Source organism: Benincasa hispida, chromosome 12 (assembly GCF_009727055.1).
Source record: "Benincasa hispida cultivar B227 chromosome 12, ASM972705v1, whole genome shotgun sequence".
Taxonomy (NCBI): domain Eukaryota; kingdom Viridiplantae; phylum Streptophyta; class Magnoliopsida; order Cucurbitales; family Cucurbitaceae; genus Benincasa; species Benincasa hispida.
The window spans coordinates 56,382,942-56,455,030 of record NC_052360.1 but is presented as its reverse complement, the minus strand read 5'-3'; the positions used below and the strand labels follow the sequence as shown (position 1 = coordinate 56,455,030).

Here is a 72,089-nt window from a genome sequence, read left to right as displayed (position 1 = left end):
TAGATCTCATGCTAAGTTCAACCTTTCTTACGCTTCAGGATATCATGCTCAGACTCTAGGTTTAGCATGATTCACTTTATCATTAGTGATCGGTTATTGCCCGTTGAACCTGTTTCTTGGGATCTTCAGTCAATAGGTTGGGTTTTCCTCATAGTGATCCATCTCTCTATCGGCATGAGTCTCATCCTTTCTGAGGTTTTGAAAACCTTCTCTCTGGCCAGTTTCTTTGTCAAAGGATCTGTCAAGTTTTCATCAGTTCGTATATGATCCACTTTAACTGCACTAGTAGTGAGGAACTCTCTAATGGTGTTGTGCTTTCCACATATTTGTCATATCTTTTTGTTGTAGTAACGATTTTGAACTTTTGAGATTGCTGCAGTACTGTCGCAATGGATCAATATGGCCGGTACTGGCTTTTCCCATAGGGGAATATCTGATAGCAGGCTTCTAAGCCAGCCTACTTCTTCACTAGCAGTTTCTAGTGCTATCATTTCTGACTCCATCGTAGATTAGGCTAAAATAGTATGTTTCTTAGACTTCCAAAAGATAGCTCCGCCTGCTATATTAAAGATATAACCACTTGTAGCCTTTGAATCATCTGAGAGGAAGTTTCAATCAGCATCGTTGAATCCTTTCAGGACTGCGGGAAACTTCTGATAATGTAATCCTAGGTTTTGGGTTTTCTTCAAGTACCTCATAACCCTTTCTATAGCATTCCAATGCTCTATACTAGGTCTGCTTGTAAATTACAAAGTAATACAACATAAGCTATATCAGACCTAGTGGAGTCAGCAACGTATTGAATATTGCCTGTGATGCTCGAATACTCATATTGATTAACATTGTCACCAGTGTTCTTGAACAACTTAACACTTTGGCATAAGGAGTACATGCTGGTTTACATTCAAAGTAATTATATTTCTTTAGAATCTTTTTTACATAATGAGATTGATCCAAAGAAATTCCTTTTTCAAACCTAGTCACTTTTATGCCTAAGATTACACTCATTTCTTTTAAGTATTTCCTGTTGAAGTTTGCATTTAATGTAGATTTCACATCATTTATGGCGTGCAAGTTCGACCCAAAGATTAAAAAAATCATCTACATACAGACACAGGATAGTGCAAAGATTATTTTCAAACTTATAGTAGATGCATTTGTCACTTTCATTAACCTTGAAATCTTTAAAGAGAGGATTAGACTATCAAACTTTTTATGTTATTGCTTAAAAGCTTGTTTAGGACATATATAAATTTCTCTAGCTTACAAACCTTATTTTCTTGACCATGGACTATAAAACCCTCAGGTTCTTCCATGTAAATCTCTTCTTCAAGTTCACCGTTTAGGAAAACGGTCTTTACATCCATTTGATGTACTACGAGGTTATAAAGGATAGTGAAAGAAAACAAAATAAGGATTGAGGTAATTCTAGTGACAGAGGAGAAGGTGTCAAAGAAGTCGATGTTTTCTCTTTGTCTAAAACCCTTTGTCACTAATCTGGCTTTAAACTTATCAACTGTTTTATCAGGTCTAGGCTTCTTCCTTAGAATCCATTTGTACTCTATTGCCTTACAACCTAGGGATAGGTCTACTATGCCAAGTCCTATTTGACTCAGGAGAGTCAATCTCATCATTTATAGCTTCTTGCCATAAGTTGGCATCTACAGAGGACAGGACAACTTTTAGGACTTTAGGATTTTCTTCTACATTATATAACTGAAAGTCATCCCCAAAATTTTTTACGGTTCTAATTCTTTTGCTTCTTCTAGATTCTGGGTCGACTTCCTCTATAAAGGTAGAATTTCTAACTAGGGTTAGACTATTGGATCATAAGCCCCCACTATTTCTTGATTTAAAGAGAAATCTATCCTAAAAAAAGTCAGCATCATTTGACTCGATGATCGCTTAGTTTACTAGGTCATAAAACTTATAGGCTTTACTATTTATGGCATAACCTATAAAGACACACTCATAGGCTCTACTAGCAAGCTTTCTTCTTTTAGGGTCTAGAATTCTTCCAAAAGCTAGATATCCCCAAGTTCTAAAGTATGAAAAGTTTGGTTTCTTATTCTCGAGGACTTCGTAAGGTGAAGTTGTGGTTTTAGATTTTGGTATTCTATTTAGGATATAACACACGATAAGGATGATATCATGCCACCAATAAGATGCAGCTCCTGAACTAAGTAAAATAGCAACTACTATCTCAGCTAAAGTTCTATTTTTCTTTTCGCCTTTTTCGTTCATTTCAGAAGAGTAAGATGCAATCTTTTCGTGTATTGTTCTATGTGAGTTAAAGAACTCATTAAAGTTGTCTGAGTAGTACTCAATTTCTCTATCACTAAGAAGTCTTTTAATCTTTCTGTCAAACGGATTTTTTACTTCAGTTATAAACAATTTGAAAGCATCAAACACATCACTTTTGTTTTTCAGCAAATATAGAAAAGTAAAATCAAAGCAATCATCAATAAAAGTAATAAAATATCTTTTACTGTTCCTAATCAATATGTCATCAAATTCACATAAGTCATAATGAATTAAATCTAGAGGCTCAAATTCTCTAAGTATAGATTTATGCGGAGTCTTAGTTATTTTAGCCTAACTACACTATTCACATTTATCAAATTCATTCATAGATAACTTAGGTATCATTTCAAACCTAATCATGTTAATAATTAATTTCTTATTAACATGACAAAGTCTAGCATGTCAAACATGCAAAGAACACAACATATAAACAGAAGATTTCATTTTATTTATGTATAAGTTTAATTTGAAAATTCCCTCAGTTGGATAACTCTTCCATACAAATACATTATTCTTAGTAGAGGTATATAAATCTACCCCTATTGTTTGAGTAAACACGACCTTATTGAGGAGATAGCTCGAGACCAAGTTCTTTTTTTATCTCCGGAGTGTGTAGAACATCTTTCAAGGTGAGAGTATTATCAGATGTAAACTTCAGCTCCACCTCACCGGTTCCAGCAATTTTCGTTGAGTAGTGATCCCCCAACAGAATGTCCTTATCCTTAATTTCAATATAAGTTTTGAAGAGACTAAGGTCGTGACAGACATGGCGCATAGCGCTAGTGTCTATCACCCTTCAAAACCACCAATCACATTTACGTTTGACCAGCAGGCAACGTCTGTTCCTACAATTCCTAGCCATGTGTCCAGGTTTATACAGTTAAAGCAAAGGAACTGTACTGTTTCTCCCGAGAGGGGTTTCTGCTCTTAGTTCTCTTAGACTTTTGGTCAGGCTTTATCACAGAAAAGGCGAATTTTCTAGGAACAATATTCATCTCCTCTATTTGGTCCTGCTTCCAGGCTTCATCCTCAATCCTCAGTCGAGTTATAAGACTCTCCAAGGAAAACTTCTTGGGTTTATGCCTCGATATGATCTTTCCCAAAGGAGGCAACTTATATTGATAATAGCAACTTGCAACTTCTCGTCTAGGAACATACATTCACTTATTATTTCATGGACTATCTTCTACAGCTAATGGGGCTAGGCCTCCACAGATTTTTCATCCGTCATTTAGAACTTAAGCTAACGACTGACGACATGCTTTTTCGACCTGACCTCCTTAGTATTGTACATCTTCTGTAGGGCATCACAAACTTCCTTTGTTGTCTTCATTGTGTTGTAGTAATCATATAGATCATCCATCAAACCATTTAATATGAATTTTTACATAAAAAAACTTTCTCTTCCTAATCAGCAGCTTCTTTTATTTATTCTTCAGTCAGGATCTTCTTTCGGGACGGTTGGTTCTCCATGGTACAAATGTCAGCAACTTTCTTGACTGTAAGAAAAAATAGCATATTTTGTTTCTACTGTTTAAAGTTTGCTCCTTTGAATCGGAATGGACGGTTGAGGTTGGAGGTCATAATATCGTTTTGATTTGAAAGAGCCATGACAAAATCGACAGAAGAATCGTCTTGAATTTGTTGGAATCGGCTACCGTCCGACGATCAAGATTTGTAAGTAGCGAACAGTCACGAATGAATGTCATCAAGAAAAAAAAATGGAACTTGCAAAACAGGAATTTGTTATAGACTGAGTCATAGATCTCGCTATCTTTAAGATGTTGTGCTCGAGTGTGCAAGCAATTCCACAAAAGTGCCACGTCGTATCCAGGATAAAACAACCCAGAATTTACAAAACTGTCTCGATCGGAGTTGCACTAGATCCGATCGAAAAACAACACTCTTCAGGATGGAAATGCTAAAAAACGAGAATGGAATGTGTGCGTGGACGGAAGACTGGATCGTCGACACGAGTGGAAGACTGAAACCTTTTCTTATACTTACTTTAAAATAATTAAAAAAAACAAAAATAAATAATACAATAAAAAATAATCACACACGCCACACGGTGACAACGTGCTTAGGTTGTCTACCATACTCACATTAGTGGGTTTTTTCACTCCCTCTAATATGAGTATTCCTTATGACCTAAACTCGTAACTTAAGATTGGGAGTATAAGAAGAAAACTATTTTTTCAAAAACAAGCAATGTGGGATTCTTAATTAAAGGTTTTTTTTTCTTTTTTCTTTAAAAAATTGAATTTTCACCAACAACATTTTAAAAACTTAAAAATCAAATGCATCTATTCCTAAAAACTCGATGTCTAAAAAAATATATTTTGAATGAGGAACCAAATGCAAATATTTTTCAAATTCAAAGAAGGAAAAGATTTTTTTTTACAATCAAAACATGTTTGTCTATATTTCCTTCTCTCTCTTTTTACGTCAATTTAATTTCTATATTTAAAAACGTGGTTTGAAAACATAAAGTGCTTAAATAATATACGAACTCAAGTGAAGAATATTTAAACGTATACAAATCAAAATAAAATTTAAACTTACTTGTAGTGATAATAATAGTCAATGAGATTTCATTTTTCGATTGTGATGGTAACTTAGGATCATGGATTAAGTTTGTGAATCCATTGAGAACTTTTAATCCAACTGGAAAACTTAAGTCTTCTTACATTTGATAATTAATTTATTTTTTTATTTTTTTATAAAATAAGTCTTATTCATTGTTTTATGAGAAATTTTCATTCATAAAATAATGTCAAATCATTTATAGAAATAGAAAAAAATTGATAGACACTGATAGATCAACGTCTATCAATGTAAATAATTTTTCTTATTTTTCTATTTTTAAAAATTCATAAAAAAATGTATATACTTTTTAGAAACTTAACTTTGTTGGTGAAATTTTGCTTAAAGAATTCAAAGTTTACCTAAAAAAAAAAAACTATTATGATAAATACAGTTTTTAAAAACCGAAAAATTATCCAAGGAATTCTTCGATTAATTTCCCTAATTCGAGGGATAATATATATATATATATCTGTGTGTATTTATATTATCAAGAAGGATTATATTATTATCATCATGTGGGGCTATATTCATTAATGTAATTAATTAATTAAGATTTAGACATTGGTGTGACACAATTTAATACTCAGACACTTGGAATTCTATCTCTTTGCAATTGGTTCTTGGATACAGGTGTTAATAAGAAATTGATTTCAGCGATCTTTGAATTTCGTGTGAAAAAATCGAAGTGTCTAATATATCATAAATTTTCAAATTTGTATTGAATTGGCTCCTAAAGTTTAAAATTTTGTAAATAATTAGTGTCGTGGAATAATTATTTGGTTTTGGTTTTTTAAAATTAAGTCAGTTTCATCTACATTTCTTACAATAATTTGTATCTTTCAAGTATAATAGTTGAATTCTTAGCCAAATTTCAAAAACAAAAACAGGCTTTTGAAAGTTACTTTTTTCCGTTCTCAAAATTTGATTTGGTTTTTTAGATGAAAAGTAAATAACAAAATAAGAAATTTGGAAGTGGAAAAAGTATCTAGTTTTAAAAAATATAAATAAAAAAAAAACAAAATAGTTACCAAGCGGGACCTAAACTTTCAATTTAATATTTAATAGGGTTTTGACATATATTTTTAAAAGTTAACCGAGGATTAGATTTAAAATTGAATTTTCTTGGTAATAAGGACCTTAATATTTCAATTTCATATAAAATGGGTTTGGAAATTTAGAAAATGTTGAATAAGCAGATTGACCTATTAAATATAAAATCAAAACTTCGTAATCTTTTAGATACAAAATTGAAAATTTAGAAACACGTTAAATATCTTTTAAATTTTAAGAACGAAATTGCATATATTGAAAATGTAATTTAATCGATAAAATATAAAATAAAAGGAAAATGATAAATGATAAATAATAAAAATGAGAAAGAATAGCAAGATGGGAAGAAATTTGCCACCATTGAGCTTGACAAGGAAGACGCGGAAACAAACAGACACACATTTCACGTGGTGGGGAAAAATAAATATTATGATAATAATTTTTTTGGAAAAAAATAAAATTTGTATCCAAGTTAGCTCGATTTCGTTTCATTTTTGTCATATTGAAAAAATGTTTATCAGCTTAAGAATCTTTTGTTTCATATTATCACGAGTTGGATTATCATACATGATTTATTTTATTGGTTGTATGATTTTTCTATTTATTTGAAAAAATTAAATATATATTTCGATCTTTAATGTATAAAGTGTGATTTAATGTAGTAGTTGACTTAAATTTTGTTAATAATTTAATCTATTATTGTAGCCATCAACATCGTGTAATGAATTAGTAAAAATTTAGAAGATACAAATATGTAATATTACTATAAGATTTTACAAAGTTCTTAGAAATTTGGATGAGTAAATAATTACATACTTTTGTCAATTATATAAAATTTTTCATTTTTAATTAATTTTTGTTAATTCACTAAATATAGTGTCAACTGTCATATAATTAAGACCTTGGTAACCATTTTGTGTTTATTTTTAAAAATTAAACCTATATCATCTACCTTTCTTATCATGATTTGCATATTTCTTGAACTCTTAGCCAAATTAAAAAAAAAAAAAAACAAAAATAATTTTTAATTTTTTTTTTTTAATTCTCAAAATTTGACTTGTTTTTTTAAATCATTGATAATTAGTAGATAACAAATGAAGAAATTTGGAATTGAAAGTAGAGTTCATAGACTTAATTTCAAAAACAAAGAGAAAAAAAAATGAAATGATTATCAAACGAAGTCTAAATTAATCATTGTATATGCTCAACGATCGTGGTCGGTGATGGACTAAATAGAAAGATGTTAGAAATGAATAGAGAGTAAACTGAAAGTTCTTTTTCTTTTAATGCAAAATGTATTACATTAAGCAAGACCATTCTCTCCTATTATTTATCGAGATTGTAGTGGTCAAGTAACATTTTAATACTTAATATTTATTATGATTTTTAACTTTAAACTAGAAATAAAAATGAGTACTTTTATATATTGGTTGACATCCAGATCTCGTCTGTTTTCGATATCTTTGTGGGCTCCTTCATAGGCTTGTTCTTTGATCTATTTCTTCTAGTCCGATCTTGAGTTTTTTCGAGTTACCTGTGTATAAGATACATTCACGCCAGTGTGGTTCTGAACATACACTCTGATGCCTAAGTTAGCATAGGGAGTGTACCTAATCATACAAAAAAATAAGGTCAAGACTTTCCTTTGGAGATTATTTACTCTTCCCTTTAGGGTTGTCGAATGAGTTATTTATACGTTTTTCCTTTAATACTTATTTTTACATGTAATGTCAGTGATGTTAGGTTTATTTCTAATCACAAGTTGCTAAATGGAGCAGAACTTGATTATTTCTCGAGTGATATATTTATTGGCTTGACTAGTCAATCCAAATTTTGAAACATTGACTTTTTTCTTTTGGGATGTCCATTCCCTATGCCTTCTCCTTGTACTCTATGGTATATATATATATATATAGACATAACACACTAAAAACCACAGCATTGAAAATACTAAAAGTAAAGTAGAGAATGGTTACATTTTCTATACTTTATTTTATTTACTTTCTCGTGTTTCTCTAATTTGCTCAATATGTACTTAAAAAAAAAAAAAAACAATTGACCAAAACTATGATGATGTTTTTTTTTTAGAGCTTTTGACTTATACAAAAGCTCCAATTAAGTTGTCTTATCCTAAATTAAAGGATTAGAAAATACATATTGTATATTCGTGGTTTGTAAAAATGTATGCACTATAAATGATTTGGATCTCTTTAAAAAGAATAAGATATTAATACATATGCGTACATTATCTATGTATTTATTTTCTAATAGTTACCTTCCGTAATTCCATCTAATATCTTATAAATGTCTAAAAGTCATAAATAAAAGAAGAAGGCCCACAACAATTGGAAGTATTCTTAATGGTCAAATTATAACAATCAAATGAATTACTTTGACCATGTGACACAAAATTCATAAGTTTGAATTTATTTGTTTTTATATGCATGATAATGTCAACTCAACATTTTTCGAACTAGTTGTTTCCAGGTATGAGTCAAATTTTGGAAATAAATAAATAACTAAAATTATTTTTAAATTGATCCTCTTTAAAATATAATAAGTTTAAAGGTTATAAAAATAAAGTATTATATTTTAAACCGATTAGTAATCATTTTATTTTTTTATTAAAAAAAATTATGTTTATTTTCTCATACTTTTACTTCTAATTTTAATAGTTCCTATACAAACATTTGAGTATTGACCATTTAATTTTTTTAAAAAAAAAACTACTTTTTTTTTTCTAGTTTTTATAATGTGGTTTTGATTTTGAAAACACTTCTAAAATCTAGACAACAAAACATATCAACCAATAAATTAAAGCAATATTTATGAGCTTCACTTTTATAAACCGAAAACAAAAAGTTAAAGTCCCATTTGATAACTAATGTTTTATTTTTTGTGTTTTTAAAAATTAAGATTATTTTTTTCTAATTTTTTTTTTACTGATTTTCAACTTTTTTAAGTAAAAAAATTGAATTCTTAATCAAATTCTAAAAACAATAACAAGCTTTTAAAAATATTTTTTTAAAAAAGTTGTTTATAGACTTATTTTTCAAAAATTAAAAATAGTCAAGTCTATAAATACCGGTTCAACCTCTAAATTTTTTTTTTGTTATATTATCTATTTTATATCAATATTTTAAAAAATCAAGCTAAATATAGGAAAAAATAAAAAATAAAATAAAAGTTGTTATTTATTTTTAAATCTGACTAAGAAATCAAGTGTTTTAATTAAGGAAGATGAAAATGGTAGTAAAAAAAAATTATTATTATTTTTTTAAAAAAAAGTTATCGAATATTTAAAATACCAGCTGTCAATATTTAATTAATTAAATTTACATTAAGTAGGTGACGACTTAACTGAAAACGGATCGTTTTGGACCAAAAAACTTTCGGTAAAACATTGGGGGCGGTCGTGGAATTTGTCGGTCACGTGTTACGCCTTACGTGACGAAAATGAAATCCTTAGCTGGTAAAATGGATGGCTCCGATTCAATGATTGGTGCCCATTAGATCTGACGAGGACAATGTGATCACGACACGTGCCTCTCCTAAAGAAAATTATATCTCAAATGATCGGTGTATGCACTAAAAAAGATAAAATGAATTATATATATAAAAAAAGTATCAATGTGCATGATAAGACTTGAGTAAATTTTCAGAAATTTTTCTAAGGAAAATTCTTATCAATAAAAAAATCTAAAAAAATATTTAGACTCTAAAGTAAAAGTTTCAAAAGTACTTTTATTTTTAGAATTTTTGCTATCAAGTGTAAATATTTTTAAATATTTTTTATTTTTAAAAAGACTTTATTTTCTAAATTCGATAGTTATTAAATAATATTTATTATGAATTGGATATAAATATTTTAAATCCCAATTTCAAAATGTTATCCCCAACTTTTAAAATTCAAAATGGAAATAAAACTCAAAATTCAAAGAAACTTATAAATCAAATAGAAACTAAATTCAAAATTCAAAAGCAAACAACTGTGATGCATCTTGAAGCGATTCGAAGGGTAAATGAGGGGTCGGTTGGTTTATTCGTGACTCACAGGATCTCTAGTTGGGGCAAGTTTCAAGGTCGTTCACCAAAATTGCCTGATCAAAGATCTTGAAGGTTTTACGATTCTTTAGGACTTAAATGCCTCGAAGATGGATTTGAAGAATTATTACACCCTTTAGAGATCGAAGTGGATTATTTGGAGATTATCAAAATTGTGACAGAAAGAACTAAGATAAAAAGAGTAGTAGACAACTTATCTCTGACTCTTCTTTCTATTTTGTTTGTTGTAATCATTAGCTCACTATGAGCTTCTTCATTTTCAAATAAAAACCTGTATAAAAAGGGGAATAATCGGAGAGTATGAGGGATTGTATTCATTATGCAAAAGAAAATTCAAAGACAACGTAATAAAAGATTCCATCCCTTTTGCACAGTGGACGTAGGTCCTTGGCCGACCCACATAAACTTCTTGTGTTATTTTTTTTTCAACTATCTTCTTGTTCCTCTTTACATTTGTTTACACGATTTTGCTCACATGCAGGTAAATGATTGAAGATTTAAAGCTCGAGAATATCGTCTTCCCTTTTGAAACCCTCAAGAACAAAGTTGAACACAGAGAGAAATAATTTTCTCTCTCATGTAGCCTTCAGACTCCTCTCAGATAGTACATTCAGAGTGATTGACAATCTGAATTGAATGCTCTGATCCAACTGATACGTGGCAGAGAAGGATCATTATCAGGCTGAAGGAAAATCTTTCCTAATCCCACTAACTCATCAGATTTGGATCGAGCTGAAGGTTTTCAGTGGTTTGGGCTGAGTCTTGAAGTGAAGTAGCCTGTTTATGTTGAAAGTTTGGGCCTGCAAAACAAACAAGTTATAGTTATTTGGGCCACAAAAATCCTTAACAAGAATTATGTGGACTTATTTGAGACGTTAAATGTTATTGGGGATATTATTCTCCTCGTTCCTTGGGTACATGTCCCGAGTCTTCCTTTTGTAATAGGGCTTGCAAGGATTGCCCATGCCCTTGTGTCTTCGGAGGTCTGGCTTCCTTGCAACTTCTTTTGTAGTTCATTTTTCTCTAGTGAGGAGCTTGAGGAATTATTTTTGGAGTGATTAGTTCCCGAACATGGTGTCTTTTGGTTTATCAAATGACCTTTGTATCTAGCTTGTTATTGGTTTAATTTATTTTATTTTTGATAATAGCACAAACTTATGAAACTTGCCACATTTACTAATCCGCAATGATAATTGCCGTAATCGTAATAGATTTGCATTCATGTATCAATTATAGTGATCTTCAATCGCAGGGAATGAGGTTATTTTGATTGTATTTACTATACACTAATGTAATTGTAATAAAGAAAAATCCATCGATGTCATTTACTTCCATTGGAAAACGTAATAAAAATGGCAAATGATGAAAATAGAGGGTGTGGATCCCATGTAATTATCAAATGTAATTGGATCGATAACCCTCCTCTCCACAATAAAATTATATTTGTTGATTACAAATTTTACATTGGGACTCACATTTCAATATGATTACAAAACACTAGTAAACAACAACAAATGGAATCAAATCGGGACCTACTTTTTAAATTACTTTTGATGGATTATATTTACTATAAAATAAATATGGCCTCAATGAAAAGTAGACTAGAGTGTTACAAAAATAAGTTGATGATCATCCTACTACTGATTCGTTCGTTTTTTTTTCCGTCATTTTTCTTAGGATTGTGTTTATATGCTTTTTAAATAATATTCTTTGACCATTTTTTTATTACCAGTCGCATAAAATCTAACTTCAAAATTTTACAATTCTATAGATTAGATGAAGGGAAAAAAATTACACTTTTATCACTGGATTTATTAGCCTTGTTTTTATTTGGTCGCTAGCGTTCAAAGTACAATAGTTTTATTCTTAAATATTGAGTATTGTTTTTGTTTGTTCTTTAACTTTCAATATTTACTCTTCTACCATTGACTTTTTATTATTTGTTCACTTCGATCTTTAGTATCAATGTCCACTAATTAGTTTAAAAGAATTAAATCCATTCACACTAATTGTACACCACTATTCAAATTAACTACAAATTTCGTATTTTAAATTAGCTAACTGAAAGTTATTATCAAATATCAAAATTGAGCATTAGTGAAAAAAACTCGAGGATATAAAAGTGTTACATATTGAAATTCAAGGACCGAATGAAAACTAAACTTGTTATGGGTGATTTTTGACGAAAAGGATAAATATGATTGATTAGGAAAAAAAACTGGATCAGAACCAAGACAACATCACAATGGACCAAGGGAGGGGAGTTAGATCTTTGGGCCCAACTCCTCATTGACGGAGGTTGAGGTGTCTTGTTGGCTCAATGTGAGTTGGTTTACTCTCAAACTCCTTAGTTTTCACATTCTTTCATTCTCTAACTTATACATTAGGAGTGTGTGTGACAACTAGTGCATCGATGTGTATGTTTCTCTTTCAAGGTATATTATTTCTTCTTTAAACAAATTCACGACTGGTATCCCGTGAAAGTTTGATGCATTTTTCTTTTTTGGATTTAGCATCAACAAAATTCACAATCAAAAAATTAAAAAAGATATATATTTTCTGAAACTTAGAAATCAAATAAGAGTGTACTTCAAATACATTTTCAAGTGATTAATTTAAAAAACAAGTCATTTTGAAAAAAATTAAGTGTTTAATAATCACTCAACATGGATTTTGAAAAATGAATTTATAAAATAAGTTGGTTTAAGATAAATATGTGAAACCAACCTTTAGAAAATGAAGTTTGAGTACATGGTTAGTCTCTCCCCAATTTGAGGAACTCCGACCACAACCTCCACGACCAACGCTAGCCAACTTCTGCCACCACCTCCGCCCACCACTTTCGGCTACCACTACCGCCAATCTCCGACCACGTCCTCCCGCCGACCGTCCCTGACCACCTTTGGCCACACTTTTGACAATCATTGCTGACCCAATCTCTGGACAACATTTTCGGTGACTGACGCGGTCACCACTTCCCTTGACCACTGCGAGCCAAATCTGACTACCACTAAAAAAAATTCTTTTATAGTATTTTGACATTAATAAATACAATTTTATTATATAACTAATCAAATATAAAAACATTTTTGAAAAAAAAAATCAAACAAGATGTGCCTTTTATAAAGAGTTTTTATCGAAAGTGTTTAAATGAAAATGAATTTTCTTTCCAAGTCATTTCAAATCGATCCTGAAATTAGATCATAGTCAAATCGAGCATTACTTAATTAGCATCTAAGTGTGTTATAAACTACGAGGTTTATGGCTCGAGTCCCGTATTTCTATTGTAGTTAGAAAAAAACCATAAAATTTGGGGAGCAGAGGTTTTGTTGTCCGTCTGTTTGTTTGTTTTTTCTTTTTTTCCTCCAAAATAAAACACGAAACATATGATTTTGAGTGGATTGGACATGGAGATGAATGGATTTTGCATGGGCTATTTTCGTCAACAACCTCGGAGGTTTAGCCCAATACGTTAAGCAGTTGGCCGAGTTTCGTTGCGTCATGGAATTGGACATCATATATATAATTTATTGTGAGGAAAAATTTTCATTTAAAATGAGAGGAGTGTATATATACCGGAGATATTATTTTAAATGATAAATTTACTTGAAAAAATTTATAAATAATAGTAAAATATCATAGACAGTTAAATTTTGTTATTTATGTAAATGTTTTGATTCATTTTCTATATTTGAAAACAACCCTACGTAGGACCTAAACTTTGGTAAAAACCAAAATATATAAATCAAATATAGAAATATATTTTCTAATATATACAAAGCAAATATGGAAATATATTTCCTAACATTTGTACCATGTATATTTGGAAGTGATTTTCACATGGCTATAAATATTTTTGTTATTGTCAAAAACACTTTTCTTCCAAAATTTGATGTTGGACAAATGTTGAAATTTACTTGAAATTTTTTTAAAATAATTTAGAATTAGTTTTTTAACGATGTGCTAGAGACGAGCCTTTAGTAGGATGATGGACGGAATCACTCCCACAAAATTTGTCCCATAGAAAATTTTTAAATCATTTAGAATTAGGTTTTTTTAATGATGTGTTAGAGACGAACATTTAGTGGGGTGATTGACGGTATCACTCCCTAATTTGTTCATTTGTTATAACAGTAAAATTTGCCTAAACTTATATGCATTTATCAATTTTTTCATAATATAAAAAAATTATATTTTTAGGCTCATTTGGGTAACAATTTGGTTTTTTTTTTTTTTTTTTTTTTTTTTTTTTTTTGAAAATTAAGTCTATAGACACTATTTTTACCTTCATATTTCTTCATTTGTCATCTACTTTTCACAACGGTTTAAAAAACTAAATTAAAATTTGAAAACTAAAAAAAAAGTAGCTTTTAAAAAAACTTTATTTTTGTTTTTGGAATTTGCCTAATAATTCAACCATTTACTCCATAAAGATGCAAATTATTGTAAGAAATTATGAGAAAATAGACTTAATTTTAGAATAAAAACCAAAACAAAATAGTTATCAAACAAAATCCTAATAATTTGGTTATTCTAAAATCCATTCAAAACCAAACATAATAATACAAATTTATGTGAAAGTTTCAACACCCTTACTTGAATCGCACAAGCCTTGTATGCTCATTATTTAATTTAAAGGTTAAAAAATATTTTTGGTCCCCAAACTTTTTAACAATTTAATCCCTATACTGTGGTTTGTAACGATTTAGTCTATGTACTTTTAATTTTGTAACAATTTAGTCACTGAACTTTAGTATATAACAATATAATCCTTATACTTTCAAAATTGTTACAATTTAGTCCTTGATGTAAAAAAATTCATCAAAATTAAATATCAATTTTTATTATTTTATGATGTATAATTTATATTTATAAAAATATTGAGTTTCTAATTAGTTTATCAATTTATTTATACAAGAAATTTAATTAAACATTAATAGTAATGTCTACCATAGAGACTAAATTGTTAGAAATTTTAAAGTATAAGAACTAAATTGTTACATATAAAAGTTTAGGGACTAAATTGATACAAAATTAAAGTACGGAGATTAAATTGTTACAAATCGAAATTTGAGAACTAAATTATTATTTCTATGAAAATTTAGGGACTAAATGTGATTTTTAACCTAATTTAAATTCTATACCATTGGTATCATTTGTTCGTTCCATAATTTTATATTATTTTGTTATGTAAATCACAAAAAGGAAAAATCAAAACTATGCCTTTAAAAAATAAATAAAAAACTCCAAATTTGTTATTAGAATTTAGATGAAAATTGGAATCTGTGGTGGTTAGCTAGAACGATTTAATAGTATTTAAACTGTAATTTTTATTTCAAGATGATCTAATTTTCTTCCAACATTTTAACAGAATTCTATGCTAAAGAGAGTTCTAAAAATAATATGTATTTTTAAAACATATGAAATAGTTTAGAGATATTATTGTAATTTATTATATTTTATCCCTGCAGTTTTTAACACTTAAGACAAATAATCCGAATTTAAATCATCGATCAATTTTAAAATAAAAATGGCAAAAGTTATTAATTAATTAATTAAGTAATTAAGGAAAAGACAAAAACCAAGCTGGCCCCTGAAGCATTATCCATATGGACCCTACAGTTGTCAGTTGACACGTGTGATGTTCTAAAGTGATGACCACAAAGATAAAGAAGGCCGTTCGTTACAAATTTCATAAACAAACTTAGTGGCATATTATTTTATTTAGGTCTCCCTTAATCATTATTGATTTTTTATTTTAAAAATTAAATTTATAAACATTATTTTCATTTTTCAAATTTTTTATTTGTTATAAATTTTTTATCAATAATTTAAAAAATCAAGTCAAATTTTAAAAACTAAAAATAATAGCTTTTAAAAATTTATTTTTGTTTTTAGAATTTGGCTAAGAATTTAACTATTATGCTTAAAAAATATGCAAATCATTATAAAAAAAGGTGAGCAAATAGACTTAATTTTTAAAAAACAAAAAATAAAAAATGAAACAATTACTAAACGGGACCTTAATTTTTTTAGTACAACAGGGATCGTGGTTTCTCATTAACATAAAGATATTAATTGAGCTATATTTTTTTACTACTTTATTTTATTTATGAAATCAATAAATGATTACATTATTTTAATAAGGGTTTTGAGCTTCCGGTCTTGGGCAGCCCCAAATAGATTGAATCTTTAGCACCTTAAACAAAATCTCGAGCTCTAGGACTTTTCTTGACCATTTTGATATCCTATGCATAGATATATAAGAGTTGATTTGATCGAATATGTCTATTTCACCGAACCTCTTTTTGAGATAGTGTCCATATTATAATGCCTTTTTGTGCGGATCAAAATTGAAGCTTTCTCTTTACCAATGAATCGATAATTGATGGGGTTGGAGATTGAGGATTTCTAAGAGTTATAGTTTTCATTCCAAAAAGAGAAAGTACACAACAATTGATTTTTTTTTTTAGAGATTTGACACTCAAGTGTTTGAAGGATAGAGAAAGAGAAGCAGGATAAGGATGATATTCAATCCCCAATAATAAGACGATATATAAAGGATAAGTTTAGTTAGAAAAAGAAAAATTAATAATTCAACCTTAAAAAAACAATAAAATTAAAACAATCATAATTCAACTTACATACAAAATGTATCACTAAAAGTTGAAATCCAACCTCCTACTCAAGAAAAATAATTATGAAAATATTAATAATACATATTAATTTTGAGTTCATCCAAATTCTGTATCTAAACTTTAAAGATGTCAGATGCATAAATTTTTTAAAGATTTTTAATAAATTTCTAAACTATGACTGTTTAATATTTTATTTTTTTAAAAATATATTAAATTATAAATTTGATTTTAGGTAACTTGGAAAAAATTAGAATTTAATTTCAATTTTAAAAATTAAAATTTATTTATCACATAATACTTCATAAATAGTTTCTATGACTCGATAAAACTCTCATATATAATCCATATGGTAGGAATTATTTTGGAAGGTTTTACCAAACCTTATACACTTAAATTTTAAATTTCTATGGACTAGACCAAATTTACAAGTTAACCTAAAAGACTAGTAATTTTTAATTAAAAATACAATTATCTATTGCATAAAAAATCAAAGGTTAAAATATCATTTTGGCCATTATCTTTAGGAATCGTTAAAAATTTTAGTCATTATTATTTAAAATGTCTAAAATGTTAGTTCACGTGCTTTAAATGAATCTTAAATTTAATCTATACGACTAATTTATGGTTTATTTTTTTATTTTTTTAAAAATTATTATTAGTATTTTCAATCTAAAATTCGAAAATACATTCTCATAGTTATTTTTAAATAAAAATCATCATTATTCTTTAATTAATTTTGATAAAGTTTAATTTCAAGATATTCGACTTAAAATTTAAGGGAAGTATATGAATTAAAATGAGATATTATAAAATATAAAGACTATATTTGAACAAATTTTAAATCTATAAAGACCAAAATATTATTTTTAAATATATTTAAGCACTTATTAAATATTTTTAAAATTTTGAAACTAAATAGAACAAATTAGAAGATGGAGTAAAATGTAATTTTATTTCCGTATTGTTCTATTTTTGTTAAAATTCTCTCTTCAAACTTCCGGGGACGCCAAGCAAACTTTCTCTCCTCCCTTAGACCATCTTCTTCATTCCGTATAAATCGCTATTTTTCTGTATTGTGTCACCGGAAATGGCGAAGACAATCTTCGCCGGAGCTCCGATGACGTTGACTAGAAGGCAATAGTCTTATCTATCCCGTTTCTCAATCTCCAGTATGTTGTTCTCGTTGATTTCTACCATTCCTCATTGATTTCTGAATGTTTTCTCAGATTATTGGAGCTAGTTCAGAAGCCCTAAATTTAGGATTGTTTAGATTCTATTATATTGATATCCAGGTGTAATCAAAATGAGGAGGTATATGTTCACTGTTCCTTCCGGTCAATATTGTGGAATGTTCTCTCAAATTCGATTTCTAATTCTCTTTATTTTCAGATATATTGAAATACGTGGATGGTTGGGGTTGTTCTTCTTTGCTTGCTTGTTAGTCTGCTCTATTGGAAGAGGTGGGGTTCCAGTTTGTCCTTTTTTCTTTAACATTTCACATTTGCAATTTGAGATAATAGAGAAAATGGTTGTGAAATTTATCTAGTTTTGCCCATTTGAGGAATAGTTTCATAACGTTAGAATGCATTGTAATTTTCTTTTAATGGAGCACACTTTTAAAACGGTCTATTCACTGGATTTTTTTTTATTTTTTTATTTATTTATTTTTTATTTTTTAAACGTAGAGCCGAAGTTGATGGAGTACAGGACAAATAGTTCATTTGTTTACAACCACACTTTTGCCATTGTCATGGTTGAATATGCTTCTGCAGTAAGTTCGCTTCACCTACCCTAACACAGAGAGAGCAAGAGCTCTCTTTGTTTAGCTTGGCTTAGAAGGGCAGTTTCTATTGTCTATCTATTGATACAAACAAGAGTGTGTTAAAGTATTGATATAGTTAAGTTTACCATAACTCATCAACTTTAACTGTTGGGTTGATTGGCGGTTTAACATGGTACGAGTGCAGGAGGTCATGTGTTTTTTAAATTTCCGTAATGCCATTTCCTCTCTAAGTTATATTGATTTCTACTTGTTGAATCTTCAACAAATTTTTGAGCCAGTGTTAAAGTACAGATATAATTACATTTACTATAACTCACTTGCTTAAGTTTTTGGATTGAAAAAGTATGTATTTCCAGTAAAATTGCCCCATTACCTTCTTATGATAAGCTAAGCTTAAGGCCCTAAGGGGTGACACACTCATTGGTTCTAGTGGTTTCTGATTGAAAGTTAAGTTAGCTTTATTGAATTTATCAATTGTGTAAGAGTATGAATGTGACGTTGCTCAAGTTGCATGAAGCCATTATTTCCTAAACTGAATGACAACTGCTTGTTACGAATGTCGAGTAGTGCTATTTTCATGTGAGATCTAACCAAGTCTAAAAACTCCTTCATTGTTCAGGTTTACATTTCTGATATGACAGCATTATTTACGTGGACATGTTCAAGATGCCATGGCCTCACTGAGGTACTTGGAAAAAATGAAATGGTCTATCGTCAATAAATTTCTGCACCTGAAACGAGAATTACTATATCATGGTTTCATTTCTAAAATATGTTATCCAGCCTCTTCACCTGTTCAAGTTTTTGGCATCAATGCTTATTTTCCTCTGATACAGGGGTTTGAAGTTGTGCAGCTGGTTGTAGATGTTGAAAGTTGCTTACAGGTGAATAGTTATAGGATGTTTTCCCGAGCAAACGACCTTGCATTTTACTAATTATATGTTGTATCCATGGTTGATATCATGATTTGCTGCAGTCATATGTTGGAGTAGCAAAGAATCCACGAGCTATTATAATTGCATTCAGAGGAACCCGGGGAACAAGGTACAACTCTATAAGAGTTTTCTCTTCAAGCAGTACTCTCCTGGAGCTTTAGTTGTTGAAAAAAATTATCAAGAATTTTTCGGTGTTTTTTGTTGTGTGGCTACTGAGAGCAACACGATGAGGGAAAAAAAATGTTAGGCCCCCAATTGCACATACATATGTTAGAAAGAATAAGAGAGGACAGGGAAGTTAGTTGTATTGAAAGGAGTTGAGAGTGGGGTCCACAAGGGTTGGGGGGAGGAGTGAGGTTTATATTGTGAGAGGAGCGTAGGAGAAAGGTAGGGAAATCTGAGAGTAAACTTCTCGAGAGCGAGAGGTAGGAGAGGGGTCGATCATTTGAGATCGAGAACTGTGATTGTAGATGATATTGTATTGTTTCTTTGAGTAATAATAAACAATACCTTTCATATTGGCATCAGAGCTTCTTCACCCTGAGAAAATTTGGAAAAATGGCACAGAAGAGGATGGACGAGAAGATCGATGCGGTCGATGTGGAGGTCTCGGAAATGAGAGTTGAAATTAAAAAATTATCGGTGATGGAGGAATCAATGAAGTTGTTGGCGAAAAGTGTAGAGCGGTTGAATGTCCAAGCTGATTTGCAGCAACGATCTTTAGAGGAGACGCAGAAATTATTAGTGAATTTACTAGAGGAGATTTCACAATTCCGGATCAGGACAAAGATGAATTTGAAGGAAGGAAGTACCAGTGTTAATCAGAAAGCAAAGGAGGTCGAAGGTATAGAAGTAATGGAACCAAATGAAGCGATGAAGATTGGAAGTGGAGATGTCCAAATTGAACGAAACAAGTTCAAGAAGGTGGAGATGCCGGTGTTTAATGGAACAAATCCGGACGCGTGGTTATTCCGGGTAGAGAGGTATTTCCAGATTCATAAACTTATCGAGGCGGAGAAGATGATCGTTGCTGTAATGAGCTTCGAAGCTGTGGCGCTGGATTGGTATCATACAAAGGAAGAGCATGTGCCATTTTTCAATTGGAAGAATTTGAAGATGCGTCTCCTCCAACGATTCCGATCTCCTCGTCAAGGTACGGTCTGTGGCCAATTTTAAGCAATTAAACAGGAGAATTATGTTGAAGAATATATAATTTTTTTAGATAAATTAGTGGCACTAATGAAATTTTGGAAAACACTTTTATGAATGGGCTGAAACCATTGGTAAGGGTCGAGGTCGAGTGTTGGGAGCCTATTGGGCTTGTAGGCATGATGAAAGCGGCCCAACGTGTGGAGAGTAGGGAACTTACTCGTGTCGAAATGACTATAAGAAGTATTGATGTTCGGAAAAACCTAAATAAAAAAGAAATTCCTAAGATTGAAAACCTCACGTCTACAAAGGAAGCGACTAAGCCTCCGGAAATTGTTCCGATGAGAACGATTACCCTCCGGGGAGTAACAATGACGGGGGGAAAATGCGAAGGTCCGACAAAGCATTTATCGGATGCAGAATTTCGTTTGCGGAGGGAAAAAGGGTTATGTTTTCGCTGTAATGAACGATACACGGTGGGGCATCGATGTAAGGTCAAGGAGCAACGTGAGTTGAGGGTTCTGCTAGTGCAGGATAATGTGGAAGACCTGGAAATATTCGAGGATGCAAAAGAAGAGTTTGAGCTGGTGGAATTGCTAGCAGTGACGATTGAGAATACTGTGGAATTATCGATGAATTCAGTGGTTGGGTTATCTAACTCGGGAACTATGAAGGTGTGTGAGGAAGTATTGAATCGATGCGTAATTGTACTAATACATTGTGGTGTTACTCACTATTTCATCACTCAAGGTCTGGTGGAGGAATTGAAGCTACAAGTTGATGACATGGCTCATTATGGAGTAATTTTGGGATCAGGAATGACAGTTAAGGGGAAAGGAGTGTGTAAAGGAATATGGTTGAAGATAGGGGAGTTAGCAATTGTTGATGAGTTTCTGCCTCTGGAATTAGGAGGGTGGATATGGTCTTAGGAATGCAGTGGTTACACACGTTGGGGGTGACTAAAGTTGATTGGAGAACGTTAACCATGAAATTTATGCTAGGGGGAAAGTTGATGGTTTTGAAGGGTGATCCAAGCCTGAAGAAAATGCAAGTCAGTCTGAAGAGGATGATGAAGACCTGGGATGGGAGAGACCAGGGATTTTTGGTAGAATGTCGTGCTTTGGAAAGGGTTGAAACTCTGGAAGCATTCTATGGCATTGAAGATGTTTTTAATCCGAAGGAAGCATTAACTGAAGTCATTTTGAAGTATGATGATGTCTTTGATTGGCCAGGAGATTTACCTCCAAGGAGAGGAGTGAAGCATCACATTCATTTGGAAACAGGAGCTTCTCCTATGAATGTGAGACCATATCGTTATGCACATCATCAGAAGAGTGAAATAGAAGAGCTGGTTGCAAAAATGATAGCTTCAGGAATTATTTAGCCTAGTTCCAGCCCCTATTCTAGTCTGGTCTTATTGGTAAAAAAGAAGGATGGAGGATGAAGGTTTTGTGTTGACTATCGAGCTTTAAACAGTGTGACTATTTCAGACAAGTTTTTGATACCAGTTGTTGAAGAGCTATTTAATGAGTTGAATGGGGCAAAGTGGTTTTCTAAGATCGACCTAAAATCAGGGTATCACCAGGGATGAACCCAAGTGATGTGGAGAAGACTGCATTTCGCACGCACGAAAGTCATTATGAATTTTTAGTATGCCCTTCGGTTTGACTAATGCTCTATCAACCTTCCAAGCACTGATGAACCAGATATTTAAACAGTATCTGAGAAAATTTGTGCTAGTATTCTGGACAAGTTTAGCGATGACGTCCATATTTGTTGGGGCAGAAGTTTGTGGTTGTTACAGATCAACGTTTTCTTAAGTATTTGTTGTTGTAGCGCGTGGTACAACCTCAACATCAAAAATGGTTATCCAAGTTGCTCGGGTATGGTTTTGAAGTACTCTATGGTCCGGGGGTGGAGAATAAGGCAGCTGACGCTTTGCCTAGGAGGCCGGAGGAGGTGGAATTAGCTAATTCGATAGTTCCTACGCTGTTGGATATCGAGGTGATCAAAGAGGAGGTGAAAAATGATCCTAAGTTGCAAGTTGTGGTACAATAACGGCTTGCCAATGAAGACAGTGTCTCTCATTTTTCAGTGCAGTAAAGTGTGTTGAGGTTCAAAGGAAGAATTGTGCTTTGTAAGACTTCCATATTGATTCCTACCATGTTGCACACATACCATGATACGGTGTTTGGGGGGCACTCGGGTTAGTTGCGCACTTATAAATGCTTAGTAGGGGAATTGTATTGGGAGGGAATGAAGAATGATGTGAAGAAGTTTGTTGAAGAGTGCTCTGTTCGTCGCGAAATAAGGCTCTGGCCGTATCTCTAGTAGGGTTGTTGTTGCCTTTGTCTATCCCCAATGCTATTTGGGAGGACGTTTCAATGGATTTCATCGAAGGGTTGCCCAAATCATAGGGTTATGATGCTATCTTGGTTGTGGTGAACTGCTTTTCTAAATATAGTCATTTCATTGGACTTAAGCACCCTTTTTCTGCTAAGGTGGTAGCGGATGTGTTTGTTAAAGAGGTAGTCCATCTACATGGCTATCCTAGATCCATTGTCTCTGATCGGGACAAAGTCTTTTTGAGTAATTTTTGGCAAGAATTGTTTTGACTGGTTGGGACGCAATTAAATCGAAGCACAACTTATCATCCCTCGTTGGATGGATAATTGGAGGTCGTGAATAAGAGTGTAGAGGTCTTGCGATGTTTCCGTGGGATCAACCTAAACAGTGGCATGCTTGGTTGCACTGGGCAGAATATTGGTATAATACCACATTTCACATTTCCATTGGAATTACGCCATTTCAAGTTGTGTATGGTCAACAACCTCCAACTTTGATCTACTATGGAGAGCAGGCTACCTCTAATTCTAGTTTGGATCAGAAACTGCAAGAAAGGGATGTAATGTTGCGTGTTTTGAAGGATCATTTGGTAGCTGCTCAAAGTCGGATGAAAAAGTTTGTTGATAGGAGGAGGGAGGTTGAATTTGCTCTTGGGGATCACGTCTATTTGAAGCTTCGTCCGTATCGTCAGACTTTGGTGGCTGGCTGACGGAATGAGAAATCGCCTCCCAAATATTTTGTGCCATACTAGATTGTGGATCGTGTAGGGACATTGGCTTATCAATTGTTGCGTACTGGGGCAAACATTCATCCCGTGTTTTATGTTTCCCAGTTGAAGAAGGCTATGGGGCCATGACAAGAAGTTCAATATGATCTTCCACCGTTTTTTGATAATATGGAATGGCTTACCAAACCAGAAGAGGTTTTTGGTTATCGCAAAACTCCTTCTATAGGGCATTGGGAAGTATTGATTGGTTGGGAGGGCTTGCGACAACATGCAGCTACTTGGGAAGTATTTGATGATTTTCAGTAGTAATTCCCTGATTTTCACCTTGAGAACAAGGTGATTTTGGAGGTGGGAAGTAATTTTAGGCCCCAATTGTACATATATATATGTTAGAAAGAATAAGAGAGGGCAGGGAAGTGTGTTTGTGGGGACCATGGGTGAGAGTTAGCTGTATTGAAAGGAGTTGAGAGTGGGGTGCACAGGGGTTGCGGGAGGAGTGAGGTTTATATTGTGGGAAGAGCGTAGGAGAAAGGTAGGGAAGTCTGAGAGTAAACTTCTCGAGAGTGAGAGGTAGGAGAGGGATCGATCATCTGAGATCGAGGACTGTGATTGTAGGTGATATTGTACTGTTTCTTTGAGTAATAATAAACGATACCTTTCAAAAAACTTGACTTTTTGACGTTTTCATTGTCTATATTTCCAAATTTTTGGGCAATATTTCATATACAGTAATATTTTGAAACTTACATGTTAAATGTAGCTAATTCACTTGCGTCAAGTGCAATAATTTAGATTCACTGGCTATAGCCCAAAAAGTCTGCACGGAAATGTTGTCCAATTATCATAGTTTCTTAATTCATTCGCGTTGTTCTTGTTAATGGGCCTTTTTACTGCTTTGAACTCTCAATTTTCCTTGTTCTAAACTGATTTCTTTGGTAATGATCAGTCATTAGGCGTTGGTTTTGTTTATTATTATTATTATTATTATTCTGAAAAATGCCACCATTGTCTGCAAAGATAAACATATTCCCTTTCACACCATCAAGATTTGATGTGATTTTTTTTTGTTAATCTTTTGTCTCCTTGATTTTAAACCAATAGATTAACGAACTTTGCAGCATACAGAATTGGATAGAAGACTTATTCTGGAAGCAGCTAGATTTAGATTATCCTGGAATGCCGGGTGCAAAGGTGTGTAGTGCTTGAAGCTCCGTTGGTCTGTAATTATTCCGCAGGATTTTAAGTACATTGTTTTTTTTTTTTGGTCTACTATCATGCTAGGTACATAGTGGATTTTATCGTGCTTATCATTGTACAACAATACGCCCTGCAATTCTAAATGCAGTTAAAGAAGCAAAGGAAGTTTATGGGGACCTTGACATTATTGTGACGGGGCATTCAATGGGAGGAGCAATTGCTGCTTTTTGTGCTCTCGATCTTATAGTAAGTGAGTTGTGGCTTGCAAAAAATCTTTTCATTTTTCAACAACTACTTTTTCGCATCTTGCTTGAAGATATCTATACTGGTCAATATTTTTTTAACTGTGGAATGATTATTTGTTGATGATCATTTGCATATTTTAGATTCAACTTGTATTAGTATGAAAAAGACTAATGGAATTCTTGATTCTATGTTCATTGGCTTTGTCAACTTTTTATGCGAAGTACTTTTTTTTTTCTCTGGTTATCTTTGTGAAATGGAGGTTGTCTTGAATCAGCTACGTGTTGCAAATCCTGAAAATCACCTGTTATGATCTTCTTGGACTACCACCTTCGAGTTTTAGTGCCATCTGTGTTTAGTTTTGGAGGGATTTGATTAATTACCTTATAGTGGAGTATTTACCTTTTCCACAGGTCAATCATAATTCCTCAAATGTTCAAGTTGTGACATTTGGCCAACCTCGCATTGGCAATGCAGCTTTTGCATCATACTACAGCAAACATTTGCCACAGACCATTCGAGTCACACATGGACATGATATCGTGCCCCATTTGCCTCCTTACTTTTCCATGCTCCGTCGGAAAACATACCATCACTTCCCAAGAGAGGTACCAATTGCCATATAACTCAAATAGGTGAATTATGCATATTTTTGCTAAAAAAAAAAATTACTTAGATCTAGAGTCCAATAGCCTTTTCTTTTTCTAGATGAGCTGATGTATTTTCTCTTTTGCAGGTATGGCTTCAGGATACTTCATCTACATCGACGTGTCTTGCCCTCGACTCTGAGACAGTCTGTGATGATTCTGGTGAAGACCCAAACTGTAGCAGGTAAATCTTTCAGCCTTTGTCTCGATTAGTAAAACTTTAATACCATTGTACAAAACAACAAAATAAGAAATTCATATCCAACTAATAAACAAGTAATTTATGCTTTAGAAAACCGAATGACTGAAAAGAAGAGTCAAACTGACCAAACCAACCTAGTTCAAGAGGTTTTGTCAATGTTTCCAATTTTGTGAAGCATCCCTAGTCTCTTTAAAATAACTTGTTTCGTTGAGTCCTATACGTCTTCCCTTGATGTTGTTGAAATCTCTAGCAAAAAATTTCACGTTGATGAGTGATTAACTTCAGCAACATGCTGATCACAATATATCATAGTTATGTTGGTAGAAGCATGAGATAGCACAACATATAACAAGCAACCATCTTAAAAACTCGTGCGATTTTGGACCTTTAAATGCAGATCTGTAGTTGGAAACAGCATCCAGGACCATTTATCCTATTATGGGGTGGAATTCCCTACAGATGATCCTGGAACATGTTGGATTGTGATGGATCCATTGCTGGTCGAGTATGGATCGGTTGATTCGGAAGGTAATGTCATGTTGTTCAAGAATCCTGCTATTCCCATTTCTCGGGCACAGACTGCGGAGGCAAAATGAAATAAATTGGTTCTGATTAAGGAGACTACCCTGCAAGATAGCTGAGGGAGGAGGTCAGCTTTCAACTTCCTGTTCCTCTTTGAGTATTTTTTTTTTCTCTCAATATTTGTTAAAACCTCAATATTGAAATGTTTATTGCCTTCATTCTTGATGAATCACCACTGTATGTATGGTTTGTATATATATATATATATATTATGAGGTGAGTAATGTGCTCCATATACTGTTGCATCTCTGTTTCTTCAGCTCTTAGACCCATATTGTCCTTTTGAATGTGAATAAAATCATGCTTATCCATGGAAAACGAGTATAACCTTTTTATCATTATTAGGTTTTCAATGTCATAGCATGTTAATGCACAAACTGGGTAAGCAAAAGCTCACTTGACCCACATGTGCTTCAACTGTAAATTTGAATCAGGGAAGATGTGACTTGCTAAACAAATAACCTCCGTCTCCGATGCTGAAGTTAGTTCTAAGGTTTTAGGATGCAATAAGAGTTTAGAGAAGGAGAATTGTGCTTCGGATGCTTCAAGTCTCCCGATTCTCACGACGTATATATGTGCAAGTATGCACCTGCTTGGGCCAATAAAATCCACCTCAGCGCCTTGATTGAGGTGGCGGGAAATTTGAATAGGAAAGGACAAAGAGTCAATACGTAAAGTGAAGTGTCCGGTCCATTATTCAATGCACCTAGAAGGAGACGACTTAGTCGGATGACAGAAGGAGCTCAGAAAGGTAGCAAGGTGGCAGGCCTCTTCAACCCCAGGATGTGATGAGTTGACATCGAGGTACCAAACGATTCCGTCGATAAGAGCTTTTGGGAGTCATCAGCCTATTATCCCCAGCATACCTTTGATCGGTTGAGCGAGAGTCCTTCCACACGGAACTCTTGGATCACTATGTCCGACTTTCGTCTCTGTTCGACCAGTGGGTGTCACAGTCAGACAGGCCAATACTATTACGCTCACGAGCAGAATCTTAGCTGCACAATTATGGGTCGTGGCGTGTCTTGTCCAAGGCCTATTTGGGAATTGAGCTTAGCCTCAAATTTGTCCATCTTGAGGTTAAGTAGTCCTGACATTGGTCTGATTTCACCTAAGCTCAAATTCACCTATAATATGAAGTAAACCACTGCCAAGTTGGGATTTATGATTCATATGGAGGGTTTTCCATGGGCTGGACATTTAAGAATTCAAATTGGTTGAGCACAAACTCTAAGTTGAATTGTCTTCTACTTCTACTAAAATGAGCATAGTTCAACTGACATAACATTTGTACTATCGATTTCGTAAGTTAGAGGTTCAATTTTCCCTCTCTACATTTAAGAAGCACGGATATAGATACAATACGACACCGAACGACGACACATCATTTTTTAAAAATTTAGAATATGGATACGACAGGGATACATTGATTAAAACATATATTTTTTAAACTATATATCATTTTTAAACAAGAAGGAAATTCAAAGCTAATGAGTTTATTTGTTTCTATACTTAAAAAGTTAGTTTGATGCATTATTATCTTTGTCATATATGTGTTAACACTCACTAAAATTTCTTTGTTCATTTTATGAGTATTTCACCCCTAGCTAGATTTAGACCAAGACTCTAATACCAATTGATAAGGACAACTTACCTCCACAATGGTATGATATTGTCCACTTTGAGTATAAATCCTCATATCAATGGATATTATTATTCTTACTTATATGCCCATGATCATTCTTTTTTCTAATCAATGTGGGATTTTGTTGGCACTCATAACATTGATGCATGTGTATTAAATGTTGGTCCTATTTTGACTTTGTACAACTAGTATCAGACACATACACACTAGCGAAACTAAAGTGTTCGTGCTTCTTAGCTCCACATATTATCAAAAAAAAAAAAAGAAAAAGAAAAATGTCTACTACTTTTCATCTCTCCTTTGCCTCAAGAGATTATTTTGGACGTTTAGTTCACACTTTCTTCGACCTTGCAAGACTTAGATTTACTGTCTTAGTTTTCCCTCTTGAGGTTTGCCTCGGATTAACCGGTAGCGTTAAGATTGACCAATCCAAGCCTTTTGGACTCGAACCAATTCTTGAATTTAGAAATTTGTTTAATTCACACTTTACTCAGTGTCGTAAGGCTACACTTTGCCTCAAATTACCCGACTTTGCCAAGACGAGAGTGACCAATCTAAGCCTTTGGGGTCAGAACAAGTACTTGGGTTGTACTCTTCATTTACAAACATGAATTAATTTGCGCTTCATTTAGCTCATAGGTAACGCCTTGTAAATGATAAATGTTATGTGAGCAAGCTTTTAAATCTATTTTTCAAAACCCTTAGATTAAAATGACGAATTTGATATCTTAGGGATTAATGGCACAAATTCCTTAAAATTTAGAGACTAAAATAGTACTTTTCCCTCTTAAATTTAATACTTTTACTTTAAAAAATTTTAAATTTAGTATTTCAAAATTATTTTTTATCAAAATTGGTTAAATAATAATTTTCATGCATGAAACAACATTATTTAAATATATTTTCAAAATTTATAAATAGGAATGCTAATAAAATAATCTTTTAAATGAAAAAAATAAACAATAAACTAACAACACATACTATTTTTAAGATGAAAGCACATGACTAAAATTTGACATTTTAAAGTTTATGAATTAAAATGGAATAAAACTTAAAGTACAAAGATTAAAATGGCATTTTAACCAAAAATAGATTGAAAACGTGAAAATTAATGTCTCTCTTTAGTTTTTGGTTAAAAAATAAGAGCTTTACCCAACAATAGTTAACATGACCTTCCTCCCTAGAGGTCAGAGGTTCAATCTCTCATCCTCGTAGTTGTTGTAGTTCCTAAGCGAATCCCTTAGTTTCGTTTTATGATTTACAAATAGTCATGCAAATATCATATTCTAATCTAAGGCCATATTTGGCATTGCTTTAGTTGTGTCAAAAAGTCATTTGGAAAAATCTTAACCTTTTTTGCTTTTGGTAAAACCGATTTAAATTAAATTTGTTAAAATCACATTTAAAAAATACTTTAATTTCACGATGACTTTAAAAGCAACACCTCTCTAACTTTTAGATTCTCCTAAAATCAAGTAAATTTTTTAATTAATATTTAGTTTTCAATTTTCTATTTTAAAAAGAAGATTTATTTTATATATTTATCTATTTCCCACCTAATCAAATCTATTTTATATTTTTCATGAGTTAATTGCATAATTTTTTTTAAAGCATAACAAACAAAATTTATCTATAATAAACAAATTGTTATCATTTTTTTTAAATAAAGCTATTTTCTTTAGTATTTAAAAATTAATCTATAATAAACAAAATTTATCACACTAAACAATTGTTTAAATTTTCAATAACAATTTTTTTAAAGTTGATTATGAGTCTATTTTAGTTATTATATCTAAAATAAGATGTTTTTGTATTTATTTACGAAACATTCTAGCCTACGTTTTGAAGTTTAGACTGAAATTGACTTAACACTATTTTACTTCTTTTCACAGTTGATTTTTCCAAAAGCACAACTGCAAGTTACTATTTTAAAAGCTACAACAATCTCAAATGTAACCTAAATTACTCTCCGTCGAGCTAAAACTCAAATCAAAGAACAATCTAAATAATAAAAACATTAAACATTCAATTTACCACCAAGATTGCAACATGAAAATCTTCATTAAAATTAAATAATAAAGTACTAGAAAAAACTAGTTTTAAGAGGTCTAAATTTACTTTCTTTTTTTAGGAGGTACCACTTTCAATCATTATTACAATCAAAGGAAACAAATATAAAACAAACCATGACTTTTTACTCCAAATCCAGTGACTGAGAAATAGTAAAAAGAAAAGAAAAAAAAAAAAAACTAATTTTAGCATTCAATTTTCTAAATTTAACAAATAAGCAGAGTCCTATAAAGAGGCCTTCTCTTCTCCTCAAACAATCATCCCATCACCAAATAAGAAATTAAGAAAAAAAAAACACTATAAAATTAAGTTGTAAGAAAATAGAATAAAAGCTTACAAAATAAAATGGGAAAGAAGATGATGGCAGTGTTTCTAATGTGCATTCTGGTGGTGGCTGCACTGGAAATCTCCACCGTTGCCGCCGGCGAGGAGGCCAATGCTAAGTGCGAGGGAAATTGCGGCGGAGTTGGTAATTCTCCAAATATCCCAAGGAAAAAATCACTTTTTAGCCGCATTTACGGTAAGTTCTAAGCTTTTCATGATGTCACTTCAGTTTTAATTTTAATTTAAAAAATAGTGTGATTTTTACTATTTGTTGTGTTCGATGAATTATAAAATGTAAATCTTTCTTGATTTTAATTTTTTTCCCAGATAAACTACGCATCAAGATGCCCCAATGATGATTGAGGATTAAAGATAGAAGAGCTATCAAGAATAGTGATGGGATTGGTGTAGAAGATGATGTACATTTTATTTTTTTAATATTTCTTTCCTTTGTGAGAGGAATTTCTGACCTTCCTTTATCCTCTTTCATTTTTATTTTGTAATGTCTTTGATTCAATTAAAAAAAAAATACGTTTGCTTTTTGAAATGTTTGTGTTTATTTTTTTATTTATTTAGAACATTAATTTTAGATGACAAAATATTTTTAAATATAGTAAAATGTAGCTGACAGTGATAGATGTGATATATATTTTGCTATATTTGAAAATAAATTAACTAAATTTCAAAACCCATTTTATTTATGTGTACTGAAATATTAAACTCTTGGATATTACATTAATAATGGTAGACTAATCCTAAAATATGATATCTCACTTTTACATAAATGTCCCATGTAGAAATGTCACTGAAAATGTTGGCATTTTTTGAAAAAGGTTATAAAATCAAATATGTACTTTTTAAATAAGTTAAAAATTTTATAATATTTGTTGTTGTTATAATTATTAATTATTAATTATGTTTCATTAATCTTATGATATGATGTATCGATTTACTCCTTAAGTGGATTCAAATTAATACTCATTTCTAATACAAAACAAGTTATTGAAGTGTTATACATCAGTTTAAATCTTTCTTACTAAACTTTCAAGATTTATATATTTCAAGTAGGCCGCAAGTTTCATCCATCATGATTATTTGATTCTTAGATCAGATATACATATGGAAGAGATTTGTCAATATATTTTATGTCACGTTGACTTGATTTTTAAATTAGTAAAATACAATTTAAGATAACGTGTAAGATTTAACCAAGCTATAATGATCCTAATAAAATCCAAATTATGAGGGCATAAATTGAATTAAACTCACACATCCTATGGCCTTTCATGCCAAAACATGATATATATATTTTTTAAAAGTGTCAACATTGAACTAGTGGTATGATGAATTTGAATCTCTAACTAGTTGATCAAAGATGTAATTATACTCAAATTGACAATTAAGAGGCTCAAATACCAAGCATAATCATAACATATACTCTAAGATAACACATTTACGATATTAAATATCTCATTAAATCTAACAAAAACAACGCCAAATTACACAATTACAAGACAATATAATTGAAAAACTTTTGTTTTTTGTTTTTGTTTTTATTTGGTTTCTCACTTGAATCCCCTTTGAAGCCTCAAAGCAGAAAGCACAGAAAGAGCGAGAAACGACGTCGCTCCAAGCAAGGAAAGGAGAAGAGAGGCAGCTCCTTGGCCACAGAATCTTCCAAACACATTGCAAATTTTGTTCCAATTAAGATGTGAATTCCCTTGCCGGCCAATGGCGCCAACGGCAGCGGCAGCTCCGAAGCCGGAGAACAGCAGCGCCACCGTCAGAATATCCATCACGATTATCGCCGATCTTATGAAGCCTCTGCTTTTGCCCTTGTTTAATGCTGAAAGTACCAGCGAGAAGGCTGCATATGAACATGCTATTCCGTTTGCTACTACAAAATACCTAATTAAACCAGATGAAAACAATTAATTTTATCTCAGGACGATTTAGTCTTTATAGTACACATAAATCCGATTTTCAACGGTTTATCAAATCTACACGTGTAAGAAATTTCATTAAATATTTTTTTTATATGTGAAGGTTTTTTTTTTTTTTTTTTTTTACAGCGTCAATTACTATAGAACTAAACTCACTTTAGTTGGTTCTTACATATAGCTTGATAAACTCTTCCAAGAGTCAAATTTGTTTATAAGTTAAAAATTTTAGTACTAACATAAGTTTCGGTTTTCATTAAAAAAAAAAGACTAAAAAAATGTTGAAAATCACGAATTTTCATATAAGTAACAATTTAGTCAAATTCGACAATTTAATCTATATACTTCTAATTTTATAACAATATAGTCTTGAACTTTATTATGTAACAATCTAGTCCCTGAACTTTAAAATTTATAACGATTCAGTCTCTGTTGTAGACCTAAAGTTTAAAGAGATTTCATGTATAAATGAATATTAAACTAATTAAAGAATTGATATTTTTATAAAATATAAAGTTTATATCATAAAGTATTAAAAATTAACATCTAATTTTGATAAATTCTAGGAAATAAATTATTAGTGTAAAGAATATAAACACTAAATTGTTATATATTAAAGATCAACAATTAAATTATTATAAAATTATAAAATTTAGGGACTAAATTCTTATAAAATTGAAAATATATGAACTAGCGTTAGAAATTAAAGCTAAGAAAACTTACACAAAAGCGGATAAATAATGCCACCGTGCAGTAACCGGAACGTGGAGCGGCGGCAACGCGTCGGCGAGTTGAAGCGGCACCGTTTTCGTCTGTTTATCGACGCCGATAACCACAGCAGCAGCCAAAGTTAGAATCATCGCCACAAACCTCACAATGAGATCGCAAAACCTAGCCGTTGTCGTCTCCGACCGCGATCCGTCCGGTACGCCGAATCCGGCCTTTCTCGGGCCGTCCATGGACAGTTCCTTCGAGAGAGAGGAGAAATAGGAGTTGAAAATTGGAGAATGCGAGGGGAAACCAAAACCATATTCATAGGGGAAGGATTTAAGGAAGGTGTTGAAATTAGGGGTTGGAATTGGGATGCGTTGGAAGCCATTGAAGATGCCACATAGTGCAGAAAAAAGGAAATGGAAACGTGAGAGAGGATCAGAGGAAGTACTTAATCTGCGTTGTCTGGTTCTGAGTTTGGATTGCTGCCAAATTTGCAGAGCGTTTGAAATTTGAAGGTTTTATACGCCATTGTTGACTGGTCAGTTAATAAACCCAAACCCTACTTTATGGCGAACGCTTTCTTTTTCTCGACATTCGAGAAATTGGTTTTGACCCTTTTTGGGGTTAAATTACTACTTTGCCCTTCAGCTTTTAAATTGAGCCAAAGAGGGTGTCTAAGCCAAACATGCAATTTAGAAGTGAGGAAATTTTGGGATGCAAATTTCTCGATAAATATGCAAAATATATAAAGAAGAGAAATTATAGTTCATTGATAAATGTGCAAACTTCAAACCTTAAGCCATGAGGTTGATAGTATGAATACTATGCCAGTTGAGATACGCTCTTGTTGACAATCTTCCAGTGTTACTCACAATTAAATCACAACTTTAATTAATCGATTTAAAGGTTTGTATCGACTTTAAAGTTTGTATCTCTTTAGTTTCAAAATCTTCAAAATTGAAAAGTTAGTTCCTTAGACTCTATATGGTAGTCTTTTTTTTATTTTTTTTTTATTTTTTTTTTAAGTTTTAGAAAATTTAGTTTATAAATACTACTCGTAACTATGATTTTCTTTATCATGTAGTTGCTTTTTGTCCGTGGTTTCAAAAACCAAACTCAAGTTTTAAATTTTGAAGAAAAAAATCAAAACTTTTTTTTTTGTTTGGAGAGTTTAGAACTCACATGTTTGTTTAGAAAGGATGAAAATCCTTCTATAGTTTTGGTGTGAAAATTAGCACAAGTTTCAAAAATAAAAAAATTAAGTCCTCGTTTGGTAACCATTTCGTTTTTTATTTTTGATTTTTGAAAATGAAGTCTATTTCCTCCTATTTTTTACAATGATTTGCATCTTTCTTGAGTACAATATTTGAATTCTTAGTCAAATTTCAAAAAAAAAAAAAAAAAAAAAATTTAAAGCTATTTTATTTAGTTTTCAAATTTTAGCTTGATTTTTTAAAATATTGGTAAAAAGTAGATAATAAAAGAAGAAATTTGAAAGTGAAATAGTTTCTATAAGCTTAATTTTCAAAAACAAAAAATAAAAAACCAAAAGGTTACCAAATGAGACTTAAAAGTTTATCAAATGGAGTCTTAACTTTTGAAATTTATAAAATTCATGGACCTACTTAACACATAAGTGGAAGTTTAAGATTTTAATAGATATAAAATTCATATAAATTAATATTTATAATTTTTGAATTTATCATGGACTTATCGGACATAAAGTTAAAAGTTTAGAAACCTGTTAGACATAACTAAAAGTTCATGGATCAAATAAACACAGATATCAAAGTTTATAGATGAAACTTGTAATTTAACCATACCTTTTTTGATTTAATATACAAATGTGCAGTATAAGAATTTTTAAACCTCAAACCTCGAAAGAATAAATATTTCAATTATCATTGGACTTATGATAACGCCTAAAATATATTATCTTATTCAACTGATATCATTATGCTATTTAATGTGTTAAATTGATTATTTTATAGTTATTGAGTAATTTGGAGGTAAAATAAAACGAAAGAAAGCTAAAACATATCAATTCAAAGCTCTAATGAAGCAACCAGGTCGAAGGGGTGTAAAAAGACCAAAATGTCCTTGAAGGATGGGCAGTGCTGAAAGTTAGAATTGGCACATTGGAATGGCATCGCGACACCGTTGCGCGACTATAGAAATGGCCGTTCGTAGTTAGGACATAACTTTTGAACAGAGTGGCCGTTTTGGGTGAATGGCCATCCGTTTTNTCCTCTATCCATCTACCACATTATTTTTAAGTTTTTCTTTGAATACTTCTCTGTACTTGAGTTGAAAGATGGCAGGCTTTAGCTTCCTCATCTCAATAGGAAGGTAAGGATCACTAATGCCTAGTTTTAGAGTTTTCCAATTGTAAACTTGTGAGACTTGTTCCAAATTTTGAATATTTCGATATTGTTTTTGGATACTCAACTTGCATTATATTTATGATTATTGTTTCTTTGAGATTGTCAGACAAACTAGTCAAAGTTGCATGATCTATTACTATAGGTTAAGTCTTAATTCATAATCGTTGAGATTCTTAATCACATGATAGCAAAGTTAAGTTAAATTTGTGAAATTGTTTGACGTCCATTCAATTAGTATTTTTTAAATTTAACTTAGCTGAATATCGTATTATTTGACTTGTGAGGAATTACCTGCCTATTACGCATCTTGGCTTAATCCATAGAACTTAGTGTGGTTGATTAATTTGTTTAGGATGCATTACATCTAAATGTATTGATTGATTATGTGTTTTAAACTTTCATCTAGTATTACTAAGTGTGTTGGCTAAGCATAGGCAATAATAGAAGTATATTTGCATGTGTTCGATGATCAAATACACACTCGAGGATATATCTAAATGACTAAAATCTAGGATAGACTGCTTTTACTTTTCTTGCACTTTACCTTTCGTATTTTATTTTTCCATACTTGCTTTTCAATCACACCAACCTCTCCCCCACCCAATTTGTCACTTTAACTAAAGAATTGACTTTTCGAAACTAATATTTGTATTTTCTATAGATCGGCCCAGTCTTGTTACTGATATTATTCAGTAATATTGGTTGCATAGACAGATAATTATAAATATTATTTGGAACCCACGACAAGATCTTGCTCTCAACTATGTTCATGTAAATACCTTAACCCAAAGATGTGTTTAATCAGTTCTGCATTTTGAATTTTTTTCTAATATCTGGACTTATTAGAAGAATATTGACGTTTAAAAAAAATTAGCAAAAACAAGTGCTTATGAAACAATTTAAGAAAAAACATGCTTCTTTTTTTGGGAAATTGTAATGTGAGCAAAAAGGTATTTGCAAATATAGCAATAGTTTTCTAAAAGTGTCAATATATTAAAAAAATATAAATCGAATTCCCAGTTTTTTCATTTTTACAATTTTACCCCATTTATGTATCAGTAGGTGTATCTTATATACTTTATATTTTGGTATATCAGTCAACTGATTTACATTATATTTGGTATATCAATCAATCAATAAACTTTATTTAAAGAACAACCTTTATACAAGTGATATAGCATGACTTTAATTGTGTTATGGTCAACGTTGTTTGTTTGACTCTAATAAATATGATTATTTTTTTAATCTTTTCTCTTGTTGAAAAGTTTAGAATACCCCAAAGCGGAAGCAATTGACTGTTGTTGTGTCCTGATTTCATTTTACAGAACACAACATTTAGAGTGACGTAAACCAAGATAAACTAAAATTAGTTAAGCATGTATTTATATTGTGATTTATAGAGAGGAGAAAGGACCGAGAGACTAACCCTTGAAGAATCAATATCTTCACGTTTCCACTCCAACAACACGAATAGTCTACTAGTTCTCTCGATCTCTCAAACTCGAACAGAACTCTATAGCACGAGCAACACTTATCCAAAATGAACACCACCACAAATCTTCTTTGTTATTCTCAAGGATGAGAATTAATAGAGCAGTGTGCACTTCTATTTCTTAATTTTGGTGAAGGGAGAATAATTCTTTGAGATAGGTTTAGAGAAATTCACAGAGATCAAAATGGCTGAAAACTGATGAAAATGTTAGTTATATCTATGTGTTACCACGTATGAGAGGTTAAATGGGTTGAGGGAGTTACTCCCTCCTCTTTTCTTAATTTAAAAGAAAACTCAAAACTCAAAATTTTGAATTATATATATATAGTATTAAATTGTATGTTATATCAAAATATAAGTTATGGTGTATTATTCTCTCATATAACCTATAGTATTAATATTAATCATATTCATATTAATTTTAACCTATAGTTTTTTATATGAATCATATTCATATAAATAATATTTGAATCAATTAAAATATTTATTTTTCTCATTAAAACTTTATATTATAATGTATCATATACATTATATACATTATATCTTATAGAATTAATTCCCTTTAATTAATTTGAACAATTCAAATTAATCTAAAATTAATTTGATTTTCATTAATTCTTATTGAGCTAGAAAAGGGACCTTATGGACCTATAGATTATAGCTCCAATGATACTTGATTAATTAATTAAACTCTTTAATTAAATTAATCAACCCTTATTAACTGTCAGTCACTCTACTAAAGACTGACAACTACACTATTTGTACTATAGATATATTTCTATGTCCATTGGATATAACCAATCAACAATGTGTTGGTTCTTCACAAAATGCTCATAAGTATAATTGGGTCAAAATTATCGTTTTACCGCTCATCTAACTCCTTACGTACCACTGATTCCTTTAATGAACAAATAGTTATTGTCCAATTATAACCGAACCCCTCTTGAGCCAGGAGAGGGTGTGACGCCACATTGTTCAAGCCCCGAAATCAACCTTTAAGGGAGAAATCTATCTACTTACCTTAAAAATAGGGAAGAAGTAAATTTCTTCTTGTGTAGTTGTGCTTCCAGCTCCTCAATCAGACAAATCCTCAAAATAGTATATTGATCGACAAATTTGACCACTCTCACCCATACAAATCAAAGACTCGCCTTCATAGGTAGGATTTCACAACTTACTTAGGATTCAAGTCAAGTCATCTATGGTCATCTTGTTGAAATGTAAGTCTCTTCTAGCAACGGTGTTATAAAGAAGACTATTCCTTTTTTGGTCTGTTTTCTATGAACTCTTTATATAGGATACCCCCATTCACTTGTCTCCACATGAATGATTAGGATCAGATCGTTTGTAGCACTCTACAACAATTGTAACAATTACAAAGCGAGTCTGGTCACCAAGATAAGGTACCCAACCATATCTATCTACTACAGACCGCTCAGGTTATCACTTAAACATGATCCACCTATATGTCTCCACATACATGTTTAAATTACATTTGATAACCTTGGATTTTAGTTTATTGGTTTTTTTTGGTTAATGCAACTAAATGTAAAATGAAATACAACTTATTTTATTATATAAATAATAAGTTTGTACAAGTACAATTACAAAATAGAAGACCACGAGATTTAGGACATTAACCCCAAAAATCTCCCACTTGTCCTAAAGCTAGTGGAGTATACGAATACAAAGTAAAATTACAAGGTACAGTACACACACACACACACAAAAAAAAAAAAAAAAGAAACTAGGGCATACATTATGCGCCTAGTAAAATCTCCCACTTACCTTAAACTAGATGAGACATGTCTCGTAGACCCAAAATATCCAGGTAATCCTCAAACACTTTTCCGTAAGAGCCTTTGTAAATGGATAAGCAATATTGTGCTTCGAAGTGATCTTCATGACGATCATGTCTCCTTGATGCACAATCTATCGTATAAAATGATACTTGCACTCTATGTGTTTTCCACGCTTGTGGCTCTAGGCTCCCTAAAACTCGCCAAAATACCACTATTATCACAATAAGGGTGATAGGCTTTGACATATCTGGAACAACTTTTAGATCAGTAAAAAATTTCCTAAGCCATACAACCTTCTTGGTAGCTTTACAAGTTGCTACATATTTTGTCTCAATGGTAGAGTCAGCTATGCAACCTTACTTAGTACTCCTCTAGACTACAACTCTTCCATTAAGAGTGAACATTGATCCTGAAGTGGAGTTCCAAGAATCCCTATGAGTTTGAAAATCAGAGTCAGTGTATCCTTTAAGGATTAAATCCTTAGATCCATACACAAACATGTAGTTCCTCGTTCTCCTAAGATACTTCTGGATGGTTTTAATTGCTGTCAAGTCCTCTAATTCTGGATTAAACTGATATCTACTGACTATCCCTACTACATAGCAAATGTCTGAGTACATAACATTGCATACATTAGGTTGCCAACATGCGATGTATAGGGGATCTGTCTCATTTTCTCAACTTCTTGTGTAACACCCCGATTTTTTTTATTATTAATGTAATTTTAGTAATTTTTATTATATGAGGGAATTTTTGAAATTTTGGACTTTAAGTGTAATTGCGGAAATTTAATTATTGATGTTGAAAATTATTCAATTTGAGAATTAATGGCAGAAATTAATTTCATTTTAGAAAGGAAAGGAAGTTAATAAAATAAAATAAAATAAGGAAAAGAATAAAATATAATTTTATTCTATTTCCTTTTAAGTTATTATTATTATTATTATTTTTTTATAAAACAAAATCCATTTTCTTCTTCTTCCTCACGCATGCCCCCCTCAACTTTCTGCATCGTCCAACCCTAGAGTTTGGCGCTGTCAACCGCTCGTCCCACTCACATCCAGTCGTTGTTGAAGCCGCACCGACCTTCACGTGTGAACGAGCCGAGCGATGCTACGACTTCCAACTGAAGCCACGCCTTCTTGCATTTCCGTTCGTGAGTGCTAGCCCAAGCCACCGTCCTCCGTTCACTGCTGCATCGCCCAGTCGAGGGCGTCGTCTCGTCTGTCAGCCGGGCGTTAGATCCGTCAATCGCGGGTTCTGCTTCCACTGACCAGATCTGCTTCATCTCACCAGATCCAGCTGCGCATCCGCCGCCCCAGCCGCACCACTACCGGTCGCCGTTGTCCCTGCCGCATCGGGTCCGTTTTGTCTTTGTCGGAATCTTGGATTAAGGGTAAGTGTAAGTTATTTTGATTGGATTTCTTGAGGATTTTGAACAGTCACTAGAGTTTGGACTTGATTTGTTGGTACTCGTCATATTTTGGATGTTATGGCAAAATTTTAGGTTATTGAAGTTGTCGTCTAGCCAATTAAAGGTGTAGTCGACGAATCTTGGTGAAGGGTAAGGCTCTAAACTCATATGGGTTGTTAAGCATGTTGTATGTTTATGAATTACTCGATTTATGTTTGACTGAACCATGGACTGCGGCCTAAAATAATTTGCCATGATGTTTGGGTGTTAGGTTTGGATCTTGAGGTTTCCTGGTGTCTTTGTTTTGAGTGATTTAAGTTTGAACCTGTGGGTTTTCGGTAAGTTGTTGAGAAGCTTTTGGTTTAGGATTGGTGATTTTGAAACTGTGCTTAGAGATTGAAATTTCGTATTTGCTTGTTTGTTACTTTGGTTTGATTCAAGGTTTCGTTGGGCAAGGAAGAGGTTGAGCTTGCTAGTTTCTAGAGTTGTGATTAGAGGGAAGTAATCTTATTACTGGAACTGCCCACGAGCCAGACACTAGATATATGCTAGCATGGTAGATGAATATTATGACAGAATGATAGCATGATAGACAGATAGTATAGTATGACCGATGTATGTTCTTGTATGAGGATCTAAAAGATTTATTTGTGCACGTAGATACTTGCATGCTAGCATGATATGATACTTGATTCCATAAGGTTGTATTTGATATGAGGATATTGAGGCATATATGTATGTTGTAGAGTCATGATGTTGAGGCGTATATGTATGTTATAGAACCATGTTGTGATACTTGTGATGTTGAGAATGTGATAATGTCTTTACTGATTAGTTAGATGCCCACTAGAGATTGTGTTTCCTTCAGGATTCACCAGAGATTGTGTTTCCTTTGGGATTCACCAGAGGTTGTGTTTCCTTTGGGATTCACCAGAGGTTGTGTTTCCTTTGGGATTCACCAGAGATTGTGTTTCCTTTGGGATTCACAAGGGGTTGTGTTTCCTTTGGGATTCACCAGGGGTTGTGTTTCCTTCGGGATTCACCAGGGGTTGTGTTTCCTTCGAGATTTACCAGGGGTTGTGTTTCCTCCGGGATTCACCATAGGTTGATTCAGGTTGAAAATGCAAAATTCGAACAACAAGATAAATATGATTTACTTGTTATCGAAGCGTGTTTAGTGGAAAACGATAAAACCTAGATAATTGATTCAGGTGTCGCTAATCATGTTTTTACTCTCTCATAGGAAACAAGTTCCTGGAGACAGTTGATAGAGGGTGAAATAATCTTTAAGGTAGGGACCGGGGAGGTTGTTTCAGCTAAAGCAGTGGGAGATATGAAGTTATTTATAGGAGATAAGTACATTTATTAGGGACCGGGGAGGTTGTTTCAGCTAAAGCAGTGGGAGATATGAAGTTATTTATAGGAGATAAGTACGTTTATTTAAAAAATGTGTATTACATTCCTTCTATGAAAAGGAATCTAATATCTATCTCTTGTTTGCTAGAACATAGTTATAAAGTTTATTTCGAAAATGATGAAGTGTTCATCAATACTAGAAGTAAACAAATTTGTTCTGCAAAATTAGAAAATAACTTGTATATGTTAAAATTGACTAAGGTTAAAGCCGTATTGAACATAGAGATGTTTAAAACTGTCGAGACTCATAAGAAAAGGAAAATTTCTCCAAATTCCTATATTTAGCACTTGAGACTGAGTCACATAAATCTCAAGAGGATTGGGAGAATGGTTAAGAATGGTCATCTAAATAAGTTAGAAGATAGTTCATTACCACCTTGTGAATCTTGTCTCGAGGGTAAAATGACAAAAAGATCTTTTTCTGGAAAAGGTTTAAGAGCCAAAGAATCCTTAGAACTGATACACTCAGACCTTTGTGGCCCTCTAAATGTTAGAGCTAGAGGAGGGTATGAATATTTCATCAGCTTTATAGATGATTATTCTAGGTATGGGCATATTTACCTAATGCACCAAAAGTTTGAAACATTTGAAAAGTTCAAAGAGTATAAGGTTGAGATTGAAAACTAATTAGGTAAAAAGATTAAAACACTTCGATTAGATCGAGGTGGTGAGTATATGGACTTAGAGTTCCAGAAATATTTGATAGCACATGGAATCTAGTCTCAACTCACAGTCCCTGGCACACCTCAGCAAAACGGTGTGCAGAAAGGAGAAACAGAATTTTGTTGGACATGGTTTGTTCCATGATGAGTTATGCTCAGTTACCAAATTCTTTTTGGGGATATGCACTTGAAACTGCAGTATATATTTTGTATATAGTTCCTTCGAAAAGTGTTTCTAAAATGCCTTACGAGCTCTGGAGAGGACGTAAAGTAAATTTTCGTCACTTCAAAATTTGGGGTTTCCCAACACATGTATTGGTGCAAAATCCTAAAATGTTGGAATGTCGTTTAAAAGTATGCCTATTTGTAGGCTACCCAAAAGAAACGAAAGGTGGTTTCTTTTACGATCCTTAGGAAGACAAGGTATTTGTATCGACAAATGCAACCTTCCTAGAGGAAGACCATATGAAAAATCATCAACCTCGCAGTAAGCTAGTAATAGAGGAAATGTCTAGAAAAATGACAAATGTATCAACAAGAGTTGTTGATAGAGCAGGTCCATCAACAAGAGTTGTCGATAGAGCAGGTCCATCAACAAGAGTTGTTGATTAAACAGGCACTTCACATCCTTCTCAAGAGTTGAGAATGCCTCGTCGTAGTGGGAGGGTTGTGCAACAGCCTGACTGGTACATGGGTTTGACTGAAGCTCAAGTCATCATACCAGATGATGGCGTAAAAGATCCATTGTTTTTCAGCCAAGCAATGAATGATGTGGATAAAGACCAATGGATTAAAGCTATGAACTTTGAAATGGAATCTATGTATTTCAATTCTGTCTGGGATCTTGTAGCTTAACCTGAAGAGGTAAAATCCATCGGTTGAAAATGGATCTACAAGAGAAAACAAGACTAAGCTGGTAAGGTACAAATCTACAAAGCAAGACTTGTGGCAAAAGGGTTTACCTAAAGAAAGGGAGTAGACTATGATGAAACTTTCTCTCTAGTTGCCATGATAAAGTCAATTAGGATACTCTTATCTATAGCCATATTTTATGATTATGAAATATGGAAAATGGATGTCAAGAAAACTTTTCTGAATGGCTATCTTGAAGAGAGTATTTATATGTCTCAACTAGAAGAGTTTATTCAACAGGATCAAGAGTAAAAGGTTTGCAAACTTAATCGATGCATTTATGAGTTGAAACAAGCATCTAGATCCTAGAATATGAGATTTGACACTGCAATTAAATCTTATGGCTTTGAACAAAATGTTGACAAACCCTGTGTATACAAGAAAATGGTTAAGAAAATTTTCGCTTTTCTGGTGTTGTATGTTGATGATATTCTACTTATAGGGAATGAAGTAGAATTTCTAGCTGACGTTAAGAGATGGCTGGTTTTGCAATTTCAAATGAAAGATTTGGGAGAAGCACAATATGTTCTTGGGATCCAAATAGTTCGGAATCGCAAGAACAAAACATTAGCATTATCTCAAGCATCTTATATAGACAAGATGTTGTCTAGGTATCAAATGCAAAATTCCAAGAAAGGATTGTTACCTTTCAGACATGGAATTCACCTGTCTAAGGAACAAAGTCCTAAGACACCTTAAGAGGCTGAGGATATGAATCAAATTCCATGTGCATCAGCAGTAGGGAGTTTAATGTATGCAATATTGTGAACTCATCTCGATATATGCTATACTGTAGGAATAGTCAGCAGATTTCAGTCCAATTCTGGATATGATCATTGGATTGCTGTTAAGAACATTCTCAAGTATCTTCGAAGAATGAGAGATTATATGCTTGTGTATGGTGCTAAAGATCTGATCTTTACTGGATACACCGATTCAGACTTCCAAATCAATATTGATTCTAGGAAATCAACTTCGGGGTCAGTATTCACTCTAAATGGAGGAGTAGTTGTATGGAGAAACATCAAACAGAGTTGTATTGCTAACTCCACGATGGAAGCTGAGTATGTAGCTACAAGTGAATAAGCAAAAGAAGTAGTATGCCTTAGAAAGTTCTTGACTGACCTGGAAGTAGTTCTTAATATGCAGCTGCCTGTCACTCTTTATTGTGACAACAGTGAAGCAGTTGCAAATTCAAAGGAATCAGAAGCCATAAAAGAGGAAAGCATATCGAGTGGAAGTACCATCTCATCAGGGAGATTGTACATAGAAGAGACGTAATTGTCACACAGATAGCTTCACAAGACAACTTAGTTGATCCATTTGCAAAGGCCCTCTCGGCTAAAATATTTGAGGGTCACCTAGTAGGACTAGGTCTACGAGATTTTCATCACTAGGGCAAGTGGGAGAATTTATGGGTATTAAAATGCCTAGTTTATTATATTTGAACGTTTTGTTCTCTCCATGTAAGCTCAACATTGTATATATTTTTATATATTGATCCATTGGAGCTTTAGTCTAAGTGGGAGTATTGTTGGATTTTATGTCCTAAAATTCGCAGTTTGTAAAAAGATAAACATTTTCTATAGTCAATAAAGTTATTATTGATTTTATAAATTATATACATAAAAGTCTAAATCCAATAAACTAAGACCCAAGACTATTATATGAGTACTTAAACTTTATGTGGAGACATAAAAGTGGACCAGGTTCGAGTAAATAGTTAAAATGATCTATAATATATGAATAAGGTTGGTGCCTTATTCTAGTAACACTATAGGATGCGTCCTACTCTGTAGTTATTACAAAGAGTTGTAAAGTGCTACAAACGAAGTGATCCTAATTCATACATGTTATGACATGAGGAGTGTGGGCATCCTATGCAATGAGTTTGCATAAGATCGAACCAAGAAATAAGTCACTCTTACTTTATAACGCTGTTTACTGTATAAGACTGACTATTTTACTTAAATGACCTAAACAACTCGATCTTAACTCTGAGCTAACTATTTTACTTAAATCATCCTTAGATTTGCATAAGTGAAGGTTGGCTCAACAGCACCGGCTCAATAAGCCACCCATTTCAAAGGTAAGACCTAATAGATAGCTGGAGACATATGATGCAAGATGGAATTCATGCCTACCCGATTTAGGGATAGGAGAAAGTTTGTTCTCTCAAGTAATGAATTCAGGTCTTGAATAAGGAGCCCTACCCTCTCACTGGGCTGAGAGAGTTTTGGTTTAGTAATTGGATCACAAACCAGTTGTTCATTAGAGGATCAGTAGGAACTTGAGAAGCAAGATATAATCTCGGGGGTAAAACAGATATTTGACCCAACCGTTATTACGAACAACTTGTGAAGGGCCGAATTACTAATTATGGTTAAATCATGTGCACATAATATATCTATAGTGAGGGGAGTACAACTATGGACTTTAGTGGAGTGACCCATTAGTTAACGAATGGGGGTTAATTTTGTGTAATGAGTTTAGCCAATTAATTTCACATTGGGAGCCCATGATCTATCGATCCGCGAGGTCCCTCTATTAGCTCGTAAATGGATTAGCTTTAGAATAGCGTGATAAGTTAATTTGAAAAGTTCAAATTAGAATTAAGGGAATCAGTAATTATATGAGATATAAATACATGTTTAATTTTAAGAATTAAACGGAATAAGAGAATTAATATTTAAATATGATTTAAATATATGTGGTGGATTTGTGTAAAAATTAATTTAATATTTGATATTAAATTATTTAGAATTATTTAAATTATTTAAATAATTATTTGTTAATTTTATTAGAAAAATTAATTTACGGAACTAATTTTGTAAAATTAATAATATTTTGATTTTTGAAATCAAATTGAATTTTAAATCCAAAATTGAAAAAGATAAAAACACCAAATGGAAAAATGGTTTTTTCCATTAAAGCCTTCAACTTGTTCACATGAAATCCAGTCTCTTTGGTTTCAATAACTCCAAGCATTATCTTGAGGATCGTAGATGTAACCACCTCTTGTTCCTTTGAGGTAGCCTACAAATAGGCATAGGTTTGAATGAGGTTCAGATTTCTTAGGATTAGCCTCAAGCAGATATGCTAGGCAACCTCAAATTCTGAAATGACATAAACTTGACTATTCCATAATTCCAAAGGAGTTTCATAAAAACTATTGGATGGAGTACAGTTTAAAATATAAGCCGCAGTCTATACTCCCTAACCCTAAAACGAAATAAGGAAATGAGCGAGGTGTACTAGGTGCTGAGAATTGGGATACAATTCCATGTTCTATCAAATAGTCATGGAATTTTAAATCCATATACTCTTCACCTCGATTAGTTCGAAGTGTCTTGATTGTTTTACCTAATGTATTCTCAACTTCAATCTTGTACTTCTTGAACTTTTCAAAAGCTTCAGACTTGTGTTACATTAGGTAAGCATACTCATACTTAGAATAATCATTTATAAAAGAGACGAAATATTTAAATCCTCCTCTTGGCTCAACATTCATAGAACGACAAAGGTCCAAAAGTACAAATTCCAAGGGTTCTTTGGCTCTATGACTTTTTCCAGTAAAAGGTCTTTTAGTCATTTTTTCTTCAAGGCATGACTCACACACTGGTAAAATTTTTTCTTCTAACTCACTTAGTAGTCCATTTTTAACAAACCTCTCAATCCTATTGAGATTTATGTGACCTAATCTTAGGTGCCAAAGTTGGGCATTTTCTTTAGGAGATACTTTTTATCTTTTATTTTGAGTTACTGCAGTTTCGAACATTTAAGTATTAAAGAGGGCCCCAGATGCTAACGACCTTGGCACACAAAGATTACTTTCTAGGTTTGCTAGACAAATATATACACATTCTTATAAACAAACGCTTCATTCATAAGAAAATTGATAGAATAAGATTGTTCGAGCAAAGCTGTAACATAAATAAGGTTTCGTCTCATATCTGGAATCACGCATAGTCATCACACCAGTCCTGAGCTGCTGCTATGAACTAATTCCCTTAAAAGAAAAACAAACATGATTAGTGGTGCCTGATTCAATTATCTAGGTTTAATCATCTTCTCTACTAAGCAAGTTTCCAATACTAGAAAATCATATTTAACTTGTTTGGTTTTCCTCTTCTCCATCAGATACTTAAGACAATTCCTCTTCCAATGTCCCTTCTAGTTGCAATGGCAACAGATTCCCTTGGCAACCTTGGCTTTTCTGCCCCTCTGGACTGCAACAGGGTTAGCTTTCCCCTAACCTCCCTTCTTCTTCTTCCACTTTTTGGTGCCAGAAGAAAAAGGTACAAAACTCATTCCAGAGGTCAAACCTTTGTGGAACTTCTTTTTGGAAGTGAAAATATTTGCCTTTCCCTTCTGCTCTTTGACTTTCATCAATGACTGATAAGTTTGTAGCTCATTAAGAAGGGTAATCGGTTGTAGTCTAGCTTGTTTATGTCAACATTATTATGGAACTAGAGGACACTCTCAGCTAGAGTCCCAGGATGAAGCTAACTTGACTGGCTTCATCGATAACAGACTCATTCATCTCAACTATATTAAAGTGGACCATCATGTTCAGAACATGTTCTCGAACAGATGTCCCCTCTTTTACATGGGCATTAAAGATGAATTTAAGAGTGTCGTGTCGGAGTTGGATGGATGGTTGTCCAAACATTTCCTTCAAGGAATCCATGATCTCACGAGCTGTGACCATGGTTTTGTGCTTCTTGGCTAAGACCTCAGATAAGCTTGTCAAAATATACGCTTGGGCCTTTTCGTTTGCCTTGACCCATCTTTCATATGCCTCCTAAACATTTCAGGCTGTATTAGTGATACACACAAACAATACCCCGGCAACGATGCCAAAAACTTGATGTGAAACATGCAAGTGTACGCGGTCAAGTTATAATATTTTAAAGTGACGTGAAAGATTGAGTATCATCCTTAGGGATCAATAAATAGTTGCTACTTATCTATTTAGAATCGTATCAATTTTACCTAAGGAATTGGAAAAATAAAATTGGGTGATTTTTTATTTAAAGTGAGAAAACAAAATAACAAGAAAAACTGACTGCAAATTTCAAAATAAAAGAGCGTTTTAGGATGTTGATTTCATTACAAATTTTATTAGATGATATTTAGTTTAAATATGAATTATGCAAAACAATTTACCTAAATCTAGAAACTAAAGTCCAAATTATTATCTTACGAGAACAATTCTTTCTCATGCAACCTTAAATGATAACTAACATCGTGATATCAAATTAAGATTCATGGCATTGAACATTTAATCTAACATTCATTGATGGCCAATCAATATAAATTAAGAACAATAACATTAAAAGATAAAACGTTCTCCTGACCCGAGAGGAGTCTAATCATAGTTGGACTATGATCTATTATTCATTAGAGGGATCAGTGGTACTTAAGAAGTTATATGTAACTACATAGGCAAAACGACAATTTTGACCCAGTTGCACTTACGAACAATTTGTGAAGGGTCATCCCACTGTTGACTGGTTATATCCAATGGATATAGAAATATATCTGTAATATGAAGAGTGGAGCTGTCGGTCTTTAGTGGAGTGCTCGATAGTTATTGAGTGTTGAATAATTTAATTAAAGAGTATAATTAATTATTCAAGTATCATTGGAGCTTCAATCTACAGGTCCATGAGGTCCCCTCTGTAGGTCAACAGAGATTAAGTGAGAATCAATTTTAGATTAATTTGAATTGTTCAAATTAATTGAGGGAATTAATTATATGTGATATAATTAATTCTACTTAATTATATATGATATAATTACTATAATGTATTTGATACATTATTAGAGAGGAAATAAATATTTGAATTTGATTCAAATATTAATTATGTGAATTGGATTCATATAATTAAGTTTAATATAAATAGGATTTATATTAAATATCATGCATTGTTGAGAGAATGAAAATTATAGGTTATATTGTATTTGATACAATATTAAACTATAGGTTATGTATTATATTAGATATAACTTATAGTTTAATATATATTAAATGATAGGGTAATTATCGTATTTTTATATGTTAAATTATTTTAATTTATTTTGAAAATGGTTTTAGGAGGGAGTTGTAACTCCCTTCCCCTTATTTCTCTCTATTTTAGTGCTTGTGTGGAGGTATTGCTCAATAGACTTACAAAATTCCAAAAAGAGATAGAAGTTTTTCTCTGTAAAAACAGTTTTTCCTCTCAATCACTTCCTCTTTTCTAAAAACCTAAGATCCCACAACTCCTTAGTGATTCTCATTCCATTAGAGAATACAGAAGGCTCTTTTCGTGATGGTGACCATTTGGATTGAGTTTGTTCGTGACAGATCCAGAGAAAGGAAATATGTGAAGAAGGGTTCTTCAAAGGTAAGTTTTCTCTCACCCTAATTCTCTTATTTCCTTTTTATTTGCATGTTGTAAATTTATGATTATGCATAACATTTGTACTCTGTAATTTTGATTTTGTGGAAATAAATTTTGGATAAATCTCCACGCTTTCGCTCAAGGACCTCCAAAGGTTCCTTCAATTGGTATAAGAGCCAGGTTTTGATCCCTAATTTTTATTGTTCCAAATTTTAATTTTACAGAATCGGTGGGTAGAATTCTATATATGTTCATGTGATGAATGTTTGTGAATGTGAATGGTATGATTATTGGATGTTTTTGGGATTAGACTGTTTAGATTTATTGCTTTCAATTTACAAATTCGTTTGTAAGGGCCCATGGTTTGGGCATTATTGTTTGCGATCGAGTCTGTTATTTAAATGTTTGAGTCGCTCGTGCTGTTCCCAGTGCGTTTCGAAGGAAAAACAAAGCAACCTTACGATGAGGAAAACATCACTTGGTGTTTGCTAAGAGATCGCATAGCGTTACTGAGAGATAATGTAGCATTTGCTGAGAGATTGCCCAAGGTTTGCTGAGAGATCACATAGCATTTGCTAAAAGATCGCATAGCGTTTGCCAAGAGATTATGTAGCAATTACTAACAGATCACGTAGCTTTTACTAAGAGATCGTGTAGCATTTGCCGAGAGATCTCTTAGCGTCTGCTAAGAGATCTCCCAATGTTTGCTAAGAGATCTTTCAGCATTTTCTAAGAGATGGTTGCTAAGAGATCACTGCTGAGAGATCATTGGTAGGTGATTTGGTTCGAGGGGTTCAAGGCCCGATTCACTTGTTTCGAACCGGTTGACTATTATTTTGTAATAATTAATTTTTTAACTAAATTAATATAAGTGTTATATTAATTTAATTAATTGTTAAGGTATCCAATCTCGGTCCAATAATTATTTTTTTAATTATGCATTTGATATATGATTTATATTTATTATTATATGTCATAATATATGTCATATAGTAAAAATCCTACCATAGGTTATGCATTTAATTTCATGCATTATTTATATTATAAGTGTCATAATATATACAATTGTATGGTTTAATTAATATAGCATGCTCATGCATCATATAATATAAGTATTATATAATATGTTTGTATGCATTAATAACATTGCCATGCATCATTTATATTATAAATGTTATAGTATATAGTTTTGAGTATGTATGGATGAATGTTATTAATTATTTCATTACATTATTATATAATTATTATATATAGTTAGTAATGAAATGAAAATGCACGAAGCATGACATATCCTTAGGTAATTTATAATTGTTATAATTTACTTAGTATGTCATTTGATGCAATTGATTGGTTTTAATTTTGTTTCATTTTTTTATATCATTATAATTAAATGAATTTAAAAATTAAAATCAATAATTCAGAATTGCATGCAAACCTTGGGTTAAAATCATCTTTTAAAATTGTTTTAAAATATGATTCACATAGACCTAAGATCACTTTTCTAATAAGATTAGAAACTAAGTTTAATTTTTTAATCGGTTTAATAAGATTAAATTGATTATTAATAAAAGATTAACTTTGTAATAGATATATCTATAAGAGACCTTTTGTCTAAGGCTAATTCTGTCTAGGCTGGGGTATTTAAGTTGATGGAAACGTTAACATCTCTACCTGGAAACTTACCTGGAAAAGTGAATTAGATAGATCTGTTATAAGCATGCAAGTTTGATTAAAGATTGTCAAAGAGTTTAATAGATCTTACTCAAAATTGTTTAACTATTTAAAGGCAACGGTTGTTTTTGGGCAAATTAAACAATCACATAGTTAAAATCAGTAGTTGGATTTTCTTAAGTTAATTAACGTAGGTAAAACACATAGTGGGAGGAAAATGGGGTATATGATACTTTTTTTTTGTTTTTCACGTTTCTTCCTAAAAGTTCACATCGTGAGATCTATATTCGGCCTCAAGGAACCTTGAGTGTCCCCCTACGAATGGCATTTGTATAAATCAATATCAAGGTGAATGGAGAAAGTGTTTATAGTATGTGGGAGCGAAACGTGTGACAACACATTCCTCAATCTCTCTCATTAGTTTTAAGTAAAGTTTCATGCATGGCCTCATGGTACCTTGAGCTTCTCCCTATATGATGACATTTTTGCAGGCCATTTTATTCAGACTCTAGCAATGGATAGGGTTACTTTAGTTTCATGTCCCAATCAATTTTTCCCTATGGTTAGCTCATTGAGACGAAACTCTAGGACCTAAAATGAGGAGTTAATTGTTAAGCGAGTTTAACAAATTCTGGACTGAACAATGTTGACTAATAGTGACAGTAACAAGAAATTGTTCTGTCTATTAGTTGAGATTGTCTCATTTCAGTGAAGGGGTATCTGATCACCATATGGTGACTTTTGTCATATTTCACTGAAACATCATTGCAAAATAGATGTCACTTAGGGTACATAAGACTATTTTGCTAAAAATTGATTGGTTGTCTTAATGATTTAATGCAATTAGACTAATCATAAATAATTTGTATGGTTTCAGCAATCTTTTCAATATGACTTTCGCTACCCTAAATTTACTCGCCATTGAAAAACTAACGGGCGAAAATTACACTTCATGGAAAAATACGATCAACACAATCCTTATCATCGATGACCTTCATTTTATCCTTATGGAGAACTGCCTTCGCATTCTAGCTCTTAACGTTGTCGATATGTTCGAGAAGCATACGACACGGGAAAACGAGAAGGCCCGAGCGTACATCTTGGAAAACCTTTCTGAAGTCTTGGCCAAGAAGCACGAGCCCATACTCATGGACCGTGAGATTATGGAGTCCCTGAGGGGAATGTTCGGACAACCATTCACACAGCTCAGGCACGATGATCTCAAATGCATCTTCAATGCCCATATGCAAGAAGGGTCATTTGTTCGAGAATATGTTCTCAAGATGATGGTCGACTTCAACGTAGTAGAGATGAGTGGGTCCGTCATCGATGAAGCTAGTTAGGTTAGCTTCATTTTGGAATCTTTACCTAAAAGTTTCCTACAGTTTTGTAGCAATGTTGTTATGAACATGATTGACTAGAACCTGACCACCGTGCTCAACGAGCTACAGACCTTTAAGTTCTTGATGAAAACCGAGGAATAGAAAGGTGAAGAAAATGTTACTTCATCTTCTAAGAAGTTCTTCAAAGGTTCAACTTTTGAGACGAAGTCTATGCCTTCTTCTTCTGGCGCCAAAAAGACTTTTGTGGTCCAATGAATGTAAAAGCAAGAGGAGGGTTTGAATATTTCATCACCTTTACTGATGATTATTCAAGATATGGGTATGTTTATTTAATGAAACATTAGTCTGAATCCTTTGAAAAGTTCAAAGAGTTGAGGCAGAAGTTAGAAATGCATTAAATAAAACAATTAAGACAGTTCGATCTGATCGAGGTGAACAGTTTTTGGATCAAACATTCTAGAACTATTTGATAGAGCATGGAATTGTATTCTAACTCTCAACACCTGGTACACCTCAACAAAATGGTGTATCAGAAAGGAGAAATTGAAAGCTGATGGACATGGTTCGATTTATGATGAATTATGCTTCCTGACTGATTCATTATGGGGTTTTGCAGTATAGACTATAACGTATATTTTAAATTGTGTTCCATCCAAAAGTGTTATGAGAACACCAAAGGACTTACGAAATGGTCGTAAATCTAGTTTACATTATTTCAGAATCTGGGGTTGCCTAACATATGTGCTTGAGGAAAATCCTAAGAAACTAGAATCTTGTTAAAAAATGTGCCTATTTGTAGGCTACCCAAAAGAAACTAGAGGTGGTTATTTCTTAAATCCTAAAGAAAGTAAAGTGTTTGTATCGACAAACACTACTTTTCTAGAAGAAGACAACATAAGGGAGAACAAGCCTCGCAGTAAGTTATGTTGAATGAACTTTCCAAGTAATCTACTGAACCTTCAACAAAAATTCTTCAAGAACCCAACACTTTTACAAGAGTTATTGAAGTTGGATCATCTAGTATGTCAAATCCACCTCAAATGTTTAGGGAGCCTCGACGCAATGGGAGGGTTGTGAACCCACCTGTCTGTTACATGGGTTTAACAGAAATCTTAGCTATGGTAGTTGACGAAGATGTTGAGGATACATTGTCTTACAAGAAGGTAATGGAGGATGTTGACAAAGATGAGTGGATCAAAGCTATGGATCTCGAGTCGATGTATTTCAATTCGGTTTGGAATCTTGTAGATCTACTGATGACGGGCAGAAATGCACGTCATTATAGGCCTTTTATTTAGAATTATGAGGGTTGTTAAGTAGAAGATGCGATGAATATATTAAGAAATCATGAGAAAACGAGCTTATGTCGATCGACATTAAGAATCTCAGCTAACCCACTTTATGCGTTATTATGCATTCAATTGTCTATCTTTGTAGCTAATGCAGGAAGCAGTCGCATATGCGGAAGCTAGGCTATCGCAAAAGATGACCGCATGCGGGGAATCTCTCCATCGTAGAGGCGAACGCATACGTTCGATGCATGGATGTTGCAGCCATTAACCGCATGCGTCCATCGCATAGAAGTTGCGGCTATCAAGTGAATGCGATCATCGCAGAGAGATTACGGCTGCAGAATAATAACCATAATAGAGGGATGACCGCAAGGGTGGTGGAATGCGTTGATACTCCAGAAACCAAGCATGAATGCATACCTCGGGAGTATCAAAAGGTGATGTTGACATTTCACCTACCACGCCGTTAGCAGCAGAGATTCAGAGCAAGTCCATCACGTCTATCACGCTGTTAGCTACAAAATTTCAGAGAAGGACCATTAATGCTGTCGGCGATCAAGCTCTGTAAATAGAAGCCGTTGAGCAGAACTTCAAATCATCCAAGTTTTTACCTTCGGGTGGATCCTTGTGATCTAGACCAAAGCGTGAGAAGATAGTCTTGAGTGTTTTTCATCCCTTCAATCATTCCGAGTGACGACCGGAGCCTTCGTTGGAGTTAGAGCTTGAGAGAGTCTACTCCACCGCCCATCCATGGCACCACTGGGGTAGCCTTAACACACATATGATGGAAACAAGACATTGCTTCCATCTGGCCCTCCGTTTCTCTTCTATCTTTGTATTGTATTATATTGTGGCTTAAGAGATTGATACATTTTGTGATCAATGAATTTCTATATTTTCCTTCGATTTCATCTCCATCTTCATTTACTTAGCATCCTTTACTTTCATTGCATCAGTAAGTAAGACTGCTAGAGTATCGCTCGCATACTTAATCATGCGGCATAGAAATACGAAACATGTAGCAAACCACCGGGAGGTGTGTGTTGCGCGAGTGTTGTGAGAAAACCTTATTTGTTTGGTATGAAGCTGTAGCAAAACTTGTCTATAAGCGGACGCAATGCTTGTCTATGAGTAGAATCAATAGCAACCAACTGCCTGGGAGGGTAAGTAGTTGATCGCATTAAACAATGTAAGCAAGTGTTCACTAGAGATAGGAATAATCTTACGTCAACCATGTTTATGTGATTACCTTGTCTTATGAGCACATCATTCATCATTTAGGCATACTTGAGAGAGTAGTCTAAAGACCAAATCTAGACTTGAGAGAGCAGATTGGATCACATAAGCAAGAATGGGAAACTTAGGAATAAGCTCCGTTTGCTACTACACAGCGTATGCACCCTTTAAATGGTATGCAGTCATCTTGTTTATGTGTGAGAGCACGTGAGTGAGAATAGAGACTTAGAAATAAGGGCTCACTATACTATCGCATATAAATTGCATGCATCTTCGTCAAGTGTGTATAGCAAGATTGCATAGCTTGCGTTGGCTGGGGTTGCCCTTGCGGTCAAGCTTAGTGTTGTAGTGAAGACATCCTTGCCATTTTATCTATTTTTCCATGCATTTTACCACGCGTTAACAGTTTTCGTGTCTCTACCTCTCGGACATCCACCGCTTAATCTGATAGTTAGGAGTAAGAGTAGTGCATAGCTCATAACTCTCAACATTCTTTTATTCTTCGCCGCAAACACATTATCGCATAACATTTAGCTACAAGTCCCTGAGTTCGACCTCGGATCATCCAAGAAACTTGCGATCTCGTTATAATTGGCGAGAGTGCAAGAAAACTTGTGATAGAAATGCATGGTCATTGCATAAGAGATTATCGCATACTTTCCATTCCAACGCATGAGAACAAATGCAAAACCTAAGATATGCATCACACATATTGCGTTCCATAATTTTCATCACCATCTACTTGATGAGGTTAAACCTATAGGCTGCAAATGGATCTACAAGAGGGAATAAAGTGCTGATGGAAAGGTACAAATCTTCAAGGCCAGATTAGTGGCAAAGGGTTATACCCAAGTTGAGGGAGTCGACTATGAGAAGGCTTTCTCACTTATTGCCATGCTGAAGTCTATTAGAATCATCCTGTCCATTGCCTCATATTATGACTATGAGCTTTGGCAAATGGACGTCAAGACTACCTTTTTGGATGAAAATCTTGAGGAGGCCATTTATATGGAGTAGCTCGAGGGATTCATAACCAAAGGTCAAGAGCAAAAGGTTTGAAGGCTTAATCGGTCCATTTATGGACTGAAGCAAGCTTGCCGATCTTGAAACGTAATGTTTGATACTGCAATCAAATCTTATAGCTTTAATCAGAATGTTGACGAGCCTTGTGTATACAAGAGGATCATCAACAGTTCAGTAGCTTTTCTAGTGTTGTATGTCGACGATATCCTACTCACTATGAGTGATGTAGGTCTACTGACTAAAGTTAAGAATTGGCTAGCGATTCCGGATGAAAGATTTGGGAGAGGCTCAGTTTGATCTGGGAATTCAGATCTTTAGAGATTGCAATAACAAAATGTTATCTCTGTCTCAAGCATCGCACATTGACAAAATGCTCGTCAAGTATTTGATGCAGAACTCCAAGAGAGGTTTACTAACTTTCAGGTATGGAGTTATATTATAGGGTCCTATAGTTTGTAAATGTTTTGTACAAACTCATTGTTTATTTAATAAAATATATGATATTTTATTTCATATTTTAGTTGCATTAACCACAAACCAATAAACTAACATCCATGGTTAACTTGTAGCTTAAACATGTATGTAGAGATATATGAGTGGATCATGTTTAAGTGATAACCTAAATGGTCTGTAGTAGATAGATAAGGCTGGGTACTTTATCCTGGTAACACTATGAGTATGACCTATTTTGTAGGTGTTACAATTATTATAAAATGCTACAAATGATCTGATCCTGATCATTCATGTATAGACATGTGAGCAGGGATATTCTATACAAAGGACTTTGTATAAGACCAGACCACGAAATGTTTAGTCTCATTATATAATGTCGTTTATAATAAAGACTTACATTTTACCAGGATGACCATAGGTAACATGACCTGAATCCTGACTAAGTTGTGAACTCTAGCCTATGAGGGCGGTCCTTTGATTTGTATGGGTGAGAGTTGCCAGATCACTGACTCAATAAGCCTACCATTTCGAGTATTCGTTTGATTGGGTAGCTGGAAACACTGCCACAACAAGAAGAAATTCACTTCTTCCTCGAGGTCAAGGTAAGTAGATAAATTGGTCCCTTAAGGGCTGGTTCTGAGGCTTGAACAACATGGCACCATACTCTCTCCTGACCCGAGAAGGGTTTAGTCATAGTTAGACTATGATCTATTGTTCATTATAAGGATCAGTGGTACTTAAGAAGTTAGATATAACTACCGGTTATTGGTGCTTCTCCAGATTATTGTCCTTCCATTAAGATTGAACACTGATCCTGATGTGGATTTCCTAGAATCCTTATCATTCTGAAATTCAGAGTTCGTGTATCCCATAAGGATCAAACCCATAGAATCATACACTAGCATGTAGTCCCTCATTCTCGTAGATACTTGAGGATGTTTTTAACGACGGTCTAGTGATCTAATCCTAGATTAGATTGATATCTACTAACTATCTCCACTGTATAGCAGATGTCAGGTCTAGAACATAACACCACATACATCAGACTACCGACAACCGATGCATAGGGGATCCATCTCATTTTCTCAACCTCTTAAGGTATCTTAGGACACTGTTCCTTAGACAATGTAACTTCGTGCCTGAAAGGCAATAAGTCCCTCTTGGAGTTCTGCATTGAATACTTGACAAGCATCTTGTCAATATACGGCGTTTGAGATAGAGCTATTTTGTTCTTTCGATCTCTAAAGATCTGAATACCCAGAACAAACTGAGTCTCTCCCTGTTGGAGTTGATGCCCTAAATCTCGTAGGGTCCTGTAGTTTGTAAACACTTGTGTGAACAAAAATTTTGTGATTTATAATATATGATATTTTATTCACTTCTGTCTATAAAATATATGATATTTTAGTTGAATTAACCATAAACCAATAAACTAAGATCTATGGTTATCGTTGTAACTTAAACATGTATGTGGAAACATACAAGTGGATCGTGTTTTAAGTGGTAACCTAAATGGTTTGTAGTTTATGGATAAGGCTGGATACCTTATCCTTGTGACACTACGAGTATGACCCTCTTTGTAGGTGTTACAAATATTGTAAAGTGCTACATATGATCTGATCCTGATCATTCATGTATTAGACATGCGAACGGGGATATTCTATACAAAGGAGTTTGTATAATACCAGACCAAGAAATGTTTAGGCTCGTTATATAACCTTGTTCATAATTGAGACTTTCATTTCACTAGGATGATCATAGGTAACATGACCTTAATCTTGAGTGAGTTGTGAACTCTTACCTATGAGGGCGGTTCTTTGATTTGAATGGGTGAGAGTGGCCAGATCGCCGACTTAACAAGCCTACCATTTTGGGGATTTTTCTGATTTGGGAGCTGGGAACTCAGTTACACAAGATGGAATTCACTTCTTCCCCGAAGCAGGGGTAAGTAGATAAATTGGGCCCTTAAGGGCTGATTTCGGGTCTTGAAGAATGTGGCGCCACACCCTCTCTTGGCCCGAGAGGGGTTCAGTCATAGTGGGACTATGATCTATTGTTCATTAGAGGGATCAGTGGTACTTAAGAAGTTAGATATAACTACAGGGGCAAAACGATAATTTGGCCCAGTTGTACTTACGAGCAATTTGTGAAGATCATCATATTGTTGATAGGTTATATCCAATAGACACAGAAATATATCTATAGTGCGAAGAGTGCAACTGTCGTTCTTTAGTGGAGTGCCCGACAGTTAACGGATGGTGGATAATGTGATTAAAGAGTTTAATTAGTTATTCACGCACCGTTGGAGCTTCAATCTATAGGTTCATAAGGTCCCCTTGGTAACTCAATGGATCTAAGTTGAGAATCAACTTTTGAGTTAATTTGAAATGTTCAAATTAATAACAGGGAATTTGATTATATATGATATAATTAAATTAATTCATTTATATATGATAAAGTTGATATAATTTATTTGATACATTATTATTTGATTTGAGGAACTAATATTTGAATATGATTCAAATATAATTTCTATGAATAAGATTCATAGTTATTAAATTTAATATAAATATGATTATATAAAATGCCATAAAATAAAGAAAAAGAACTATGGTTTATATATTGTATATGATGCAATATTAAAACTATATGTTATAAATATAATATGATAAGTTAGTTATCATAGTTATTTATATTTATTAATTATTTGATAATCAAATACTTTTTCTCAATAACCACCCTTAGTAGGTAGTTTTTTAGTTTTATGACAAAAGTGGGATAAATGACATTGTTTTAATTATTCCACGAGACAAATGAAACAACTGACGTTTTTTAGCAATCGAGTAAGAAAGTCTTACTATACGATTACTTGAGAGACTAAACGATCGAGTAGTTTGTCTATGCAATAGATTTTCATCTACACGATAGTGTTGTTTACTCGATCGTCTTCCTCCTTTACACTAAACCTTCCCTCAAACCAAAATAAGCCAGATCCCATCACTCCTGGATTCTCACATTGAGAATACCAAGGTAACCTAGTGATAGTGTTTGGTTGCTGCTTGTTGCTGTTCGAGGGTGTTCGAGTTGTTTGTTGCGTTCATGAACAAATATGATTGAGGGATTTACTTGAAAAAGGTTTCTTCAAAGGTATAATCTCTTATCCTTAGTTTTTGTCTTCAAAGCACGGTATAATTTAGTTTATAATGCATAATCTGTTCTGTATGACATAAATGTATGCGTTCATTCACAATGGAGTTTGGACGATCTGCTTCTACTCAAAGCTGCTCAGTAAATAGAGTTCCTTCACTCCTAAATCTTTCATTTGGAATTGAGTCACTAGCTAGTTCTTAACCTCAGTCAGTAAACCTACATCATTCTCAATGAGTAGGATATCATCTACATATAATACTAAAAAAACTACTGAACTATTGATGATCTTCTTGTATACACAAGGCTCATCAACGTTTTGATCAAAGTCATAAGATTTGGTCGTAGTATCAAATCTTATGTTCCAAGATCGATAAGCTTGATTCGGTCCATAATGGACCGATTAAGCTTGCAAACCTTTTGCTCTTGACCTTGGGTTATGAATCCCTCGGGTTGCTCCATGTAAATGGTCTCCTCAAAATTTCCATTTAGAAAGGCATTCTTGACGTTCATCTGCCAAATCTCATAGTCATAATATGAGGCAATAGACATGAGTATTCTGATAGATTTAAGCATGTCAACAAGTGAGAAAGTCTCCTCATAGTCAACTCCCTCAATCTGGGTATAACCTTTTGCCACTAATCTAACTTTAAAGGTTTGCACTTTCCCATCAGCACCCCGTTTCTTCTTATAGATCCATTTACAACCTATAACTCTTATTCCTATAACGATTAGAACCATTGTTTGGTCCATAAATCCTTAACTTACTTAACAATTTCTTGTAAGTGTAACAATTTGTTTTAGACTCTAGTGTTCTGCTCCAATGAGCCAACCTAGGAAAAAACCGATTAGGGCAAAAATTAAAGAAGTCCTATCCATTTTTAGAGTTAGTGTAAAATCTCATGCAAAATGAAATCCATAGGGGAACACAAGAAAAGGTGCCTCAAGGCCAAGTATGAACCTTTACACCGAACCAATGAAGGAGATCGTGGGATGTGTTAACACACGTCCCTCTCCCACATAATATAAACACTCTCTCCATTCACCTTGTTATTGACATATACAAACACCATCTGTAGGGAGACACAAGAAAAGGTGCCTCGAGGCCGAACATAGATCTCACGGTTTGAATTATTTAGGGAAAAACATGAAAGAAAATTGAAGTATCATATACATCATTTTTCTCCTAATGAGTGTTTTAAATCTAGGGTTCATTTACTTAGAAAAAATCGGCTAATAAATTTTTACTAAGTGATTATTAAAGTTTTTCCAATATAATTCTTATATTAGATAGTTTAACAATAATGATTTTTGTTTATTAAACATTTTAATAAACCTTAATCATTCATTGCATGCTTATAACATATTTATCTAGTTCACCTTCTAAGTCGATTCCAAGGTAGGGATATTCATTTTTGTCAGCTTAAATACCCTGAACTAGACAGAACCTTTCATAGACAAAGATCCTTTATAGGTAACTATATTATAAATTTGATCTTTTATTTAATCCAATTTAATCCTATTAAAATGGAGTTAAAAGATGAAACCTATTTCTAATCACATAAGAAATATTATTAACAAAGGTCTTGGAGGAACCCTATTAGAGGTCCTTGAGCGGAAGTGGGGATCAGATCCAAATCCCAAAATTCACAATATATAAAATTTTACAGTAGAGGAACAAAATCATGTATTTAATTGAGAAAAAAATATAGCATGCTCACAAACGAAATACAAACTCCTACGAAGCTGGCCATACTCGTATAATGAGACGAAATACAAACTCCTATTAGAGGTCGCTATTATGAATAGTGTTATATAATGAGATGAAACATTTTGTGGTTCAGTCTTATACAAACTCCTTTGCATAGAATATCTCTGCTCATATGTCTCCACATGAATGATCAGGATCATATCATTTATAGAACTTTACAACAATTGTAATATCTACAAAGTAGACCATACTCGTAGTGTCACCAGGATAAGGTATTCAGCCTTATCCATTTACTACAGACCATTTAGGTTATCACTTAAACATGATCCACCCGTATGTCTCTACATACATGTTTAAGCTACAAGATAGACTTGGATGTTAGTTTATTGGTTTGTTGTTAATGCACTCAAATTGAAATAAAACATCATATATTTTATTAAATAAATAAGATGTTTGTATAATACAATTATAAACTATAGGACCCTACGAGATTTAAGACATCAACCCCAACAATATCCCACTTGATCTAAAGCTAGTGGAATGTATAATATATAAGTCAAACTAATATACAAAGTACACAAACAATAAACTAGGGCATAACACGTCCAATACAAATCTCCCATTTGCCCTAGTCTAAACACGGCCTGTCCCATAGATCCATACTATGTAGGTGCCCTCAAACACCTTAGCCGCAAGGGCCTTTGTAAATTGATCAACAACGTCGTGCTCCGAAGCTATCTTTGAAGCAACGCTGTTAAACTCGTATAACATTTCTTTTAAGTGTAACCCCTCATTTAAGATTCTAAAGTTCCACCCAATGAGCCAATTGTAGGGAAAAATCGATTGGGACATGAAACTAAAGTAATCCTATTCATTTCTGGAGTTTGAATAAAGCGTCATGCAACAATGCCATCCGTAGGGGGATACTTAAGGTGCCACGAGGCCATGCATTAAACTTTACTTCAAACTAACGAGAGAGACAGAGGGTTTTGTTGTCACATGTCTCGCTCCCACTTACTATAAATACTTTCTCCATTCACCTTGATATTGCTATACAAACACCATCCGTTCGGGACACTCAAGATGCCTTGAGGCCGAGTATAGATCCTACGGTGTGAACTTTTATGGAGAAACGTGAAGAAGAAAAATGAAGTATCATATACCTATTTTCCTCCCACAGAGTGTTTTACCTAGGGTTAATTAACTTAGAAAAATTCGGCTACTGATTTTAACTAAGTAAATGTTTAATTTGCCCAAAAATAACACATGCTTTGGATAGTTAAACAATTTTGATTAACGTTTATTAAACATTTTAATAAACTTTAATTTAATAAACGTTAATCAAACATTGCATGCTTGTAATAAATCTATCTAATTCACTTTTCCAGGTAAGTTCCCAGGTAGGGGTGTTACGTTTTCATCAATTTAAATACCCAGCGTAGACAGAACTAGCCTTAGACAAAAGGTCCCTTATAGATACATTTGTTACAATGTTAATCTTTTAATTAAAAATCAATTTAATCCTATTAAACCGATTAAAATATTAAACTTATATTTTCTAATCTCATTAGAAAAGTGATCTTAGGTCTATATGATTCATATTTTAAAACTATTTTAAAAAATGAATATTAACCTAAGGTTTGCATGCAATTCTGAATTATTGATTTTAATTTCTAATTTCAATTAATTATAACAATTTAAATAAATGAAATGAACTAAAATCAAACATTGCATGTAATTGAACTACTTAGTAAATTATAACATTTATAAGTTACCTAAGGTAGTGTCATACTTCATGCAAATTCATTTCATTACTAACTTATATAACAATTATATAATAAGGTAATGAAACTATTAACAACACACTTCAAACATACATTCATACTATATATTATAACTCTTATAATATAAATGATGCATGTATATGTTATTAGTGCATGCATGCATATATTATAACATTTATAATATATGATGCATGAGCATGCTATAAAATTAAATCATGCAAATATATATATTATAACACGTATAATATAAATGCTGCATGAAATTAAATGCATAACCTATGGTGGAATTTAATACTATATGGCATACATTATGACATACAATAATAAAATATAAATCATAAATCACATGCATAATTTAAAAGAAATTAATGGGCCGGGATTGACACCTATTAAAAAAAAATCTAAGTATTACAAGATAATAGCCATTCGGTATAAAATAGGTTAACCGAGACTGGAACCGCTCGAACCGGACAGTGAACTACTCGAACTAGCCATGAATTGGTCCGAAAGAACCCAACAAACTCAAACCAGAGAACCTACGAATAGAATCGGACTAGTAGACCACGAACCATGTGTAAACTGAGGCTGGACCGCGCGTCCTCTTCGTCTCGGAGAGTTGCCCACTGTGTTTTGATCCATCGAAACGCTTTTGATTTTCGGCTCGTTTTCTCCAGAAATTGATCGGGAACATAACAAACGACTCAACAACATAAAATTAAAGACTCCATAACAAACATAACAAACATAACGACTCAACAACATAGGGAACATAACGAACGACTCAACAACACAAAACATGGGCCCTTACTGTTAGTTTCAACAAGCATGTAGTGGAAGAAAACAGAATCATTAAGCACCCTAATCTATTAATTTTAGCTTCAAACTAAACATGTACATAAAATGAAAAGAGGGTTCCATAAATACCTGTTAAGATCTTCTTGAATCTTCAAATTCAACTGCAATCTTCTCCTTTTTTGGTCGTGAACCACCATAACGTCTTCCCTACTATCCTCTAGGATTTTAGATTGAGTTGTGGGACTCAAAATGATATGAATTTAGGGAAGAATTTGAGAGGAGAACAACAAATTTTTGGGTTTGTTAAAGAATACTTCTTCAACCTCTCCAATCTAAAAATTCTCAGCATTGCATGCATTTCTCAACTGAATCTTCTATGTTTTTATTCAACTACAACATACTTCAAGTCTTCATCCAATGAAGACACCACCTGCTTGGTAGATTTAGTAGAATTGGGTGAGTGAGGTGCTTCAACTAAAAGTGGGAAAATCCCACTTTTATGGGTTTTCCAATTTCATTCATTTGTTTTCAATTTCTTAACTATTTTCAAAATCAAAATCCATTTTCAATTTTAATTTCTTTGAATTAAACTAAAAATTTATTAATTTTACAAAAATTAAATTTTCAAATAAAATAAATAATTTAATTATTTATATTAATTTAATATCAAATATTAAATTAATTAAACACCAATTCCAATATAAGGAATCCCTATTCATTTAATTAATATTTAAATCATATTTAAATATTATTCGATTCTCTAATTTTGTTTAATTCTATAATTAAACGTGTAACTATATCGTATATAATTACTGATTCCCTTAATTCGAATTTGAACGTTTCAAATTGACTCATCTTACATTTCTAAGGTTTATTCTATTTGTGAGCTAGTAGAGGGACCTAATGGACATACAGATCATGGGCTCCAACTATCCGAGATTAATTGGCTAAACTTTTTAAACCAAATTAATCCCCATTCGTTAACTACCGGGTCACTCCACTAAAGCTCAGTAGTTGCACTCCCCTTACTGTAGATATATTATTTCCACTCGATATAACCATGATTAGTAAGTTAACCCTTCACAGGTTGTTCGTAATAACGGTCGGGTCAATCACTGCTTCACCCCCGAGATTACATCTTGTTCCTTAAGTCCCACTGATCCTCTAATGAACAATTGGTTTGTGATCCAATCATCAAATCGAGTTCCTCTCGGGCCAATGAGAGGGTGGAGCCCCTTGTTCAAGATCCGGAGTCAGCACTTAAGAGAACAACCTTTCTACAAACCCTAAAAATGGGTAGGAGTAAATTCCATCTTGCACTTTATATCCCCAGCTATCTATCCGGTCTTACTCCTGAAATGGGAGGCTTATTGAGCCAACCCTCATCCATACAAATCTGAGAATAATCCCGAATAAATAGGAGTTCACAGTTAGCGCATGCTTAAGGTTAAGTTACCTAGGTCATCGCTTTGAAATAATCAGTCTTAAATAGTAAACAATGTTATAAAGTAAGATTGACTTATTTCTTGGTCCGATCTTATGCTATAACACCCGAAATTTATTAGTAATGTAATTTCAATAATTTCCTTTAATTGAGGGCTTTTTTGAAATTTTAGACTTTTAAGTGTAACTGATGGAATTTAATTATTTAAAGTGGAAAATTTATGTATGAAATTAATATCAGGAATTAATTTCATTTTGTAAGGAGTTTAATTAAATTCTTTTTTAATTAGAAGTTGAGGGGGAGAAGGATTTAGTAACATAAAATAAAATATAATAGAATAAAATAAACTAAAAATTTTTATTTTGTTTTATTTTATTTTATTAATATTTAATTTATTTATTCTTTTCCTCTCCCTCTCTCGGTGAACGCATAGCCGATCTCACCCAGTCGGCCAGCCTCATCCATCCAAGCGCCGCCCAACCTTTGCCGCCGTCGTTTGTTGTCGGTTTTGTTGTTGGGTAAGTTGTTTGCCATATTGGTTGATATTTTTTGGTTGTCCACTTGATTTTGGTTTCGATTTTTTAATTTACCCATTATGGTTGGTTGCTAGATTTGGAGGTTTCAAGGTTTTGAGATACTGTCCAGTGGGGTTGAAGGTTGTTTTGGTGTGTCATAGGTCGTTTTCCAGCAGATTTGAAGTTGTTTCGAAGGATTTTACTGAGTATGAAGGTTTTGAAACCCTTTTTGGTCGGTTGTTATTACTGGAAATTGGTTATATGATTTTTAATTGTGACTTATGCATAGGTTGGAGTCCATTGGTGAAGTAATAAAATGGATTTGGATTTAGCCTAATTTTTGGGTAAGTCGTATTGGAAAGTTTGGAATGATTGGATGGTTGGATTTGGGCTTAAAAGTTAAAAGTAATTTCTGATTCGTGTTCTATGTTCTAATTTAAGGTTTGTGGGGAGCTAGACTGGAGTTTGTTCGCTTGGACTAATTTTGAGCTTATTAGAGGTAAGTAATGTTACTACTGGAAACTGCCCACGGGCCAGACACTAGTTGTATACTAGCATGACAGATTAATATTATGACAGAACGATAGCGTGACAGACTGATAATATAGTATAATCGGTGTATGTTTTCGTATGAGGACCTGAAAGATTAAATGCACATATAGATACTTGAATGCTAGAATGAGATGATATTTGATTCCATAAGATTGTATTTGATCTGAGGATGTTGAGACGTATATGTATGTTATAGAGTCATGATGTTGAGATGTATATGTATGTTGTAGAACTATGATGTTGAGATGTATATGTATGTTATAGAACCATGTTATGAACTTGTGCTGTTGAGATGGTGATAGTGTTCTCATTGATTAGAATCCACTAGATTTTGTGTTTCCATCGGGATTCACTAGAGGTGGTGGTTTCCTTCAGGATCCACCGTGTTTCCTTCGAGATTCGCTAGAGGTGGTGCTTTCCTTCGGGATTCACCAGAGNACCGTGTTTCCTTCGAGATTCGCTAGAGGTGGTGCTTTCCTTCGGGATTCACCAGAGGTTATGTTTCCTTCGGGATTCACTAGAGGTGGTGGTTTTCTTTGAGATCCCCCAAAGGTTGTGTTTCCATCGAGATTCACTAGAGGTGGTGGTTTCCTTTGGGATCCACCAGAGGTTGTGTTTCCTTCGGGATTCACTAGAGGTGGTGGTTTTCTTTGGGATCCACCAGAGGTTGTGTTTCCTTTGGGATTCATTAGAGTTAGTGCTTTCCTTCGGGATTCACCAGAGATTGTAGATCCTATGGGACTTACTAGAGGTAATGGGTATACTTAATTATAGTAGGATCAAAATCAGTTATTCATGTATGAGTCCCATGATGACCAGAGGAGTTTTTATGTTCCACCGGAGGTAGGCATCTAGAGGACATAAATGCTTAGCTTGACCTCAGTAGTGGGGTTACTTACTGAGTATTTTATACTCATCATTTCTCATGTTGTTGTTTCAGGTAAGGGTAAAGATGCACCGGCGACTGACAAGAGAAATCCTTGATCGAGCCATCGGGGACTAGTTTACATGCTTGCACTCATATTTTAATATTTCTATTATGTTTTACATTTTCAGTTTTGAAATTCGAGATTACCGTTTAAGTTTTGTTTTTAGACTTATTTGTTTCTTTTCATGATTTATAGGTATCCTATCTTTTGACAATAAGTATTTGAATTTAATGTGAATATTTGTAGTTATCTCATTTATTTAGCATTTATTTCATTATAAAAAGAATGTCGTTTTAACTTACATGCATGCATGTGTTAGTAACGACCTAGCTTGAGTCCTAGGGGGTCAGGTCGTTACATATGCAAACTCATTGCATAGGATACCTCAATTCCTCATGTCAATACATGAACGAATCAGAATAACTTCGTTTGTAGCACTTTACAACAAATTGTAACAGCTACAGAGTGGGCCACATCCGATAGTATTATCAGAATAAGGTACTCATTTTTAGTCATATACTATAGACCGTTTGGACTATTTACTGAACTTGATCCACTATTATGCATCCACATAAAGTTCAAGTATTCATATAATAGCCATAGATCTCTAGTTTATTGGATTTAGTCTTTACAAGTACAATTTACATATTCAACAACAGTTTTATTGAATAAACATCAATAACATCTTTATTGATATTAGAATAGGTTTAACATTATAAACTGCGAGTTTTAGGACATATAACCCAACACTTACAAAACAAATTTGAAAATTAAACAACGAATCTATATTGCCCAATCCCCAAACCATCATTAATTGCAAATAAACATTCATAGTATCCATTTCATGAATAATACAAAATGCTTAAACCCACCATAAACTATAAAATTATTCTGAAATTTTGGAAAAATTTGGGCCAAAAACCCTGCTCTGATACCAATTGAAGGAATCATGTTAGAGGTTCTCGAGTGGAAGTGGGGATCGGATCCAAATCCCAAAATTCACAATATATAAAACTTTATAATAAAAGAACAAAATCATGTATTTAATTCAGAAAAAAATATAGCATGCTCACAAATGAAATACAGAAATAAAAATGGGTTTGAAACTTTGAAGATCGTTCTTCAATGGAAAATCCCTTGAACTCCAATTGGATTCGTGAAGAAGACCTTGGTATTCTCTAGGTGAGAATCCAAGAGGATGTGGGTATCTGCCTATTTTGGATAAGGGAGATAAGAGATTGAGAGAAGAGAAAAGACAATAGTTAGGGGAGATCGATTTATTTACATAACCCTTCTATAAAACACAAAAAGGAAGAAGATGAAGCAACTATTCAACTTCCTTCTACTAACATGTTGTAGAGAGAAAAAGAGGGAGACAGTTACAACTCCATCCCTAAAACTGTTTAAAAAAATAAAAATCAAATTAATATTAATAAAAACTTTAATATATAATTATTTGATAACTACTTTACATATAATATATATTAAACTATATGTTATGCCAAATAAAACATATAACATATAGTTTAATATTGTATCCAATACAATATAACCGATAGTTTAGTTCTCTCAACAATGATATTTAATATAAATTTCATTTATATTAAATTTAATTATATGAATCCAGTTTCATATAATTAATATTTGAATCATATTCAAATATTTATTTCCTCTTAAATATTTTTCATATTATAATATATCAATATATTATAGTAATTATATAATTAAAATTAAATTAATTATATCATATGTAATTAATTCCCTCGATTAATTTGAACAATTCAAATTAATCCAAAAACTGATTCTCATTTATTCCCGTTGAGCTATTGAGAGAATCTCATGAGCCTGTAGCTTAAAGCTCTAACGGTACGTGAATAATTAATTAAACTTTTTAATTAAATTATTCATTATCCGTTAACTGTTGGGTACTCCACTAAAGACCGATAACTACACTCTTCGCACTACAGATATATTTCTATGTCCATTGGATATAACCAGTCAACATTACGATGGCCTTTCACAAATTGCTCGTAAGTACAGCTGAGTCAAAATTAACGTTCTCCCCTTGTAGTTACATCTATCTTCTTAAGTACTACTGATCCCTCTAATGAACAATAAATCATAGTTCAACTATGATCAAACCCTTCTCGGGCCAGGAGAGTGTGTGATGCCACATTGTTCAAGCCTTGGAATCAGTCCTTAAGGGAGTAATTTAGCTACTTACCTCGACATTAGGGAAGGAGCGAATTTCTTCTTGTGTAGCTGTGTTCTCAACTCCCCAATCAGAAGAATCCCCAAAATAGTAGGNCTTCTTGTGTAGCTGTGTTCTCAACTCCCCAATCAGAAGAATCCCCAAAATAGTAGGCTTATTGAGTCGGCGATCTGACCACTCTCACCCATACAAATCAAAGGACCTCCTTCATAGGGAGGAGTTCAAAACTCACTTAGGATTCATGTCATGTTACCTATAGTCATCCTGGTGAAATGTAAGTCTCTATTATAAATGTCGTTCATAATAGAGACTAAATATTTCGTGATCCGGTCTTATACAAACTCCTTTGTATAGAATATCCCCGCTCACGTATCTCCACATGAATGATCAGGATCAGATCATTTGTAACACTTTACAACAGTTGTAACATCTACAAAGCATGCCATACTCATAGTGTCACTAGGATAAGGTATCAAGCCTTATCCATCTACTACAGACCATTTAAGTTATCACTTAAACATGATCCACCCGTATGTCTTTACATACATGTTTAAGCTACAAGATAACCTTGGATGTTATTTTATTGGTTTGTGGTTAATGAAACTCAAATTGAAACAAAACATCATATATTTTATTAAATAAATAAGATGTTTGTACAATACAATTACAAACTATAGGACCCTATGAGATTTAGGACACCAACCCTAACAGGTCTATGTGAAATCAATTTAAAACCATTTAAAATCAATTTAACCTATGTTTGCATGCAACTCTTGATTATAGATTTTAATTCTAATAGCAAACTTATAACACTTATAAAGATTAATGAAATAATTGAAACCTATACATGAATCTAAAGACATACTTAAAAAAAAAAATAACAATTATATTTTTCTAAAGTGGTGTCATGCTTCATGCATCTCTATTTTCATTACAGAATACATAACAATTATATAATCAAGCAATGAAAATTGAATAATATTCATCAATCCATCCATACTATATATTATAACACTTATAATATAAAATGATTGTTGCGACTCGATGGTCGATGCCATTAATTCGACTCCGAACCGGAACAAAAGAAAAATTTATAATTACCCGAACTAATCCTATTACTACTAAAACGTAGCAATAGTGGTAACTACGAGGTCGAACCACAGAGAAGTGAAAAATTAATTTCTTTTGCATTAGATTTGACTGCGGAAAAATAGTAAAAACTGAGTTTTGGTTTGTGGTTTTGAGATTGAAAATATGTAAGTAAAAAGTAAAATGTGATGGATATATGAAACGGTAATGAATTCGTTTAGTTCTCGGATCAAGTAGCCATTCAATGCAAATTAAATCATTGTTTCAATCAAAATATCATATGTTCGAATTATGCATGCGTAGCTACTAAATCGGTGCGAATTAACTAATCTCTATAAGCCCGAAAATCAATTAGTCCGAATCGATCAAGCGTCCTAATTCATAGTTGAGGTTGGAAAGCTGTGCCCTAACTAACCTACATGCTCCTAAATGCAATTGGGTCTTCAGCGACCATAAAAAACTAGAAACACATGCATTAAGATTCAAGATTCAACTATGTTGATCAAATGTTAGGAAAGCCATGTTCAAATAATCAATTTGTTCTTAAATCTAGATTAAACGTGTGATACAAAGATTCAAGATTAGTCTAGAAACCTAAGCATGCTCATCTAATCAGTGCTACAAGGGTAAATTCAAAGCATGGACGATACAAGGATGCGTGCGAGCTCAAATTTAACTAGCTAAGATATGCATTCATGATAGAGGTGTCAATCCACATATAAAAGCAAATCTAAATTAAATAAGATTTAAGAAAAACATAATTCTAGATCAAAGCATAAAACTTGGACTAAAACTCATCAAAATACAAAGAGTTCTTAATCCAAGAACTAATCGAAGGATTACCTCATTGATTCATGGACAAACCAATGAAATATAGTCCAATAAATGGTCATAATCTGAAAAATAAAATAAATCTAACCTAAAGACACTAAAAATTAAAGGGAATAAAAGAAGAAAATAAGTTTGATTTTGGCCTCCATGCTTCAGCCCCAAGAGTCGGCCTAAACCTCTCAAAATTCAGCATATATGACCTAGGGCTAAGGAGAAGTATTTATAGAAATCCATCGCAGCGTTGCAACGCTCATTCGTGCGCACGACCCTTGCTCTTCCGTCAAATGTCGTAGCATTGCAACGCTGAGCATTCTGTCCTCAAGTGTTGGGCTGAAGCATTGTGATGCATTGTAATGCTTGTGTTGATGAAAATCCGGAGCGTTGTGACGCTGTGGGTAGCGTTGCAAAGTTGCGCCCATTGCCAGAAACTCGCCACTCGAT

At 33.1% G+C, this 72,089-nt stretch overlaps 2 protein-coding genes and 1 long non-coding RNA gene across 10 annotated transcripts; 2 read left to right on the top strand and 1 right to left on the bottom strand.

Annotated features, from left to right (window-relative positions):
• Positions 1-17,601: 17,601 nt before the first annotated feature.
• Positions 17,602-27,739, top strand: LOC120068222 (lipase-like). Of its 6 annotated transcripts, XR_005479130.1 has the most exons (13): positions 17,603-17,780; positions 17,873-17,957; positions 18,036-18,106; positions 18,332-18,417; positions 19,049-19,114; positions 19,266-19,313; positions 19,406-19,473; positions 24,705-24,777; positions 24,868-25,029; positions 25,440-25,634; positions 25,763-25,857; positions 26,273-26,524; positions 26,892-27,739. XR_005479130.1 is itself a non-coding variant. In XM_039019930.1 (12 exons), exons 2-12 carry the CDS (start codon positions 17,950-17,952, stop codon positions 26,469-26,471), a joined length of 1,071 nt encoding a protein of 356 aa, XP_038875858.1. In that variant the 5' UTR covers positions 17,603-17,780; positions 17,873-17,949; the 3' UTR covers positions 26,472-26,716. The 6 variants fall into 6 exon arrangements, 5 of the variants coding, with proteins under 5 accessions (XP_038875862.1, XP_038875858.1, XP_038875859.1 ...); XM_039019930.1 differs by lacking the exon at positions 26,892-27,739 and having other exon boundaries at positions 26,273-26,716; XM_039019934.1 differs by lacking the exons at positions 26,273-26,524; positions 26,892-27,739 and having other exon boundaries at positions 17,602-17,780; positions 25,763-25,861.
• Positions 27,740-31,909: 4,170 nt separating this feature from the next.
• LOC120068245 (CASP-like protein 1E1) lies at positions 31,910-33,678 on the bottom strand. The gene is made up of 2 exons (XM_039019957.1): positions 33,160-33,678; positions 31,910-32,404 (listed from the first exon to the last, which is right to left on the bottom strand). Exons 1-2 carry the CDS (start codon positions 33,393-33,395, stop codon positions 32,062-32,064), a joined length of 579 nt encoding a protein of 192 aa, XP_038875885.1. The 5' UTR covers positions 33,396-33,678; the 3' UTR covers positions 31,910-32,061.
• A 6,115-nt stretch (positions 33,679-39,793) lies between these two features.
• On the top strand, positions 39,794-50,507 carry LOC120068333. 3 transcript variants are annotated; one of them, XR_005479169.1, is made up of 3 exons: positions 39,794-40,224; positions 40,336-40,580; positions 49,535-50,507. It is a non-coding gene; the product is annotated as an uncharacterized LOC120068333 (long non-coding RNA). The 3 variants fall into 3 exon arrangements; XR_005479170.1 differs by having other exon boundaries at positions 40,336-40,392; positions 49,526-50,505; XR_005479168.1 differs by having other exon boundaries at positions 40,336-40,392; positions 49,535-50,504.
• The last annotated feature ends 21,582 nt before the right edge of the window (positions 50,508-72,089 follow it).

Bases quoted from the DNA above. Each gene is read 5' to 3' on its own strand.
- LOC120068245 (XM_039019957.1), bottom strand. From the start codon at position 33,395: ATGGACGGCCCGAGAAAGGCCGGATTCGGCGTACCGGACGGATCGCGG. The intron at 32,405-33,159 runs GTAAGTTTTCTT...TGGTTTAATTAG, and splicing joins CATTATTTATCCGCTTTTGT to GTATTTTGTAGTAGCAAACG.
- LOC120068222 (XM_039019930.1), top strand. The intron at 25,030-25,439 runs GTAAGTGAGTTG...CCTTTTCCACAG, and splicing joins TTTGTGCTCTCGATCTTATA to GTCAATCATAATTCCTCAAA. The intron at 25,635-25,762 runs GTACCAATTGCC...TCTCTTTTGCAG, and splicing joins ACCATCACTTCCCAAGAGAG to GTATGGCTTCAGGATACTTC.